Below are 54,717 nucleotides of genomic sequence, written 5' to 3'. Positions count from 1 at the left end.
TTCCTTTTGCGTATGCTTTTAAAAATTATAATAAGAAAAACCAAATTTAATAATATTAAATAAAATATAAACTAAACTAAATATATAAGAGAACAAAATTTATGATAAACATGGTCAAACGTTTTATACTTTGTATTTTGAAATTAAAAAACATGTTACACATGAAAGAAGAAGGTACATTTGCAAAATTTAAAATGTGACAATTTTAATGATTAAACAATAAAGTGCATTAACAACTTTTATATTTGCTTTATTAGAGTTTGGATAAAAATATTAAAATAATATATCAACACTAGTAATTGTTTTGATTATAAAAACCATAATATTTAAGCTAAAGTATAAAATTTCGGGTTTTCGGACCGGCCTTAGCCCAAACAAACTTAGACCCATAATACCCAAAGCTCAAATGGGATAAGCCCGAAATCCCCTAGTTGACATATCTAATTGTATCTTCCATTATGGTTCCTTTATTATGAATATTTTTAAGAAAACTGACATAAGATAACACAAACAATTTTTATCATAAAATAACATGCAAAAAAAAAAATTAAAATACTATTGATTTAATAGTATAAAGACACATTGTTAAATTAGTAAGAATAAGAGTTTGATTTTTGAGATGGGGTTTAGGGTCTAGAATTTATAGCTTAAGATATAAAATAAAAATAAATAATATTTTAAAATAAATATTTTAAATAAAAATTTGCATATAAAAAATTATTCATGAAGCGTGTCTTGTCAATTTTGTTTTTAATGAATGTTATTTGGTTATTTTATATTTTATGTGCTAATTTGTGATAAACTATTTTATTGTTTTTAGGCTAATTGCATTAGAGACAAAATAATTTTATTTATAAATTCCAATTCTGTTTTGTTTTGATAATTTTGGTATTGGGGTAGTTCCAATAGAAACACAAAAACCGGTTAGTATTAAAATATATCGTGTATGTAATCAATTATATGTTTTTAGATAGTTTTGGATGAAAATATCAAGTTAAAAATAACTTAGATAAAAAACAAAATATGAGGTCATTCAGACATTTCAAGTAGTTTTGAATAATTTAGATAAAATAACCAATAAATTTTAAATAATGTCATAACTTGGTTTGAATATTTTTCAATTAAAATAACTGAGATATTTGATAAATTCTAATCTAAATATAACTTTTGAATAAGAACTATATATTCAATACCCCCCCCCCTCCCAAGACACATTCAAAGACAGGTGCGACCGCTCCGGATCCAAACATGTGTCTTCCTGATATTAATAGTTAAGGGATCTAATTTTTTGATAAATATATTTTTATATAAAACAAATTATAAATACAATAAATAAAATTGAAAAGGGCCTAAAATTATTTGATATGTATGTATATAGTTTTATTTTTATCACAAAATATACAAATATTACTGATTAAACTTTAAAAATATTTTTGATATTATCTTAATAGAAATTTTAGAGGGTAAAATTTTTTTTTGCCCGAGAACCTATAACACTGTTAAGTCGGCCCTGAACCCATTAGATTCTTTATTCGATTACAGTTATGTTAGGTACCCAAAAACTTTTCAAATATTTATTAATTATTTATAGTTCGACTCAGTATCAGTTGATCTTGTTTTGGTTTAGTTTTTTGGGTTTCGGGTGATTTTTTAAGCCTAGGGTTTTGCTAGTTACAGAGCATAAAGACGAGAGCATGGATGAAGCAATTAGAATCTGTTTTCTGAGACGACTGAAATATAAGTCGTCTGCTTTTGTTTGGTTACAAAAAAATCTCCAAAGAATCTAGACTACTTACATGTAAGTCGTCATAGGTTAGTTTTGCATTTGATTGGATTATTTTCACAAGTTTGACATTCCTGGACGACTTACATTTCAGTCGCCTGGTGGAAAATTGAAATATCAATATTTTATTAAAACCCGACGACTTACATGTAAGTCGTCGTAGGTTAGTTTTGCCATTGAAAAAAAAACTTCATTATTTAATTATACTCAGACAACTTACAATTTAGTCGTCCGCCCGACGACTTACATGTAAGTCGTCCAGGATTTTATTCCGAGATTCGGGTCAAACCTTGTAAATCCTGGACGACTTACATGTAAGTCGTCGGGCGGACGACAGAATTTAAGTTGTTTATATATAATTAAATATTGAAGTATTATTTCTCAATTACAAAACTAACCTATGACGACTAAATTGTAAGTCGTCGAGTTTTAATAAATTATTGATATTTCAATTTTTCACCAGACGACTGAAATGTAAGTCGTCCAGAAAAGTCAAACTTGTGAAATAATCCAGTCAAATGCAAACTAACCTATGATGACTGAAATGTAAGTCGTCTAGCTTTTTTGGAGTTTTTGTTTAACCAAACAAAAGTAGATAACTTATTTTCTAATCGTCTCAGATAACAGATTTCAAAGTCTGCGTTGACCAGACGACTTATATTTTAGTCGTCTGGAAGACTTAGATTGAAGTCGTCCGCGTCGACCTAAATGGACGACTTCTCTGGAAGTCTACTAGACGACCTTCGTGGATGACGTCTGCATTAATGTTTAATAAACTTGCATTTTCTCTAAAACTATAAATACTTTTAAACATTTTCTTGTTAATTCATGTTTATTAATGAATATGTGGGCTACTGAATGAAACTTATAACTTAATTGGTGATATTTATGAGGTTACCAACATTCATGTTAATTAAAGTTTCTAACTGATCCGAGAAGACTTCCACGGTGTTGAACTGAAGAGGAGATAGAGCTTGTACATTAATAGGGCAAGCTCTAGAAGATGTCCAGAAGAGTTCAATCAAGCTTCAGAAGTGTTCTGAAGAATCTATCTTGTGAAGTCAAGTCTAGGAGAGACTTAGACTGATCATGTGAAGTGTTTGGAGGAGTTAGAGAGAAGATGGCCTCAGGTGCAAAGATAGGGCGAATCAAGAAGATGAATGGATCAACCAAAGAGGAAGGATAAGTGTTGTGCATAGTTAGGGCGAGTGCCGTACATCGACCGTACAACACCCGAGCATCATCCATTCATCTGGTTAGCCAAAAGAAGAAGAATGCAACATGTGGGCACGGCATGATTCAAATCATGTGACCGTTGGAGTGAGATGGAAGCAAAGGAATATACCTTAAGGAGAAGAGTGGTCCAAGGGACAGGCTGGAAAGGGAAAGGTGCTTTACCTTTACAGCCTTATCTTCACAAAGACCCATCCTGGCTGTTTAAATTCAAACTGAGCCAATCTCCACCTTCCAATCAGTCCACGCACGCCAGCTTGCACCATAACATCAAAGACCAGCCTTCTCTGATCCTAGCCATCCAATCTATCTTGCATTTATGTCCATAGGATTTAGGTTTATTCTTTGATACATGTAAAGGCATATATAAGCCTTAGATAGCGTTTTGTATCTTCTAAGGGAGTAAGGGGGATTTCCCCTCTCCACTTCATGAATGATAAACTTGTTCTTGAATCTAAATCCCTAATCTCTAATCTCTTATTCTTCTAATCTCTCATTCTCTTAATCTCTGTTCCTAAGTCTCTTATTCTCTCATAAACACTCTCATCAATCTCTCTTTCTAAATCACCTAGAGCAAGCTCTCATCTTTCTCCATTGGAACCAGAGAAGAGAACTCTACAAATCTCATACACGAAAGTCTTCTACGCTAGTTTTTAAGTCTTTTACACTAGTTTTTGAATAACTTGTATTTTTAAGAGTGATAAGTAACTTCAAGATATGTAAAACTCATATTTTCAAAATATGTTTTCTCCCTTAGTTTTACTAAATTTGACTAAGTTTTTCAACACAAACTTATAAAAAATATGATATGCTTTGACTAGTTACTATTGTTTGTTTTCATCTCTTAAGTATTATTGTTATAGACACTAATGATGATTGTTGTTATGAGTTCGAAGAAGTGTTAAAATTCTTTTTAAAATGTTATATCAATATGAAGGGGAAAAGGGCGTTTTTAGACCTCAACAATTCGCGTCGTGTCTTTTTAGACCCAAACAAATCATGAGTGCGAAATCATACCTGAATTGATATTTCGTTTAAATAATCAACCCAAACTTCACTCCGTTATATAAATTCCTGCCTTGACTAACTTGTCGTCAGTCCACCGTTAAACCATGCCTAATCCGTTAACAGTTTAATCAGAAACAAGGAGAAAACGACGTCGTTTGATTCATTAATCAAAACGACGCCGTTTTGAATTGGGGGAAAATCAAAATCAAAAACCCTAGCCCTTTTGTTCTTCTTCCCCGACACTCTCACGGCTCTCTCTGCAAAATTGCTCCTCATGATCACGGCTGATGATGTCTAGTGCCTTTCGCTTGGCCTTTTTACACTTGTCAATCGTGGTTATCAAGTTGAACCTTTGCTCAATCTGCTCTTGCATATACTTAGGTTTCAAATCAACATCATTCCTAATCTCGTCCATGAAGAGCTTCAAAATCACACCCGATTTCAGTAGCTTACTATACCCATCTTTTTGGCATTTGTGCCCATCTTCATATGTTTTCACCATCCACTTCCCATATCTCTCTTCATAAGAGCAATAGATTCTCCATGGGCACTTGTCTTTAGACCCACAAACAGCCCCACATTTAATTTTTCCCCATTTATTCCGCTTGATGTTCCACCCTCCCTTCAAAGCATACTCAACTAATGCATCTTTGAAATCTTCAATTGTATCAAAGACTTGCCTTAGCTCTAGGTGACCACTCCCTGGTTTGAACCTCAGCATATCCTCCTCTTCCTCACCATCAGAATTGGGAGGTGTGTTATGATAATCGAAATCTTCATCTTCATCCACAAAGCCAGCAACATTTCTTTCTACTCGGATCTCTTCTTCGCAAGGTTCCTGAATCTGCTCTTCCTCAGGATGATCGACTGTGCTCACTAGGAACAAATTAAGAACTCCTTTCCACTGACCCGCTTCACACATCTCTTTAAAACTAGCATCTCTAACATGGCTCAGTTTCTTTCTATCCTTGTGATCCTCAAAAGGAAGCGTGTACCACAACCTATGCATATACAATCCCTCTCCAAACTCATCTAATAAAAATGTGAACAACTCTTCCGGTTTGCATTCGATGGTTTTCACATCCCCACCAATATACCCAACATCACCGGTTCTTTTCTTCACCCAATATCCACCGAAACTAGCATTAAACGTGACAATCTCGAACATACTGTAAAAAACAAGAGGAAATTTCAACATTAAAACAAAATTAAACATTAACGCATTATTTCGTGAGGAATAAATTACCTCATTTCCAGTCGCTAACACCCTTTACATTCACTAGCGTTTTCGACGAAGAAAGTCTTCTTCAATGCTGATAGTCGTCTGTGATTTTCGAGTTGCAGAGAGAACCGTGAGAGTGTCGGGGAAGAAGAACAAAAGGGCTAGGGTTTTCGATTTTGATTTTCCCCCAATTCAAAACGGCGTCGTTTTGATTAATGAATCAAACGACGTCGTTTTCTTCTTGTTTCTGATTAAACCGTTAACGGATTAGGCATAGTTTAACGGTGCACTGACGACAAGTTAGTCAAGGCAGGAATTTATATAACGGAGTGAAGTTTGGGTTGATTATTTAAACGAAATATAAATTCAGGTATGATTTCGCACTCATGATTTGTTTGGGTCTAAAAAGGCACGACGCGAATTGTTGAGGTCTAAAAACGCCCTTTCCAATATGAAGCTACCAACATTCTTGTTTATTAAGATGAGAAAAAGGCCATTGGAGTTTATTATTGCATATGAGAGATCCAAAGATAAGAAAAAGGCAATTGAAGTCTATTATTTCATTGATTTGTAAATGTGTGTAAACACATTGTTAGCACATGTATTACATCTTGGGAAACATTATTACTGATTTTACAAAAAATTCACAACTAAAAGAGTACACATGCAAATCACAAAACAGACCACGAACAAAACTATTATAAATCATTCCTCGACAAAGACAAGCTTAGACTCTACTTGATATGGAAGAAGACTTCGTCAGAAGACTTTCAGGAAGTCCAGACGACTTCCAGGAAGTCCAGACGACTTCCAGGAAGTCCAGACGACTGAAATGGAAGTCGTCGGGACTGGAAGTCGTCTAGTGCATAATATTTTAGACGACTAACAAGTAAGTCGTCCCAGAAGTCTTCCAGATCTGAAAAACCTACATATCAAATTCAGATCTGAAAACCTGCATATCCAAAAACGTTCAAATGGTTTAAAAACAGAAAAAATGAGTGGAAGATTAGATAAATCTACCTTTATAGAACACACAAAAATAAAAATCTAAAATTAATAGATCTACCTTTAAATGAGTGGAAGATGAGTACCATCTGATTAAAAACCTGCAAAAAAGATAGATTAGTAAGAAAGACATAAGACAAAACTGAAAAATTCATATGAAATTTGGTGTTTTCAAGTTAAAGAGATTATAGTGGGTTTGGAGAGTTTCGTTCGGGAAAAAAGTATGAACTTTATACAACAAGAAGTTACCAAATGAAGAAATATCAGACATAAAAACTTACCAAAATGCTCAGATCTATTATGAAAGGGAGACTTCGTCAGACGACTTCCATACGACTTCCAGGAAGTCCAGTCGTCTGGACTTCCTGGAAGTCGTCTAGTGCATTATATTTTAGACGACTAACAGGTAAGTCGTCCCAGAAGTCTTCCAGATCTGAAAAATCTGCATATCAAATCAAGATCTAAAAAACCTGCAAATCCAAAAACGTTCAAATGACTTAAAAACAGAGAAAATGAGTGGAAGATAAGATAAATCTACTTTTATAGAACACACAAAAATATATATCTAAAATTAATAGATCTACCTTTAAATGAGTGGAAGGTGAGTACCATCTGATTAAAAACCTGCAAAAAAAGATAGATTAGTAAGAAAGACATGAGACAAAACTGAAAAATTCATATAAAGTTTGGTGTTTTCAAGTCAAGGAGATTAGAGAGAGGTTGAAGAGTTTTAGAATGATGAACATTACATTTTTGTTGCAGCAATTTGAGAGGAGGATAGAGAATGTGTAAATTTTTCATTATATAGGGAGACAAAAAATCCAATTAGGTTAAATATTTTTGATTCAGACGACTTCCTAGACGACTTCCTAGAATGTGTAAGTCGTCCAGAAGACTTTAATATTTTTAGCGGGAAATTAAAATATTTTTAGCTGGAAACTAAAATAGAAGACTTATAAGTCGTCTGGTTTAAATTATTTAAGCGGGAAAATAAATTTTAAAAAACAATTAGGCGGAAATATTTGGACGACTTACATGTAAGTCGTCTGTTTTAATTTCTTCACCAGACGACTGAAATGTAAGTCGTCTAGACCCTAAACATAACCCCTAAACTTAATTAACTAACTAAACACTTCATAAAATCAAATTAAACTTCAAAAGTGTTTATTATACATAAAAATAAACACGTATAGGTAAAAATTTAATTTTTCAAAAAGAACATTCAAGCTTTCCAAAAACTAACCCTAAGAATACATACAATACTACAACATATGTTGCTAAACCCTAGACCAAAGAATACCATGATCCACTACCTACACTCATCTATGTTGAAAACAATTCAATTTTGTTATATTTTAATTTATATCATTTAGAACTGTTTATAATTACATGATTTTAATTTTTCGCTTATCAAAATATTTGTTTAAAAATTTAAAAATTATTTTTAAGATCAGTTACACCAGAAGACTTACTTTGAAGTCGTCTAGGCGATTTCCAACATCTCAGACGACTCAGACGACTTATTGGAGCTATATTCGTAAAAAAGACTTCTGTTATTGTGTTTGGTCACAAGGGGTTTGGCTGTAATTTCACAAGGCATTTAGGTTAGTTTTGCATTTGATTCAAGTTTGGGTATAGGTTTGGGGTTAAAATTAAGTTGTGTGTTAGTTTTGGCAAATTTTCCTATAATAAATTATTATTTAAATAAATAAATAAAATAAATAATTCTTTTTATGTTTTCAAATTATACTTTTTCAAATTTGAACTTTTTTCTAAATTTTCTTTTTTTAATTTTTTTTTAATTTTTTTTTTCAAATTTTCTTTTTGAAAATTATGTTTAAAACTATTTTTTAAAACTTTTTATATATTTCTTAAATATTTATTTATATATTTATTAGAATCCTAAATTTCATATTCCAAAAACCCTACTCCACCCACCCCTTAATTCTAAACCCTGAGTTTAGATTAGTTAACATAAGTGTCTTCTACTTTTCATTAAAAGTGAGGATAAAAGTGATTAGTGTAAACATGAAAAGTAGTACTATAAATGTGGTATTTGTAACAATTTTTTTTTTTGGGTTAAATTGTTAAAGATATTATAACCGATTTTCAAATTTTACAGAGTTGTGGTGATCCCACTTATTACAAGAAAGAAAACATTAGACAGGAGAGAGTGAGAAAGAGAAGAAGAGCTGCATCAGGGAAGGGGCTGGCGGAGGTCGAGGTCGCGGTGGAATGGAGAGCAGGCGGTCGCGAATTATCCTGTCTATGCGGGAGATGGAGGCTTGCTGAGTTGAAGTCCCTGAAGATTCTGAAGTTCCTTTCTCTCCAAAGAACATACGTGATCACCTGAGAGAGAAGCTTCAAAATTGTTGAGAGACCTGGGGAAGATAGCATCGGTGCCTGGTTCAGCAAGGCAGAGCACACGAGTAGTGATGACGGGGGGCGATAGATACGAAGCACTGAAGTGAGACCATATCTCCACTGCGTACGGGCATTGAGAGAATAAGTGCTCATGAGACTCAACTCCAGCTGAGCAAAGCACACAATTTCGGTACAGACAAACTCCAAGAGGAGAGTCTGTCCCTTGTAGGAAGACGACCAAGGATCGCCAGCCAGGCAATGAAGGAGCACCTTGGAATTTCCTCCTTAAACCAGATAAGCTTGTGCCAAGAGACAGTGGGAGCTTCAACTCGAATTCTGTTCCATGTAGCTTTGCTTTAGAACTTTGGAACATAGTGATCTGCATCATTCCTCCAAAAAAACTTATCAGGCCCTCGTTGTGGCAAGGGAGGGGCCATCGTGGAGAGTACAGTTTGCAGAGTTTCTGCTTCCTCTGACCTTGCTGCTGGGAGGGACCAATCACCTTTCTGCTTCCTTTTTCTTATGTTGTTGATAAAAGCTAAACTAAAGAGCATGTTCAAATTATTAGCGCTCTAATTTCACTGATAGAGCGAGCTTCTCAGTCTTGGGTATAGTGCAATAGTTCTCAGTATAAGAGATGAATTGTTGCAAGAGCTCAGTATGAGAAGTATCAAATTGGTTTAAAATAAATGTGAACTCAGCTCTACGACTGCTGTGAAAACAAATTTATTCTATGAAAGTCATTGGTTACTGAGATAATTGAAGCTGCTCGTACTCACATGGAGCATTGAAGAAAATAACTGTGTGACAATGTGATGTGTCATGTTTTTGACATAATCTAACAGTGTTTTTAGTGTTTTCGAGTTGTGATCGAGTTTTGGGTTCTTCTTAAGTCGTTTCAAACCTAAAGAACATTTTTGATGGAGATTGGATCGCTAGGAGCAAAACTGATCAGAAGAAAATGAGAATTTCACCTTCAGATCAGTTGCTCTCTAAAGGTTAAATCTATCAACCAAAAATGTTTTAGATTTGCTAGAAAGGACATAGATGGACAGATTTTCCTTAATTCAACAGCATGCTAAGGGGAGCCGTGAACTTATTGAAATGGCTAATGCTTGTCTTCCATCCCTGGTTCAAACGACAGTAAAATATATTATGGTTACTTAAATGGATCGGTACAACGATAGTTGGTCGATCTTGATATTTCTTTACATTTAATTATTTTCAGAAGGATAACTCCATAAAAATTCATGTTATTTCAGAATTACTTAATCTAAATAGGTTCCTTTCAAAATAGCAAACCCCAAAACCACAACAGGGGAAAGAACCCAAACCATAACAAACAAACAAAAAAGCATTAACACGAAATCAAGAGATCACACCATGAAACTAAACAACATTTCTCCAAATTATCCTTGGACAGAAAATTACCACAAAATCCTTGGTAACTAGGTCATGTTAATTTCAGAATTGCTTTCTTAAGCAAATTAGGATTTTTTGGATTGATCTCACAACCAAAATAAACCAAACCAAACCCAAGCTCAAGTTCCCTATGCCGGGTGATCACCCGGATTATGTTAACTGCTGAAAAGTTGCAGTATGATTAAAATACTTCAATCAGTTTTAGAAAACTAAGCTATTTTAATAGGCTAATAAACAGAAACAACTCAGGCAAAGAGGTCACTGGCCATTCAAGAGAAATGGATCAGTGTGGTTATCTAAAATCTGGTCATCTATGATTGCACCGTGTTTCCCAACCGCCGGGATACTAAGTGAACGTTTCCTCATCTTAGCTTTATCCGAAGCTGCTATAAGCATTCTGTTCCTGTACTCAGACGTAAGCTCGAGAGATTCAGTTAATGGTTGGTTCACTGTCCTGAGGAAAAGGTCGAGGTTTTGGATGTATTTCTCATCATCTTTCTTGGGTTTAGTTGTTGCCTCCTTATGGTTGTTTTCAGACGCCATGGAGATTGTGTCTCGAGTCTCTTCTTCTTCGTTGTCTGTCCAGTAACTCTTGTCTTCCATTGCCAGATCATCGTACTCTTCATCTGACTTTGTCGATTCCTCATCCACCGATCCAACCTGGTTAAGATTTACATGTGCGAGTCTTAAACTAACGGGCAGAAAAAAAGGTATTACCACCCCCACCCCCAAAAAAAAAGGAATTAAGATTTGTCAGTTCGCTACCTCTTCACGGTTGCGTTCATCATTGTTATCGCTGTTATCTTCATCAGAATCTGGCTCAGGGAACTCATCATCGATTTCTTCATCTTCATCACTCCCATTCACAGACTGCTCCTCCTTAAGCTACACACAAGATACGGAAATGATTAAACAACCTTTACAAAAGAAACTATGTGTATATACTCTACTCTTTTACCTCTTTTGAAGGCCCATCAGATATCCGAGGTGAACTGCAGCAAGAAGAGTAATGTCTGCTTCCGGTTTCAGTAAAATCTGCTCTCGACTCGTCTACACTCCCAGCGTGACTGGTTGCGCCATCACTAGGCCAAGCGCTGATCCCAAAGAGACCGAACTGAAGATTCACTGCTTCACCTTTCTCTAGGTATCCGTTAACAGGATGCTCTGTTCCATCATTCATCTCAGTACGAATGACGGGCTTCCTAATCTCATCAACGGTACCCACAGGCCAAGTTTTTGCTACGGTGCCGTCAGTGTTCAGAAGAGCCATCACACGCCTGGAGGAGCCTGTTCTCTGCAGCTGAAACATTCCCTTGGACCTTAATGAATTGGCTGCACATTGGTTCCTGTGCTCTTCATCGATAACAGCAACTGTGTTTGTGCCTACGTCATAGAGCTTCTCTCCTGCTTCGCGTCTACGCAGACAACTGAAGACTGTAGCGTGAATTGTAGCCACGCTCTTGTCGACATTTGTGTTGTTTATCTTAGGAACGAGATGTTTGTCGGCTCGTTTACATAGATAATCCTGTATTGTTCTGATGTTACGTATATATTTTACATACTTATTCTTCGCCGGATCCAACGTCATGTACTTTGCTCGGACTGCAAATCGTTCCAAGTGTTTCTCCTCATTCGAGATGTATACCATAAAGGGAACAATCGAAGGGTGCTTTTTCATCAGTCCCATCTGCAGAAAAGAAAAAAAAGTTAAAAGTCTGAAAATATCTTTGCAACCTCAAATCCAAATGTGTAATGAGACTTACGACAAAGTTAAGGCTTAAGTGGACCCCCTCAACGACTACAGACTCTCTCCTTTTTTCCCATGTCGTAATGAGCCTATCGAGACTGTCAATCACCATCTCGCTTTGTGCCTTATACCCTTCTATAGCCATCTGCTTATCACTTAACAGCTCAGTAGTGCTTGAGTTTGATCCAGCATCCATCTTTTGGGTGTTGGAGTTTACACCTCGAGAGCCTTTCAACTTTTTCGCTTTTCTTTTGGCCTTTGACTCAGCAACTGCCACAGGATCAAGGTACTCTCCAGCATGGTACGTCGAAGCCCATAGCAAAGGATTCTGCTTCTCATCAGCGAAGCTCCTCATCATGTGTCTTATAGAGTCAGTTGATACCACAGTCGTAATCCCCAGCCTGCTACCCTGTAACACAATGGTACAAATTGCATCTGATTCTCCTCATAATTTAGGATACAAAAAATAGAGTTTCTTATTGCCACTCTAAAGCATATAGACGGAGGAAATGAACATTTACCAGCAATGCAGACAATGTAGATTTACCACAGCCACTGGTACCACAGAGCAGAACAGTTACAGATTCTTTCCTTTCGCGGATTCTGTGAGTGATAATGTTAACACGAGTTGTAGACAATGTGTGAAATAAAATTAGAAAAACTACAGTTTAATGACAAGATATGTACTATGAGTGGAAAATAGCAAATCCGAGCATAGATAACAAATACAAGTACACCGGTCCATGGCATTACCAACGTAATAGGATCACTTCGGGGATTAATGCACTAAAACTATGAAGCTAAACACGAGCATAGCATCTAACACACATCCGGAAAAACATACAATTAAATATTTGAAAGTCTATAGTGGGAAGCTAAAAGCGAGAAGAATAGTTGACATGTAGGAACAGTGAGATGAGCTGTGATCTTAAACATTAAGAAAGATATATGCGCATGATCATATCTCTTTATTGGCCATTCATTCTGACTACTAATTCTGTCAAATATATACGCTAGAGAGCCATATAAATGCTAAAGAATATCTTTGAAAGGCATATTAATATATTTAAAACGAACCGAATAAGAGATAACCAGCAGACAAATGCAAAATTCATATGCCATGGCTTTATTGACAAAACATATCAAAATATATTCTAAAAGTTACCTGCATGCGAGAATCAAATCTGCTCTCTGGTCACGGCCAACGTACTTATATTCAGCGAGGGCATCACACACAACATCTAAGAATATCTGCCGTGTTACAAAAACAGTTGTCCGTCTTTTATACATCTCAAAAGGTTTACTTTTATCCTTGTCAACATCATCAGCAACCAAACAGTAAGTTGAACCACCAGCCTTTTTTGAAAACTCAGGCTCCTTCCCATGCTCTGGTGAGGAATTGCAAGATCCCTCACTTCTTATTAACTCAAAAACCCTGCGGCTTATCTGCCAAAAATAGGGGGAAAAACAATTCTATCAGCAACGAAGAACTCCTTGTCGCTTTGAATATAGTTTACATACAACATATGTTATTTCACAAATATAACGATGAGTTTAATGAAAGATTATAACTCTGAGATGATATATCCCAAAGCAAACAGAAGGAAAAAAAAAAAAGCTCAAAGAAGAGTAGATCCAATCTAAGACATTTGTAAATGTTCAATACACATCATTGATCCAACAACGTCCACGCTACGTGTCAAACAAGATTATTCAACAAACAAAATCGACATTCGTAAACGCGATCACCTTGAAGGCGTGACGCGCCTTGCATCCCATAAGCTGAAGAGTACTCTGCAATACAGGACGCGTATACCTAAACAAATCCTCTCCATTACCCTCGACCACCTCTACATACAGAAGCTTCGCCGCCTCCGCCATTTCTGCAATCAAACAAACAAACAAACAAACCAGAATGATGATCAAAGGCAAAATCGGAAATGCAGAATCGTCGCTTACTTTCCTTGGAAAATTGGTTTTTGCAGATCCAAAATTAGGGTTTATAAATGCGGATCGTGGTACGAAGAAGCAAGGAAAGAGATTTTCGCCATTTTTATTGTCTCGAGAAGAGCCTTCAAGACTTTCTTTGTTTAACAAAACAATTTTTACAAAAACTTTCCTCTCGCTTTCCTTTTTTTTTTGAACTCTACCAGCTTCTTACTTTCTTGATGATGACATCCCTAGCTTTTGTTTCTACATCAATTTTCCCCCTACTGTTTCGTTTTTAACTTTGACTCATGTATTATCGAATCCTAAATAAAGCATGTGAATGCCAGAGAATAAGGGGCGACTCGTTTTCCCGCTACCATCCGCAAAAGCAGCTTCTGCGGTTGGTAGCGGTTGTCGGCGGTTTGCAACAATCACTTAAATCGCTCTAAACCGCTTCAAACCGCTCCGAACCTCATAAATTCAAAAGCTGGCTCCAGCTAGCGTTTGCGGTTGCGGGCGGTTACGGGAGGGTAAAATTTTTTTCTTTTTTTTTAAACAATATATACAAAAGTAAAAATATTTAATAAAAATTTTAAATTTGAAATTATGAAAATATTAAAATATATCTATTATATTTTAATTAATATTACAAAATTTAATAATAAAAAAAATTTCAATAAATTTTCAAAAATTAAAATTATAACTTTCTAAATATAAATTTTATATTTATTAAAATTTTATGATTTTTGATATTTTTATAATTATATTAAATATAAATATTGTTAATTTAGTATTTGACTTTTACCACATTTGGTAGTTAACCAGTCATAAGTCACCCGCAAACGCACCAACTTTTAACCGCAGTACCAGTCGTACAAATCTCTTAAAATCGCTAGAAACCACAACTGCCCGCATCCACAAACTCCCGCAACCGCAACCGCTGCGTTTGAACCAGTCAGGCCCTAAAGAGGTACGAACGAAGCGTTTTGAAAGTTAAAAGTAGAAGTAATTTTATATATTTTGATCAATAAAAGAAGTAATATTAAGGGGGTGACTGGTTTTCCCGCTACCACCCGCAAACGCAGCTTTTGCGGTTGGTAGCGGTTGTCGGCGGTTTGCAACAATCACTCAAATCGCTCTAAACCGCTTCAAACCGTTCTGAATCTCATAAATTCAAAAGCTGGCTCCTGCTAGCGTTTGCGGTTGCGGACGGTTGCGGGAGGGTAAAATTTTTTTCTTTTTTTTTTAAACAATATATATACAAAAGTAAAAATATTTAATAAAAATTTTAAAATTCAAAATTATGAAAATATTAAAATATATCTATTATATTTTAATTAATATTATAAAATTTTATAATAAAAACAATTTCAATAAATTTTCAAAAATTAAACTATAACTTTTTAAATATAAATTTTATATTTATTATAATTTTATGATTTTTGATATTTTTATAATTATATTAAAGAGAAAAAGACCAAAATAGCACTAAATCAAATTTTTATTCTCAAACTAGCACTCAAGACCAAAAGTCACAAAAATAGCACTCAAGGGATGGGGTTTAGGGTTTAGAATTTAGGGTTAAGGGTTTAGAGTTTAGGTTTTAGGGTTTAGAGTTGAGAAGTGAGGTTTTGGGGATAAGATTTTAAATTTTGAAAAATAAAAAAATTTAAATTTTTCAAAAGATAAAATGCTATTTTGGTCATTTTAGTTTTTGAGTGCTATTTTTGTAATATAAACTTTGAAATGTGCTATTTTGGAGATTTGCCCTATATTAAATGTAAATATTTTTAATTTATTATTTGATTGTTACCGCATTTGGTAGTTAACCAGTCACAAGTTACCCGCAAACGCACCAATTTTTAACCGCAGTACCAGTCGTACAAATCTCTTAAAACCGCTAGAAACCGCAACCGTCCGCATCCACAAACTCCTGCAACCGCAACCGCTGCTAGTTAGGCACATATTCTGGTTAAAAATTAAAAATCTTAGTTGATGTTCCAAAATTTTCAAATTTTTTTACATAAGCCTTTCTTTTCCATCGTCACCCAATTCTTCTTTTAATGACAACTAATAGAAATGTTGTTGATAATTAAGTCTGGAAAACCCCACAGTAAATAAGCAAAAATAATTACAAAATAAACATTGTCAAATTAAATATGACATGTTAGTCCAGCGGCAAATTTAGTAAATACTCTAGTATGAAAGGGTAAAGATCAAAAGAGGTTGAGAAAAACTCTCATTATGATACACGTATGCAAAATGATGTACTTGTAAATAATTTACCTTTGTAAGGTTATTCTTTATTTTTACGTCTCTTTCAGTAATAAAGGGATTGGGGTGAATATGATAAGGTTGTTAACTTTTGATAGGCTCCTCATGGGTCAAAAATATCAACTACAAGGTTTGAAAACGTTGATACCAAAAAAAGGGTTAAAAAACGTCGCCCAACCCATCGTACAGATTAGCAAAAAATGTATGTTTTATGGAGAAATATATTAGATTTCTAAACTACGATAGTAGATCAACAATCTGAATGCATACTATAGGTTTGACCCACGCACCGGTATTGATTATTTCATTTTTAGTTAAGATAAAAATAGTAAAATAGGTTAAATCGAACTTTTAACCATATGCAAAATCTTATTATTTTACATTTCGATTTTATAAATTGTACAAAGTTAATGTTGATTAACTAATAAATAAAAATCTACAGTATTATTATTATGGTAATATAATTAATGACGTGATGTATTTGTTAAAGTAATATAATCAATAAGTAGCTAAGATGAATGAAAATAAGGAAATAAAATATATAATAAATCTGTTGAGAATAATGTTAATTCTATAAGTGAAACTAATAAAATGACAATATACCTTTTTATACTACTATCTATGTTTCTAAACAACATTATATTTCTTTTTATATTGTTATCCTTGTTTTCAAACAATTCTCAAATGTACTTCAATTTTAATAATATAGATAGATAAAAATTTATAAAATGACACTATACCTCTTTTTTATACTGCTATTCATCTTTCCAAACAACAGTATACTTCTTTTTTATATTTTTTATCTTTGTTTCCAAACAATTCACAAATGTACTTAAGTTTTAATAATATATAGTAGAACTTCTATAAATTAATAATATTGGGACTTTGAAATTTTATTAATTTATAAAGATATTAATTTACAAAAGTTTCCTTATTTATATTTCTTATTTTAAGATCTATTTATTCTATGATAAGAAAAATATTTAATTTTAGTGTATAGACAATAATTGCTATATTTAAAATTTTGATATTTATATTAATTTTATTATATTATTTAGTGTATATTATATATATTGCATAGAACTAAAATTTGTTTTTAGATATAATATTACTAAATCTCATCAAAATCTATATTAAATATTAAGAAAATACAAAGATAGTTTCTTTGTGAATATAAAACAAACAATATAATGATAGGTTCTTGCTTATATGAAGTATGCATACATATAAATTATTAATTTATAATTTTAATGGGACCATAAAATTTTCTAAAAATTATTATCTTATTATTTTATCGATTTGTGCCAAATTTTAAATCGGCCCAAGTTGGGACCGGTGAAATTTATTAATTTATAAAAAATATTAATTTATAGAGTACTAATTTATAAAGGTTCTAATGTAGATATATTTGTTTCTTAAAATAAATTGTAAAACTTTTTTCTTGCTATTAATATGTTTTTATATATATATAACCGCTTCTAGTTACGGATTTAAACATCAAAAAGAAAATAGTGATAGTAGTAAATAGTTTTTTCATGTATATATGTATTTATAAAAAAGTTATGCATCATCATGAATATATGCATATACTTTACCAGTTAAGATTGTAAGATATTAAAAAAATAAAATTAATTATATGGTCTAGAAAAACCCTTCATGAAACTTGCCTCCAACAAGTCTATCAATGTGCAGATACATGTGATTTTAGTTTGTGTTGGATCTTTCTTGTGATGACAAAAGTCATATTTATAGAGGTTTTGCAGACATTTATAGAGTTTCATGATTCAAAAAGAACTTTATTATTGCATTGATTGAATTAAATATCCAATTAAGTTGCAGGTTTCTACGTAAGCTATTCAAAATTATATATATATATATATATATATATATATATATTTAAAAATATATATAATTTCCTCTTAAAACATAATCCCAAACAACACAATAGATATTTTTACATAGTTTTTCAAAATTGAATTTTAGTTTTACATTTTCTTCTGTTAAATTGGTTTCCAAATAGAATATATAAAAAGGAAATGTTCATAAAAAATAAAACGTGATATTATATATATATATATATATATATATATATATTGCATTTCTTAAAGGAAAATTCACAAAAACATAATTTCTTTTGAAAAATATTTTTTTCCTTTGAAACATAATCATCTCAAAGAACATAATAGATAATTAGATTTTGGGGCGTGGGTGTATTATAAAAAAATATGATGCTATTTGTTTTTATGTCACCTATTTAGGGTTTGGCAAAAAATTCGAATTCGAAGAACCGAACCGATCTCAATCCGAATAAATAGTACTAAATCCGACCGAAATTGATTAAATATCTGAATTATTCAAAGTTTTGTTATTTGAAGAACGGAAACCTAATATGATCCGAACCAAAGTATTTTGCGTATCCAAAATAGATTTATATACTTATATATATATATATATATATTAATTAATTTTAGATTTAATATATATAAAAACATCCAAAATATATATGATACTTTTTTGGTTCATTTAAATACTTGAAAATATATACAAATAATCAACCGTAAATATCTAAAGTAGTTAAAATACTCAAAACTCCAAAAATACTTAAATAATTATTAATTTTTTATCCAAATATTTAAACCAAACCAATTTATATGTTAACTTAGGTACTCTGACATATGTTATTCAAATTTATATGTAATATATTATATTGTTCATAAATTTTTAAAAAATTAAAGCATATATATAATAAATTTTAAATTTTTTTATAATAATTTAAATTGGTTATCCAAATCCGAACCGAATACTCAAAGATCTAAACCGAACACGAAATCCCAAACAGAGCTGAAAATAAACCCAAACGCCCACCCCTAATCACTATTATATATCCTATATGTGTCATCATAGGTTAGAAAAATATATGTTATCATATAATTAATCTTATTTTATATGTACCATCAAATAAAGAATCTTATAATTAATAGTATTTTATACATACAATCATATAAATAATCACATATATTATATTCTTGAATTTCAATGTGAAATATAAAAACCATAATTTAAGTTGGTGTTTGAAATTGAACTTTGTATTGTATTTTTCTTATATATATTGAAAACATTTTTATAATGGTTATTGGAAAATATGTTAGTAAAAATCAATTTTTGAATATATGTATATTTTTGAATGAATGTTTGATGTAAATTAATTTTAAATTATTATTTTGATTTGAATATGTATATCAGGTCACATAAGCCCACTACTTGTTAATACTCCATGTAATGGACTTCCAATTTTTTTAATAGCATAACTCATTAATTTTTTTTCTAATTAACCGCTATCCATGTTTCCATACAACATTATATTTATTTCTTTTACTACTATCCATGTTTACAAATAAATACTAAAGGTACTTCTACTTTAATAAAATATATTTTTAAAAATAATTTAAATTGGTTATCCAAATCTGAACCGAACACAAAATCCCAAACAAACCCGAAAATGAACCCGAACGCTCACCCATATTCACTATTATATATCCTATATGTGTCATCATAGGTTACAAAAATATGTGATATCATATAATTAATTGTATTTTATATGTACCATCAAATAAGTAATCTTATAATTAATAATATTTTTTACATACAATCATATAAATAATGACATATATTATATTTTTAAATTTCAATGTGAAATATAAAAGCTATAATTTAAGTTGATGTTTGAAATTGGACTTTGTATTGTATTTTTCTTATATATATTAGAAAATATGTTAGTAAAAACCAATTTTTGAATATATGTATTTTTGAATGAATTTTTTTGATATAAATTAATTTTAAATTATTATTTTGAATATTTATATCACGTAACATAATCCTATTACTTTTTAATACTCCATGTAATGAACTTCCAATTTTTTTAATAGCATAAACCCATTACTTTTTTTTTCTTAACTTACTGTTATCCATGTTTCAAAACAGCATTATATTTATTTTGTTACTACTATCCATGTTTCCAAACAAATACTAAAGGTACTTCTACTTTAATAAGATATATATAGTTAGAATTTAATTTATGCTTTCTATCAACCAATGTTTTAAATAAACAAAAGAAAATATTCTTTTAACTAACATAATTAATAGCTTTAATGAACTAAAATAGTGTACAAAGTTACATACCTAAGATGGTTGATATATTTTAATAAATAAAAATACAATACTATATTATTATTAAAAGTGATATTTTCTAACTATTTTTAATTTTATTTTAAAATTATTCTTTTTTTAAATTGAATAGATAAATAAAAAAGTGTTTACATAATATAATAGATTGTATGTTTGGTTTGGTTATACAACTCCAAACCTATCAATTCTTCATGTTCTTTTTGTTTTTATTTTTTTTCAAGATAAATATTAATCTTAGTACATATAGATTTCAACCAATTTTAATTTAAGAAATTTCAAAAATATATTAGTCTTAGTATAATAATTAACAACACTTTAGTATAATAACTAACAACATTAATCTTAGTATATTTAAAAACATAATTGGTTTTAATACAAAAACATTCTTGCAATCTAATGTACATATAATAAAAATAACCAAATCAATCATGTATCATAACCGAACCGACTAAATATTATATAGAATCACAAGTCTAACTAAACATAAAATAATATTATTTAAATGATACTTTATGCATTTACAGTATAAAATAATTTAAATGTAGTTCATATATTAATTAGTTATAATAATTTATTTGACTTTGTAAATATTTATATCCGTACATGTGTACGGAAAAAACACTAGTCTCTTTTATATAAAGATAATAATCGCAAATTAAGCTTCGCTGAAAATAAAACTAGGGTCTAACTAGTAACCATTACAGAAACATTGGGAACAGATAGGAAAAGAACAGAAAAAAAATAATATTATAGGAATGATGAAGAATAATGATTCCTTATCATATTTAGTGAGGAACAAATTTATTCAATATTTCTCTGCAATAAAAATAATAAAAAGGAATGAAGAGAAAAAAATATTCTTTATAAATAGTAAAATTTCTTAGGAATGTTGAGGAATTCATTTTCATTCTTTAGTCACCATTCATACCCTAAAACAATTAATTTAAAAGCTTATCCCCTATATATTAATTTTGGAGCATTACAACATATTTTCGTAGCCACGTGTCATCACGAGAATGCTTTTTAGAATTGTTAGAAATATAAGTTGGTGCATATAAGCATATACTATATTTTTTATTAAATTAACTATCAAATTATTTAGTAGTGTACAAAAGAATATTTTTTCTTTCCTTAAATAAAAACTACGGAATTACCTAATATGGTTAATGTATATATGACAATTAATGATTATGAATAATACATATTTGATAACAATTTTTCTAACCTCTCTCTTTTTTGTTTAATTTTATACTATTAAAGAAATTAAACAATCACATTAAGCATTAATAAAAAAAATTAGATTTTTTCTTACATGTTATCAAAAACGACTATAAATTATTAAAAATTGTAAAAGTCCCACATTAAAATTTTGTGATCAATGATTTAACTTCTTTTTTTGTTCAAGCAAGATACAAATGATGATCATATATCGTAAGGGTGGCGTTCAGATACACGTTCGGGTTCGTATCGGGTATTTCTGTATAAACGTATAAAACCCGTTTAGATATTTCTACACTTCGAGTCGGGTTCGGATATTATATGTTCGGGTTCACATATTTTGGGCCGGGTTCAGATATTTAAATTTTGAAGAAAAAAAATAAATAAATGATTCATTGTTTAAGTTTTTTATATTTAAAATATATTTTAACTTATTTGGTTTCCTAATTTTTATAAAATTAAACTATTAATAGGTTTGGAGATAACACTTTAAAAATAGAAAGACACTAAGTTAGTTGTTGCTTTTACGTTTTAGATGCAACTTTTGTTAATGCAAGAAACAAGAGCTTGATATATATTTTAAGTGAGTAGCAAATAAATTTATCCATAACTATATACATATTATCTAATTTTGAGCAATAAGCATAATATAAATATTTTGAATAAAATAAAAGAAGTAAATTAGAAATATAGGGTTAAGTATACTTATGTTTGGTTATCTTCGGATATCCATTCGGGTTTGGATATTACTCGTTTGGATTTAAATATTACCCGAACTGGTGAAATAAGTAATTCCATATATATTAATCCTAGAGCATTACAACATGTTTTTGTAGCCACGTGTCATCACGAGGATGATTCTTAGAATACTTAGAAAAATAAGTTGGTCCATGTAAACATATAGTATGATTTTTTTAACTAACTATCAAATTAAATATTAGTCTACAAAAAAATATTGTTATTTCCTTAAATAAAAGCTACGGAATTACCTAATATAATTAACATATCCCTTATATATTATTTGAGAAGCATTGCAACATTTTTTTGTAGCCACGTATCATCACTAGAATAATTCTTAGAATCTTTAGAGAAATAGGTTGGTCCATCTAAATATATAATAAACTTTTTATTAAACCATAATAAATACATTATTAATGTGCTTCATTATTTCCTTAAATAAGATTACGGAATTGCCTAATGTGGCTAAAGTATATATGACAATTAATGATTTTGAATAATAAAGATTTGATAAGAATAAGTGTGTATTATAATTATATTTGTTTAATTTTAAGCTATCAAAATAAATTAAACAATCATAGTAACCATATAATAAAAATTAAAAATATAATTTATATATTATATTTTAAAATTTTAAAAACGAGTATAAATTACTAAAACTGTTAAAACTTTCACATTCAAATTTTGTGATCTATGATTTAAAATTTTTTGTTATGACATGATACAAATAATTAAAAAATAATATAAGTTGAAAGTCTCATTTAATAAGTATCAAAAATAAAAGATATATAAATATATATATCATTTTAAATTAAACTATATGCTATAAAAATACATAAATATTTTAATTTTGAAATTTACTTTGAACATTCTTTTGATAAAAAATTTGAAAAAATATTGACAACTTAATTTTTTAAATATTAAAAATTACTTAAACCATTAATCCCACAGTGAAAATTTTGTTATCACTAATTTAGACTTTTTGCTATAACAGATACAAATGATAAAAAAATATGAGCAAAAAGCATAATTTAATAAATATTAATATTAAAATATATCATATATATGTTACTATCATTTAAATTTAATTATATATCATATCAAATAGAAAAATATTTTTTCGATTTATAAAATTTATTTATATGTTCGCACCAATTTAATTATATAAGTAGTAGATAATGACTTTTTAATTATTCAATATATATTTATTATTTCATAATATGTTATAAACATATAATATATAAAATAATTTATATATATAATGTTCATCCCGTGCAAGGCGCGGGTCTTTACCTAGTATATGGGTATATGACAATTAATGGTTATGAGTAATACATATTTGATAACAAATTTTGTGTCCTCTTTTTTTTTAATTTTATATTATTAAAATAAATTAAACAATTACATTAAACATATAATAAAAAAAATAGATTTTTTCTTATATGTTATATTTTGAATTTAAAAAAAAACGACTATATATTACTAAAAATGGTAAAAATCCTAAATTGAAAATTTTGTGATCAATGGTTTAACTTTTTTTTGTTCAAACAAGATACAAATGATCATATATCGTAGTGGTGGGCGTTCGTGTATCTGTCCTGGTTCGTATTAGGTATTTTGAATTTTTGAGTATTTCAGTATAAAGGTATAGAAACCGTTCGGGTATTTCTACACTTCGTGTCGGGTTTGGGTATTTTATGTTTGGATTCAGATATTTTGGGTCAGATTAAATTTGAAGAAAAAATAAATAATTTATTTATTGTTTAAGTTTTTTTTTGTATTTGAAATATACTATTAATAGGTTTGGAGATAAAAATTTAAAAAATAGAAACACACTAATTTAGTTGTTTTTTAAAAATTTTAGATGCAACTTTTGTTAATGCAAGAAACAAGAGTTTGATGTGTATTTTAAGTGAGTAGCAAAGGATTTTGTCCATAGTTATATGTATATTATCTAGTTTTGAACAATGTGCATCATTAATATATATATTTTGAATAAAATAAGAGAAGTAAACTAGAAATATAAAATTAAGTATACTTATGTTTGGTTATCTTCGAATATCAATTCGAGTTCGGATATTACCCGTTTGGATTCGGATATTACCTGTTTGGGTTTGGATATCCAATTTTTCCGAATTCAATAACCGTTCGGGTATTTTGCTACTTCGGTTTGGATTTTCGGATCGGATTGAGATACGGATTTGAGTATCGGATAAAATGCTCAGCCCTAATAAGTCGTATGAATATGAAATCTCATTAATAGATATTCATATTATATATTAATATATATATTATATATTAATATATATATATTAATATATATGCAGATAAATTGGTGACAGCTTGTCCTGTGGGAATGCTGTTAAAGGGTGAGGACATGGGTTCGAGTCTCACCAACAACCTAATTATGAAGTCAGAGAGGACTCATAATGGAGGGGTTGGGGTCGGTGCGCTGCAGCGCTGTGAGCCTGGGGCCATGGGGCAGGTAGTTCCCACGGGGCGGGTTGTCACAAAAAAGTCGACTTTTTTGTGACAACCTGCCCCGTGGGAACTACCCGCCCTTTGGGCCCCAGGCTCACAGCGCTGCAGCGCGCCGACCCCAACCCCTCTATTATGAGTTCTCACTAACTCCATAATTAGGTTGTTGGTGAGCCTCGAACCCAGGACATCACCCTTTAACAGCATTCCCACAGGACAAGCTTAATTATATACCATATAAAAATATGTTAATTTCAAAATTTGCAGTGAAAATTTTTTGAGATCTTAATATTTAAATTTTTAAATTTCTGTTGAAAAAATTCATATTAAAAGTTTTGTGATTAACGGTTCATATTTTGGTTATAGCAAATATACAAATGTTAAAAAATCATATGAGTAGGAAGTGTCAGTAAATAATATTTGTATTAGATTTGAACACTAACCTGTTAATAGAGTTTGCCGGTGATTTTTTTCAAAATTTTGATTCTTAGATATGTATTTGGAGTAGAACTAATTTTTACAGATGTCTATCTTTTTAAATTGACACTTATGTAATTCACCGAATTCACAGAAAAAGTTAAAAAATAAACTAAATTCATATCAAAGAATCAGAGACGAGAACGGAACCACAATTTTTTAGAGGTAGAAAATGAAATCATTTATGGAGAGTCAATAGTAAACAAATCGAGAACATAAAACCTAATCCTCTTTCGTAATTATACAATCGATATTGCTTATTTGGTTTTGGTGTTTTGTGTCAGCCGTAAAACTTAATTTTTTTGTGCGTATGAAGTCTTAAAAATAATTAAAATGAGTTGTAATACATTAATTTTTTAACAACGATGATATATTTAAGAGACCAATATTGTATTCGTCATTTTACAATCGATAAAGATTGCAATTTTGCAAAATGTTAAAACCATTTAATGAAATTATTATAAAAACTCACTACGTGCATGCGCGCGGATTAGCATCTAATACTTTGTTAAGGGAAGAGACCAAAGAAAGAACTATGTTCATAAGATTCGATTCACCGTGTGAGCCCAAGCAGAAATAAATGTGTAAATTTGGTATGGGAAACAAGGGTAATAAGGTCAAACTTTTTCTTCTGCGAATAATTTGTACCTTGTCGGGTTGGAATTAAAAAGGACAAGGGAAGTGGGTTCCATCGTTAGTGTTACATAGGTCAATTCAAACTTTACATCCATGAAGTTTCAGCCATTCATTGAATTGGTAAATTTTTCATATTAATTTTCTTTTTGTTACAGTTATTAAATTTCCTATTGAATTAAGGGTTAATTTGCGAACTAACCAATTTGGGAACAATATTAAGAATATAACATTATTTTGACATTATTTAATGGATAACATTAATGTTTTTTTTCTTTCCCGTTCTAACCATGTGCGTAGAAAATAAACGGTAAAAGCAAATATATTTGACAACGAATATAACATATGTGGTTAGCAAAAAGCTTGATTGTATTATACTAAAACTTCCTTTTGTACTATACTAAAACTTTTTTTTGCTGAATATTGTATAGTTAGGAAGTCAAATAGTTAAACACCACTGCTTACTATTATATCATGTAATGTCGTTGAATAGGCCTCCAACCATATTCACAATCTGAAATACTAAATTATACTCCAATCCCAATCCCAACTTTTAAATAACCCTAAATTCTAATCTAACCATAAACCCAAATATAATCTGTAACCCTATTTTAAATCAAATCAAAATTTGAAAATATACAGTATTGTAGTATTTTTTTTTTGTACAAGAAATAGTATACACTTCTATAAATGGTATATAATGATCGAATGAAAAGAAGACAATTGGACCTTATGATAAAAGATCGTATTGATCTTTGTAACAATTGTCCAACATCCACATAAAATGAATTTTATATTATAAACAATCACAAAAATAACAAAATAGAAGTATCAAATCTGAAAATATAAGAAATTGTTCTATTCCAAAGAAATAATATAGTCCGCGAGTTTATTTTTTTCTTTGTTTTCTAAACTTATCGACGCTTTTCTGAGAACAAAACAGAGTATGGAGACAACCACTGAATCTGATTGGTAACGACGGTGATAGTCTAACAAAAAAAATCATAGGTGATATAAGAAAAAGTACATTCGCTGATAGAGACTAAAAAAAGTTATGTTACACTTTCTTATTGATTCAATTTAAGTGCAGAGAAATATGTCAACATAATTATAGATCAAAGAATTTTGAGACTCAAACAATAAACTGAGAAAATAAGTTGAAGAGGTTGAACCGGTAGATATAAATGGTGTTTGGTATACAAGATACAAAATACGTTGAATATCACAATTAAAAAAAAATTTAACTGTGAAGTGAATTATTAATTGGAGAACGTTACACAATACAATTTCCCTTGAATTAAACGAAAAAACATTAGAATCATCACCAATCTGACCATTATTTAGACACTATTATAAAATACTAGAGATTTTGCCCGGGCTACGCCCGGGTTTATGCAAATATCATTATATTTAATACATATATATTACACATATATATAAATGAGAATATTAATATTAGTTTGTTTTAAATATGAGTGAAGCATATTTTTTTTTACTATCTGAATATGTATGGGATGGTGAAAAAAAGTAAAATTAATAAATAATTTGATAAAACTTATTTTAAATCACTAAACTTGCATTTTTTACTTAACTCCTATATTTTTTAAATATTTCAATTTGTTTTGTGTGGAAAGATTTTTTATTAAAAAAATTGTTTAAAATGTCAGTATTAAAACTAAATTGTAAAGAATTTATATTTAACTAAGTATATAATCTAAATTAATAACTATTTTAAAGAATATTCTAATTTTTATTATGCTGGTACGTAGCAAGGAATAATATAAATATTAAACCAAAATGCATGACTCTTATTTAGTTCTTAACAGTAACATCTACAAATGATAAGAGTAAAATATAAATAGTTATAAATTTAAATTATACATGAATAAATGTATTATGTTCTTTCTGTTTGTATTTCTTGATGTTTTGTATTTATGCACATAAATTAAAAAACATTTAGTTTGTTTCTCTATATATTTTATAATATTAGAAAATATGAAAAACCATCATAAAATAATAAATTTCATATTAAAAATTAAAAACGGTATATAGTTTGGAAAAAAAATCTCTAAAACCTCATCTATTAGAAAACGGAGAAAGTAATTTTTATTGTATATATGAATAATTTCAGTTTAAATATTATATGAGGGCTCAAGAAAATACATACACTTAATCCTTAAAAATTGGTTATGAATATGTATATTTTTTAAGTGGCTTTATGAATTTTTTTAACATTGAACTTAGTGAATATAATCAACACTTGGAATTATATTCAGTCGTATATGTAATGTAAATCGTATTGTATACAACTATCTTTTAAGAACCCATTAGAAATTTATTTTTTATATACATAACAACTGCTACTTCAGCTAAGCTTTGAATAACTAATTTTAATTTGAAATTATCGTTCCATCTCTATATTTGCATTTTACTAAGCGCACCATTTTCGCAATGAAAACAAAACACACCAAACCGAATCCTCAGGAACACACAAACCGTAGAAACTTTTTTAATCTTTCCATTACAAATATTCTTTTAATTTTTTTTCTTACATTGTCGTCACCACTTCCAACTCTTGTGTCTTACTTCTTCTGTGGTGTATGAATCTTGTGACTTACTTCTTTTCAGGTGTTTAAGACATTCCGTTCATGTTCAACGGTTGGAGTCAAACATACAAATATTAGTATACAGTTGAACAACCATTTCCGCTTACCCAAAACTAATTCAATACCTTATCTACCCAACACCGATTTGTCTCCAGAGCCGCATTACAACTTCTACTCCACAGCTTGGACCTTGAATCAGGCAAATAATGATAATCGAATTTGACATCAAGTTCTGGTGACATTATCCCCTCCAAATTTATTCAATACTCAATAATGTGTACATTCAGAAAAGATTAATAATAAATTACCAGGTTTGTCTTCCTACTCTGCTGCTCGAGCTATTACAGCCACCTCCTGTCATAAACCCATTTTCAGCAGACTTATTTGAACCACCTTCAGAGACACATTGACCATTGAGATGAATCAAAATTGAGTACATTACTCTAGTTTGCAGGAAAAGCTTTTTGTAACCATGTATATTTAGTAGTAGTGGAGAAGCAATATAATCTCCAAATGGTGCAGAAGTGTATGAAACTACACGTTCACATAACAATAGAATCAGTCGGTGGCAAGCAAATAAATAAGTGGGAGGTAAAAGTTATTCATGAAGGATAAATCTTGTTCAAGATCTCAAATGCTCAAACACCCTTGACAAATCAAACAATTGCGTCAAAAAGAGAAGAATTGTGTATCAGTACATTTCGTTCCTCTATCAAAGCTCAGTCTTAGGCTCAAGCTGGCTATGTTCCATTGACCAGTTCATCTGTCCCTAAAAAATTAATTATCACAAAGTAAGCCAGTTTACACATTTTGTTAGTAAGTTAAAACACATTCAAGATATTGAGCACAAATATATGCTTGACAGAGATTTGGAGATTATTAAACATACATTAACGTGGGAATCAGGAGACTATAGTTTTTTTCTCGGCTTAAGAGGTACCCTCTTCAGCATTGTAGAAACATGGTGAATAGTCTTTTTCAAGAGATAAGAATACATAAACTCGTGTAGCTGTCGTACCAATTTCTCGTGTTGGTGCGAAGAACATCTGTATAAGAAATGGTTTTCAATAGAATCAGAGTAAGAAGATTACAACAATGCCAGATTCACTGCTCAATTAAAAAAGATGAGAGCTTTGCAAAACTTATCTAAATCTCTTTTATGGACCACACCTTTAGGTTCGAACACGTGTAGGCGACACTTTTGCAGATTTCTGTAAAAATGGAATCTTGAACCAGTTAAGACGGTTGACATAAGAGAAATCAATTTACCATCAGGATCAAAAATTCTGGAAAAGAATTAAAGCTTTAACCTTTAGGAGTGGTTGATAACTCTCGCCGGAGACTGAGCTCTAGGAGACGCCGCTCTTGCAGGCGACTGAGACCTTGGAGACGCCATGTTTCTCTTGACAGCAACCCTTTTAATAGACGCATCTGTGTTGTTGTTGATGCTTCTCTTCTCTTTATCCGTTGCAGGAACCGAAACGAACTTGGCAGGTATATTGTTGTTGTTACTCGAATTTACAGAACTGCCAATGCCGTTATTAGGGTTCGTCGTCTCCGATCTTCTCTCCGGAGATCTGCTTACTCGTCTGCTACCGCTTCCTCTCTCCCTACTCCCCGATCGGTAACTCTTCGAGTCCTCCCTCTCCCTGCTAGGAGTCCGTCTCTTCCGCTCCCGATGCTGCTCAGAGTCCGTCTCTTCCGCTCCCGACGCGACTCTCCGCTGCAACTCGGCTTCTTCTTCCTCTCCTCCGTCTTCCGCATCGGCTTTGTCTGCGTCGCCATTCTTGTCGAAGTCGAAGCTCCTCTTGGATACAGAATACCTCTTGGTTTTTGCCGCCGCGGCGGAGTTGCTCTGGCTTAGTCTTCCGCTCTAGATCAGTATCGCGTCGACATCGGCTGGAATCTGGTTTGTAGTAGTACCGGTTCATTTCTCCTTGGAAGCTGTTGAGTCCTTCGGACCTGTCTTCGTCGTCTTGGATCGCTCGTGGCTCCTCTGGTGTTTGATCACGAACACTTCTTTCCTCGGGTTGTTATTCTCTTGTATGGTCTCTGCTTCGTTCTTGGGTTTTGATTCTTCTGCTTCGAGTTTCTTCGCATGTGATAAAATATTTAACATCATTATTTATTGAGAAAAAAAACATAATTTGGAGAAGATGAAGTGCAAGCGTCTGGAAAGAGTCGCGGAAAAGGGAAGTCGCGAAGATCGAAGGCGTGGGTTCTGATGGGCCAAAAGATAATTTTAAAAGAGCTTATATGAATTTTAAAAGAACCTATAGAAAAGTCCACTTTGTTTCATTAATGGTGACATGTCAAAATAAAATATTTTGATTGGCCTGAATTTCCCATCCTAGGTGGACAGTCTTAGAGCTCTAGAATAAGAGCTTTTAGTATAGTATAGATATAAACAAATTTTAAGATAGAATATTACAAACATATATCCTATTCATGTTTCCAAAAATATTTTTAATCCATTGCTTTAAAAACTAAATCAGTTTTAGTTACATATTTCAAAGATTTCAAAAACAAAAGGTAAATCCATATTTGTTTGCTAATTTCAACCTCAAAAGTCACACACATATATATATGCATGTAAAATAATTATTCAAACCGGATACAAGGACATATCCTTCAGAACTGATCCCCATTTAGACGTCACTCATTCCCGCCACTGCTTCACGGGCTCGATCAATAACAACGTTCACCTGTCCAGCTGCAGCTTTTGAGACGGGTCATAGAATGAGCATAAGTTGTTCCCTTCATAGTAGCTCTTTTAACACTCATATATTGTGTTTGTTGTTATTCCGTTTTATCTCAGATTAATTTTTAGACATTGCTGTTTCCCTATTTAGTTGCACGAATCGGCCACCATTGTTGTCAAAACCATATCCAGACAAGATTTTCAGTTTTTATTACCCAAGAAAGTGCAACCCAACCCTCACGAAAGTCTTTATAACAAGAGTCCCAGATTTAATATTTCAAACGTAATAAAAGACACAAGAAGGTATATAGCAAAAGCATCCAAATTTGTAAAATAATCCTTGACAGGGATATAGCAAAAGCATTCAAATTTGTAAGAACCTAAACGAGCAAATCAGTCACTTGGAGAAAATATTCCCAAAAATAAAATAAAAGATGACTTAGTAGTACTGTACATTCACACGTACCTTCCCTTTCTGCTAGGTAGTCCTGCAGACAACGATATGCCCACATCATCATTCAACCACGGCCACCTCCTGATCGATCTTCCAGTAGTTAGTGTCGTTGTACTCCTGCTGCATATTCTCATCAGAGCTCTCCTTTCCCGGAGAAGCTGTGGTGCTGCTCCTCTTCATTGGCCCTGCTTCTCCCACTATCCCTTCCTTGAGAGCTTGATCCATTGCCCTCTCGGTTCCTTCTGGCTCCACGCCCACAAACTCAACGTCTTTTTCAAACAATGAAGGCACAGGCGGTGATCTCGGGCTAATCTCACCTTCTGAGGATGAAGAACCGTTTGGGACTCTCACATCAGGCATCTTGACGTCAACTTCAGGAAACGGATCTTTGACCTGTGCAGTGGGAGAAGAAGCATCTCCACGTTCAACCCTTTCGGGTGACGATTCATCCGAAACCACATCTTCATCGATCTCGATACCTCCAGGTATGCTGTCTACAGAGACTGCTTCTGAGGTTGAAGCTGTGGCCACAAAAGGGTTCTTGCTTTCCGTAATCAAACAGTCTTCTTCATCTCCATTACCGGAAGTTTCATCCAAGCTTACATCTTCCATTGCTTCCTCCGAGGGAATCCCCCCTGCTCCTGTGTTCTCACCCAACTCATCTCCTTGGAAAGTGAACCAGTTCGAGTTTGCGAATAAATTGCTGCACCAAGAACAAATAATCATTCCATTGGTTTTAGAAGCAACAAAACCATTCAATGTTGGTTTGAATAAATCAGATGTGGAAGCTTACTTGGCCTGTTCATCACCAAGCCTTAGAGATGATACAACAACTTCAGCAGACTCGTCATCAAAGTAGACATCCTACAAAATATGTCACAGTCAGGACTATACTATGTCATGAGACACCAAATATATTTACAACGAGTACCTCTTCGTCTCTGTCATTGGAACCATGCTCCTGAAACCAGAAAGGTGGGATTTAGATCCAGCCAAAATGTTTTTAAGAAATACTAATCAAAGATATTAACAATTACCTCCTCAGCACCATTATTCTCTTGCATGTTGTATCTAAACTGGTTCAAGTTATTAGCCAAACCAGCAAGGTCATAATCCCTGTCGTGAACTTCGTCATCGTCACTGTCCCTAGTCCTATCATGTAATGCAGTTGGGCGTCTGCGTGCAGAAGTAGTAAAACGATCGTTATCAAGAGACAAAATCAGAACTAGCACGAGTATATCGTTACTTTTAAACCCAAAGGTGTTCAGACCAAGTTTCCAATGATATCTCAAAACGCTGTGACAGCAAAAGGTTTGAGAAGAGACATACCCACAAACCCAGCGATAAACATTCTCAACCGTGTTTCGGTCATGCAATGTATTAGCTTCCCACTCGCCCCATTCGTTATGTTCCTAGAAAAGGAAAAATGTACGAGTTAGAAGGTTGCATCTACCAACAGGATGCAAATATTTGTACACAAAATTTCAGGTGAGACAATGCCTAAATATTACAAGGAAAAACATATAGTTATACATGGATTACTTTATTATGGGACACATTTTGATGGGTTTCTCAGAAAGAATCCAAGTAATTTTCAAACAGAGTGGTCGAATAAATGCAAGCAAATATATGTATTCAGAGAACATATTAGCAAAGATTATTTAACTACACAAATCATTATGTGTAAGATATAAGTATATATACATATATTCACAAAGACCAATTAGCCCAGTTGTCTAACATTGTTGTTGAAAAGCGAACCTCAAGTAAAGTCTTTATCGGGTTACTGTTAGTTGACAGCTGAACAAGCTTGTTTGAAATTCTTGAGATATGACCGATATTTCCTACCCGTGGAGCCTGCTTTCCAGCAGCAGGTATCGTTGGCTGCATGAAAGCAAAACTGATTAAACCTGTAACTGAGGATACTGTCAGAAAAGTGGATATAGCTGCCGGCCATTTCGGTATCTGATAGAGTAACAATAAAGAACACCAAGACAGAATTTGTTCAACGTCTTGTCATACGGAACTAGGAAAATATTATTTATATACTCTCCCACCATATTTTCTGACTAGATATCAGAGAGCATGCACATCAATAAGCAGGAGTCAGAGTTTCGTACCTGGTTATCGCCAGAAAGGATTGGCTGTTTCTCTATTTTAAGAATTTTTCCAATCAAGTCACACTCACGGAGAAGATGGTCAATCATCTCCTCGTATTTGCTCTCCAAACACGATACTATTATACTCTCTACCTGATGGTGCAGTGCATTATTATATGGGTACCTGCATAGGTAAAAAGAATCATTAAAAGTAGGATTTAGCCAAGCGAAGTTAAGACATGTCAAGTACCAAACAAAGCAAGAGTTTTTTCTTAATCCAGGAAGAAGTCTTTACTCGAAGAACAAATCAAGGACTCGTCTAACAGCTCCTGAGGTAGCTAGTACTTTTCCTGTAGCTTCACTTCGGGTTTTCAGTAAGACAGCAATGAACTCCACAATCTAAGAAAAGCCATCAGCAAAACCAAGGAAATCAATAAATTAATAATAGATCAGAGAACATACAGAATAACATGTGTAATTTCCAGGACCTGATCCCGTGTCTATCTTACAATCAGATCGTTTATTTGACAATAAAAAATATTTATGAATGAAACCTAACCTTCAAACGCTGACTGCCAAGGGGAGGCCTCAACTGCCCATAGCTTGTAGGTAACACCTTTTCATCAGATGTCACGTTCAAAAGTGCGACAAAGTCACCTACACCCGAGACAAAAACGCTTAAAGGAATCTTCATGTAAGGGGTTCACATAAGAAGTTCTAGCATATAAAAAGTCTAGGATTCAAATTCTATCATATATGTTCAACACGAATCAGAGCTTCAATCTATCAGGGTAGAAAGAACAAAGCATATACCCAGACACTACTAATACGAAGGTGGAATGGCATCAAACGAACAACCAAATAATAAAACTAGAAGATTTTCATTGTCTTGCAAACACGTACTGTCACGTCGAACAGCATAAGAAGTTACCAGATGTTAAGATGAACCAAGAAGATAGAATTGGATTCTAGCAATCACTAAAAAGTTATGATGAGAAAACAAACTAGCAGGAAAAACAAGAATAGAGCCCAATGAATCATCTGTGTGACACTAACCAAGTCTAGGCAGCATGGTGGCAATCGTCTCCGGATTCACAGAAATTGGAGACTCAAAGATTTGTTGGCCCCTGAATGAATACATAAAGGGAGAAGAAACCAAAGATCTTCTTGGGCTTAACAGCGAAATGCACACAGAGAGTGTGTGGACAAGGCTAGATTTGGACTGAGGATCTCCAAAAGCATGACCAAATATCCTTGCAACAAAACTGCAGACAAAACGATCACTGGATTATCTTGAATACTAAATATTTTCTGCATATTTAAGAGGATAAAACATCTTGCAAACCTTGAGCTAGAGAGTTTCGTAGCCAAAGGTGATGGTGCATTTTGAGCAATAGTGCAGAGTGTCTCAGCAGCATTTCCATGAACTTCGAGAGAATTCTGATGAAAACAGAAAAACAAAGATATAGCATGTCCGAAACTTCACATCAGCACAGGAGAATCTCTCCATGTATCTATCTTATAAAGCTAAAAAGGTGATTTTCTAGTAGCTCCAAACAAGCAGCCTATCCATATAGAGAACCAACAGATCTTACGATTTATTATAATATTAAAGAGAAGCAAGCAAGCCGAAGTAGCTTATAGTGCCCATGCTTCCTTTATTCTAATCGTTTGCAGCAAAACGAAGGGGATAGAGGTAATTATTAAAAATTAAACTTACTGATGGGCTAAGCTTATCAACGATCATTTCAAGCAGATTGCTGTCAGCTAACCATTGCATCACATCCCCGTGGTTGGGATACACATGATCATCCGCACCAACCAACCGAACTAGAACCTAGAGAATTCACATGAACTAATTAACTTAAGATTGAGAATGATTACCCCATCAAATATAAGGATAAGAGGAGAGGGGAGGGTTACCTCCATAATGGACGTAATCCCGATCAAATCAACAAGTTGCTGGAAAACATTCTGATGGGCCTGTAGATGGTACTATAAAACATTAGCTACTAGTTTTATATGGACAGTAAATCAGATAATTCACATTTCACAAAGTAACAAGTTCCAAAGAAAAGGTGCGTCTCAATCATATATTGAGCTATTTAAGGATTGTTTAGATCAGAAAAATAAATAAAGAAGAACAGAAAATTACAAGGGAATATCCTGCTTCATATGCATTCTACCAGTGTCTTATTTTCAACCAGAAATTAGCATGCTTTCGGTGTTACTCGAAAGAATTTCATAAAACATCCAAATAAAACTCACTTTTACATAATTCATCAGTGGGACAGTCTTCCTCAACATGAGGCATATGACAACCTACACCCAAAAGAGATAATACGCACAGTTCGTAAGTGTGGATGCATATAATAGAAACTAATAAGAATTGAAATTCTCAAAATAACTACTGAAGAAAGTGTGCATCGAAAACCTTACCTTGCTGAAATACCCAGCTAGCATTACGCTGTGGGAACGGTTTGGTTCCAAAAAAGAGAAGAGAAGGTCCATTAGCTGCATCAGTGAAGTGAAACAATTAAATGGGACCAGAGAAAAAGGAACACCAAACTCAAATTTAAAAGAGAAAACAACAAGTTTTTGCATCCATCATAACAAAGAAAGAAGAAAAGTAGTAGAATACCTCCTCCTCCTCGACTAAAGTCTTCAGAATTACATCAATCTCGCAAGTCAAGACTTCAGAGGAAATGAAAGGAAACCTAATAGAGATACATGGTTCAAAATAGTTGAGAGAAATACTCTAAAATGACGTCAACAGAAAAATAAAGGGAAGAAATATCTGAGAGAAACAAAAACAAAAAAAAAATGCACATACTTGAAAGCACGCTTGCTATCAGCATCCTCTGGAGATTCTTCAACAATAAAACGTAATAACTGTTCCACTTGAGCTCTTTCTCTCAAACTGCAAAAGAGCAAATAAAAAAAAAATAAAAAAAAAAGGACAACACTTGCTTGCTACTGCAATTAGAAACTAAAACTTGCATTGAAGTGCTGCTGAAGTGATTGTATCAAAGTGAGAAAGGAAGGAAGAAATTACAAATTAATGAGACGGCTGTTCAAAGCTCTGCATTCTTGGATAATGTCTTCCTCATCCAGGAGTTCTTCGAGAGTGAAGTCTTCTTTGTCTAATATGGACTCGACCTGTTTTGTTAATCCCAAAGCAAAAAAGATGGATAAGAAGAGTGTGTCTTGCCTCTCCTCTTAGCAAGAGATTCAAAACATGAGGAGATCTATCTATCATTTACAAGCACGAACCCCCACAAAGAAGAACCGCGAATTAAAAGCTAAAGGATATCAAATTCAAGAGAAATCTCAAACATTTGAACCAAGAAAAAAAAAGTTGTACTAACCGGGGACGCAGCAGAGAGAGCAGTCAACTTCCAGAACATGGTGGCTGATTGATGACGAAGACGACGAGCTAATCGGATCTCTCTACTCAGACCCAAACTCAAATCACTAAATCGCCACAAGAAGGAGAAAAAACCCTAATTTCCAAGGAGAGGCACAAATCAACTTTAGAAAGGATCCAAAATAAAAACTAATCTCGGGAGATGGACATTTTTTTATTTATTTATTTATTATAAAATATATATATATATATATATATATTACTTATGCTACTTGTTTGTGACTAGTTTGCACGCTCCTTTCCTTCTTCTGTCTCGGAGAGTTTCGGAACTTGATTATATTTCGGCTTTGAAGGCTACTGATGAATAATAATCCAATATCACAACATCTAGCTGTCCACAAGACTCGTCCAACATGTGGCAAAGAAACCACACCCATAAAACGTGTTGGACGATTTCACCTATATCATTTAAATGGTTACATCACCTGTATATATCTTTTTTTTTATAGTTCATCTAGGTGATATCTAATTTATCAAATGTAGATTTTTTATGAAAATTATATTTTAAAGATCTTCGAACAAGGCTCGATTTGACAATCCAAGCCCAGTATATATGATATATCTACTATGGGGCATTCCTTCTACAACTCTATCTTTCTTCCTTCCAGTCCAGGTTCGGTTCTATGGGTGTGCCCAAGGTGCATTTGTACTGGCTCCAAAAGTTTTACCTAATTTTAGTTATAATTTAGGATCCTTTTTTTAAATGTAGGGCTCTTTTTAAAATTATTTTACATTATTTATGCATTGGGTCTTCTTAACCATTGAGACGGACCTATTCGGGTCAAGTATTTTTTCTCACACGATTTGAAGACAAACTTTCTCTTATAAATCTGACAGATCTACGTGATCATCAACAACCAGATTAAATCTATCTACTGTAGCACTCTACGAGTTATCTACTTACTCATGCCACAACATCCTACTCATGGGCAGGAAGACATCATGCTCATGAAAGCATGTCGACAAATCTATAATATGATCTGGCTACGCGTCTTCTAGATCAGATAATTCTACGGATATGCGTCCATAAGGCCATGTGCTACTAAGGCCCTAAGCCATAAGATGGATCTCGTAGATCATTTTAATGCGAATTTGGAATCACAAATCAAACAAGATCGCACAAGCATACTCGGCTACGTGACAAAACAACTTGAGAGTTTATAGCCTTTCATATGCCTAGAAAAGGGGTATCTCCTACCATGTTTTCTTAAGGTAATCCGGGAAACCTCTAAGAAGCAACGTCTTGCTCACACCATCCATCAACCAGCTGCTATGGTATTATTTCAATAGATCGTAGCATACATGTTATCTCCCGACTTTACTGATGAAAACAAAAGATAGGGAATAAATTTTTGGGGATAATTAATCCATGAAGTCATTTCTCCTGCTTATAGCAGGGCACCACTGTTCTTCTCTTGCTTAAACGACTTCTAACCTTCGGATCGCGTTTTCCTCCTGGCTCCGAGTAAAATGGAACTTATATTAAAGAGAGATATTTCCATACTTTAAGATATAGAAAAATTCAACCTAGATTTTGACTACAATGACCTATAAAAGGGACTCCTAAACCTTAGAAGATATGGATCAAGTATTGTACACATCGACAATAGAAGCAGACAACTAAAACTAGGGTTTTCAGACCAATATGTTATATTTATCTTCTATTGATCAATTTTTTTTGTCACCAATGCTCTATTGATCAATAAAACATTAATTTTAATCTATTTTCCTTCTTTTACTGACAACTTTCTATTTCCTAGTATCAGGAAGAGCTACGCTATATTTTTTATTCTAGCATTACGAGAAGAAATGTGGTTTCTAGATAAAATTGATTTGTTTACACTTTACATGGTTGTAAATCATTTTATATCCCTTCAAAGGATTCCCTTGGAACTTAATCTTCAATGACTATTGTTGATACAAAAGTATACAAATATTTAATTGGTAAGATGAGATAGTTTACCAACATGACAAAAAATTTGTTATCAAATTAACCGAGGGATACACTAAGCCGGCAAAAGTACAATGCCTTTCGAGAACCAAACAACCGACAAGTAACATACTACCTCTAGAGCCAAAGATGGAAACTAAATAACAAATGCCTTACCATGAGACAATGATGAAAGAAAGTTATTAAGAGTTCTTAGGCTACATAAACTACCATGAAAGATGCAAAGCAAACCGATAGAGGAGACCGAAAGAAGCGAGAAAGCATTGAAGGTCAAAATTATTAGGGCTGAGAGAAGATCTTCAAAGATAAATTCCAACAAGGACCACAAGCATCCGTCACTCAAGAACAAGCTTCAACTAACTGAACCCACAAGAACATGAATCTCCACCAGAGAAGCATACGTGTACTGTTCACTTCCCCGCCATTCTTGTAACTGTCACCTGTAATCCGCGCAGGTGTGTCCTGTTGTAGGCACAGGAGGGGGGGGGGGGGGTAACCCAAGAATTGGTTGAATGGTGGAACCAAACTTAAATCGGATTGACCAAAGATGTGGCCGATTGGTCGATATGGCCGGATTATGATTTGATAACCTGAAACAAAGGGAATTAAATGATATGAGGTTTATGACATGAATAAAACAAGAACAATAAACAAAGAGAAGGGATAGATATGGCGGAATCAGGCTGCTGGATGTGTATCACTCTCAGCTTGATTAGAAGATGAACTGAAGTGGATTTGCGGAGGAAGGTTTGATTGAATCTCTCAATTTGATGGAATGATGGATCGAAGTGATTGACTCTCTCAATCTGTGTACTGAGCTTGTTTGATTTGCACAAACAAACTAGACTCACGAAATCAATAAGACAATAAAGAATCTCTCTTTGAATCTTAAAGACCGATATTTTATACAAAGAACAACTTTGATAAAAATGAATAAACTTTCTATTAACTTGATGATTAAGGGTGCTCTTTACAATGGACGTCTAGGAGCTTATATAAGGCTCAGAGACAAAGGTCCTAACGTTCTAAAACAAATAGAAAAGGAAACAAATCAAGCAAAGTAACAAAATCGGAAACTAGCCGTTGGAGCCTTTTATGGGATTTTGGCTCCAAGTGAGAAACTTGATTTTTCTTGAACCTGGACGGTTTTAATGGATAAGATAGCTTCCTTGGGACCTTCCTGGGTGCTTTATAGGTTCTGATCTCGTGCCTGGTCTGAAGAGAAAAGAGCTGTTGGACATTAATTTCGGTTTACTCCAAATAAGGCAGGTTTGAGTAAATGAGGATCCTCCTGATCCAATGGTTGCTGGTGCATGGTATGAACTTGCAGAACTCCTCCTAGACTCCTAGAATATCTCCTGATTGGTTGAAATGATCTCCTGGTCGCCAATATCTGGTTTGAAGCTGATTGAACCGGTTAGCTTCCAATTGAGGCAAGTCTAGAACTGGTTTGACCGGTTTTGGAGATTGGATCATAACTTCATAATTCCGTGGCCATTTCTCCTGATCTTGGGCTTTATGGAAAGCTGATAAACTCCTCTTTACTTCTATGATGGGCTTTGCTTCAGGCCGCTCCTTACTTGAGCTTAAATCTCCTTCTAAAGTCGGATACTCGCAGATGGACGGGCTGAGAAACTTTCGAGTCGTAAAATTCATAACTTCTTTCTCCGTGAATATTTTGGCCCAATTACAATTGGTCTGGACTCCTTTTTGAGTGTAAAATCCATAAAAATTAGCCTCGTGATTTAAACCCTCCTGGTTTGTAAGATATGGCATTTGTAGTGCATGTATGTCCTTGTTTGCGCCTTGGCTGGTTGAGTATGGCTTTGGATTGACCTCCGGTTCAGTTGCTGATCTGATGACCACATCATACCAAAAATGTTGTAGGCACAGGGGGGGTAACCCAAGAATTGGTTGAATGGTGGAACCAAACTTAAATCGGATTGACCAAAGATGTGGCCGATTGGTCGATATGGCCGAATTATGATTTGATAACCTGAAACAAAAGGGAATTAAATTATATGAGGTTTATGATATGAATAAAACAAGAACAATAAACAAAGAGAAGGGATAGATATGGCGGAATCAGGCTGCTGGATGTGTATCACTTTCAGCTTGATTAGAAGATGAACTGAAGTGGATTTGCGGAGGAAGGTTTGATTGAATCTCTCAATATGATGGAATGATGGATCAAAGTGATTGACTCTCTCAATCTGTTTACTGAGCTTGTTTGATTTGCACAAACAAACTAGACTCATGAAATCAATAAAACAACAAAGAATCTCTCTTTGAATCCTAAAGACCGATATTTTATACAAAGAACAACTTTGATAAAAATGAATAAACTTTCTATTAACTTGATGATTAATGGTGCTCTTTACAATGGATGTCTAGGAGCTTATATAAGGCTCAGAGATAAAGGTCCTAACGTTCTAAAATAAATAGAAAAGGAAACAAATCAAGTAAAGTAACAAAATCGGAAACTAGTCATTGGAGCCTTTTATGGGATTTTGGCTCCAAGTGAGAAACTTGATTTTTCTTGAACCTGGACGGTTTTAATGGATAAGATAGCTTCCTTGGGACCTTCCTGGGTGCTTTATAGGTTCTGATCTCGTGCCTGATCTGAAGAGAAAAGAGCTGTTGGACATTAATGTCGGTTTGCTCCAAATAAGGCAAGTTTGAGTAAATGAGGATCCTCCTGATCCAATGGTTGCTGGTGCATGGTATGAACTTGCAGAACTCCTCCTGGACTCCTAGAATATCTCCTGATTGGTTGAAATGATCTCCTGGTCGCCAATGTCTGGTTTGAAGCTGATTGAACCGGTTAGCTTCCAATTGAGGCAAGTCTAGAACTGGTTTGACCGGTTTTGGAGATTGGATCATAACTTCATAATTCCGTGGCCATTTCTCCTGATCTTGGGCTTTATGGAAAGCTGATAAACTCCTATTTACTTCTATGATGGGCTTTGCTTCAGGCCGCTCCTTACTTGAGCTTAAATCTCCTTCTAAAGTCGGATACTCGCAGATGGACGGGCTGAGAAACTTCCGAGTCGTAAAATTCATAACTTCTTTCTCCGTGAATATTTTGGCCCAATTACAATTGGTCTGGACTCCTTCTTGAGTGTAAAATCCATAAAAATTAGCCTCGTGATTTAAACCCTCCTGGTTTGTAAGATATGGCATTTGTAGTGCATGTATGTCCTTGTTTGCGCCTTGGCTGGTTGAGTATGGCTTTGGGTTGACCTCCGGTTCAGTTGCTGATCTGATGACCACATCATGTCCGCACCCCCCTGAGTGGACGAGAAAGAAAGGATTTCTCGGAGCAACCCCTTAGGTTCGAGACCAACGAGTCAACTTTCCTGTATGAGCATTCGGTACATGTATCAGTCCATGGGAAGAGTGAAAGGATCACCACTACTGAGGATCTCCCCCCCTAATCTTAGATAGGTCGCCTGAGGGTTCGCTTCAGTTCATTGCTGTGCTTACACACAAGGCTACCCTTCTCCGAAAGCTATGCGGGACCACCTACCACTAGTCTTATTGCACAAAAACGCCGGGAGGCAGGCGCTTTCCGAAGAGGGAAGCCCAACGAATGTCAGATGCAAAGTTCCACACCTCATTAAGATCATGTTGGCATACTCTCCCAAAAAAAAAAGACCCCATTGAAGACGAGAGTAAGGGGTTCCTCCAAGACCATTTCTGTCCACCGCCCTTCTCACGGAATCGTACGTGGACGTTACCGCTCATACATCTCCCATCCAGCAAGCAGTTAGCCTTCCTCTACAAGAAATGGAAATGTGGATGAATCGAATGAAATTGAGGAATTCGGTTTTTCTTTTCAGACATGATAATTAAGAGCATCCCTTTCACAAAAACCTATGGATCCCCCGAGGAACGCCTGCCACTTCAGCACCTTGTGATCTTTGAGAAGATCATTACGAGCCCTTTCCTAGAATGTTTTTGCAGATTCCAAAAATTCCAGAGTGGATCAGGACGAGAATAATCTGGGAATACAGGGCATACTCATCCCGGAGCTTCCGCTCTTCTCTGGGAAGGGCTTTTTAATGGATAGGGAGATGAGGGGAGGTATTTCTTACTCGACTAAAAGGAGAGGGTAGCCTCCCGTAAAATAAGAAAGTATGAAAAACTGAATTAAGAGACGAAAATTCTTCAAAGAAAGCCATATAAGTTGTATCATCTATTATATTCCAGCCTGACTGCTCACGTCGGGATAATCTTGACTTTAGAATACCTTTAATATACTTTGAAATATAAGCTCCACCCCTTCTTCACTGTGTATGCTCTCTTCTCTCACTGCGAATGATGCCAAAAAGAGTTCAGCTCGCAAGCGGAGTCTCATTGGCCGTGAATCAGAAGCTACCATGTTCTAACTTGCACAATTGGGGGGAAGATGTAAACATCAGATCGGACCTTTAATAACAAGAATTTGATTAGCGTTCTTTCTTTTTAGTTTGAACAACAAAGTCCGGGCCAAAAATATCCCAAGTTAATATGTAAAAGTCTGCTGGAAAACCATCAGAGCCACAGGGATTTGTCGAGCGGAAAGACAATTGACAATCAAAATACTCAAAAATCAAACATAATTGAGCTAAAGCTCCAGTTCCTTACAACTAAATCCATAAAATCTGTTGGTTAAAGACCAAGGAATGTCACAACTTTTCTATATCGAAGCTTCACACATGACAATCGACATGAAACCCAAAGATCGAGCAACAAGACTTACCGAAGATAATTCCGCTAAATGAGGAGATGCCACATAAGCTAAGATAGACAAAAGACTCATTGAATTCACCGAACATCACAGCCTCAAGACCAACCAAATCCAGAGAGTCAAAGAACTCTAATTCACAATCCAAGGCTAAAGCCCAGAAACCTCGAGAAGAACGACCACAAGACAAGGAGAATAGATCCGAGAATGCACAACCACCAAAGACTCAACTGGAAAAAAGCTTCACCAAAACTGATGGAAGAAGTAGAAACCCACATCAAAACATGTTTAGTCCTGCACCGCGCACCAGAAAACAGTTTGAAGCGGGAGAGACATCCCAAATCAGGCAAGCAAGTGATAAGAAAAAAGACAATTTCTCTAAGAAATCCCAAGCCATCAATACCTCAGAATCAAAAAACAGACTCAAGACTACATGCTAGCACAAGAACACAAACTTGGCAACCTAGGATCAGCCATAAACAGGAGGTACACGAGATTGAGCATGTACATCAAAGTTTTCTTGTAGAGTCTGATAAGAGAAACTCAGAAACACAACACCAAAGCCGAAGTGCCATTCCCCCATCTAATCTCCATCCGAGCTCAGGTATATGAGATCCGACCATATAACCTGTCTGAACCTCACCATAAACTCATATCTGAAGCCACAACTAACGAGTATGCCTAAAAGCTGAGAAGGAGCCTACAAATACTTAAATAGAAATGAAGTGGGACAGCTCCCGGAATTTGTTCCCTAGGATTTTTTCTTAGGGTTCTTCCGTTCGTCGTGAGAGAATGGCGAAATAAATTTTGTAAATAAAAAAATGGTACAATATAAATTTTCTGTCTTGTAAGTCTGTAAATGAAAAATGTTGCTCAATGTAAATTTTCACCTTGAATACCTTGACACCATTGTTCTATTATGCAACTACACACATTGAAAATAACTGCATGCTTCATGAAAGACAAACATATCGAAAAATGCATTAAAAAAAAATATCAGAACCGACTCTGGATAGAGAGAGATATACAAGCATAAAGCTTTCCACCTTCAAACTTCTTACAAGATAGACCACCTTTTTAGTTAATTGTTTATTAGGTAGGTCTAGTGGCAAGAGGCTTACCAAAACTTATATCCAGAACAATTCCGAACTCTTATGGACAAAATTGGATTGTTAAACTCAGGGCCGTCTCAGACTCTACCAAGACCCTGTTCAAAAGAAAAAAAAGCCCTTTATAATAATCCAAAATTATTTCTGTTTTCTGACAAAATATTGTTATAATATATAATAAATACACCAATCTAATTTGAGTAAAAAAAACATTTTTTGGTTTTATAATTAAAATTTTATAAAAACACATTTTCGGGACTATGAATTTTTCAGTTTTTTTTTTTTTATATCCACAATCATGAGTTATAATCAATAAAAAAAAACTAATTGAACAATATAACTTGGATAGTGGTTAGAGAAATGGACTCTTGATTTGATTAAACAAGAAGTTGGAGACTCTTCATTTTTCTTCTCGGTAGAAGTTTGGACTAGTGTTTCTTCTTTGTGTTTGTTATTTTTTGTAAAATTTGTTGAAAATTATATATTTCTCTCTTTATTTATAATCACTAATTAATAATAGTTTCCTAAATATAATCACATTAGAATATTAACTTTCTAAATTTACATTGAATATTAAATCAAACACCAACATCTATTTTTACTTTCCAAAATATATAATTGATATAAATGTTAATATCTTTCTGACTTATTGCATTTTTGTTGGCTATGTAAACAAAATCAAATTTGTAATCTATATTTATTGGTTGATAAATACGAAAAATTAAATTAAATATAGTTTTGTAAAAAATATATGATTTTAAATTTATAACTATTACTAAAATAAAATAAAATTATGGACCCTCTAAAATTTTGGATCCTGTTCGACCCATCGATTTGCACGTGCTAAAAGACTGCCCTAGTTAAACTTGAGCACCGTGTCATGTATATAGAGAATAGCATATTAGTAATTACATGCTCATAATACATACGCGTATATAAGCTAGAGAATTGTATACTTCTAAATTATAAGCTACTCTGTTTCAGTTAGAGGAATAACATGATGTTTAATTACTATGTACTCTCTAATAGATGTGAGAAGTGTAAATAAGGATAAATAAATTACAAAATAAAGCACCTAAATCAATCAAAAATGAGTAAAGGATACCCCCTTAAAGACAACAAGAGGATCAGAGATCAGAGAAACGACCAGTTCGCAAACAAGAAAGCAAGACAATGAATTCTATTGTTGTTATTGTCTTAACAGTCAGAGAACACTTTCCATGAAACAGCTTGCTCGTACGAAACATGTCTCCCCATTGTCGACACGCACATTCCAGATGGTAAGCAAGCAAATCCCTGCAACAGTGATAATAAACCCACACACAGACATGTTTTTATATCAGGTCAATAACAAACAAACAAACAAACAGCTAAGTGACATATTTTTTTTTTACCTGCTGCATTAGCTTGGCAAAATCTGGGCAGAGGGCTTTACGACCTGACTCGTCAAAGATCTTCTCCAATGCGATGTCTTGTAACGCAACGAGCGTTGTCTCTAACATGTCTAGACCTGCCTGGTTCGCAAACATGAACACTGGCTGTGGCTGCAATGCCATTAAACCCAGAGGTTAGACGATTTTAAACCAAACTGAATTCTGGCCAAAATGTCTAAACCAATGCCTGTCCTTAGTGAAAGTTTTAATAAAATTAAAATTTTACAAAATTGGGGGTTTATTTCTATGTAATTTTCTTCTAAAATTTTGGGACTATAGGCCAATGTTTCACATGGCTTTGCTCAGGACCGGCCCTAGGCCTTTAAGCCGATACTCTACAGAAAAAATGGTTTGACCATTAAATTACCTTCAAAGAGCAACACAATATAGCATCTTGGTGATCCCATAGTTGTCTTAATAACGCATCACCTCCAAGTGAGTCTGTCCTCAGCAAATCAGAGCCAAAGTGTTGTCTGTGTTTGGCGTGAACAAGCCCCAAGTAAGACGAAAGGAACATAACAATCTTTTAAAGTCACTAAAGCCCATATAAGATGAGAGCGCTATTAAACAAAAGAGGAAACTCACTTGTAACTTTGGCAGATCCATATTGCAAGAGAAACAGCTTCAGGGAACCCCGGAGACAACTTGGAACCAGGAATCGGGATTAACCCAGACGGTGAGAGCGCCACTGCAACCCGTTGAACCGAGGAAATCACGCTCCGCACATACTGACAAGCCATGTTGGCAACATTCTCTTGCAAGTTATTCTCAAAGGGGAACTGAAAAGCAATCGTGAGTATGCACCGACTAGAACCCGTCTCTGGTGTAGAACCCACATCTTGGCTTGAAGTTAAGTCTAATGTCCGGTGGTTAGCAGTAAGCAAGTCCTGAGAATCTCCCTGTACATCAAGGCAGAAAATGTCTCTGAGAGAAAATAAACCATTATGAACATCAACAAACCAGTGATAGAAAAGTAAGCAGTAATATACCGTTTTAGAATCAACAGGTATGACTCGGAAACCAGAAGGAACAAGGGGAGCATCATCAGGAAACATCTCATTGACTGGAGCAAATACAAGCTCTGAACAAGCTCCAACAGCATCCTTATCAACCCCAGTACAAATCTGCCAGTGCACCATTAAATCATTTAGTTACTAATGAGTGAAGAGGCAATTGTGTGTTTGCTAAAACTCAAAAACATATGGTTTTAGGAAGAATACCTGTAGAAGATGTACATCCCTAGACAAAAATGAGTCTTCTGGGACTAGAGAATGCCCTTCTAATCTAACAACTTCTAGCATCTGAAGCATTAAAACAAAAATAAGATTAAGGATGATACTGATATAGATATCATCATCTCAAAGCAAATGAGAGAGCCCACCTCTTCCTTTTCAATTGTATTCCCTAATGGCATTATGATTTGGCTACCGGTGAACGTTGTAGGCCTCATTCCGGAATAAGCAAAGGCACCAGCTTTCAGCGTGGCAGCAGAATATGCATCAACATTGAAATCAGCCCACTCAGACCGATGCTCCCTTAGAAATCGAACGAGAACCGCAGGACAAACATTCTATGTAATGTACACCAAAAGAGACAGAGAACAAAGTAAAAGTATTCAGAAAAAAAAATTCCCAAAGCTGCAACAGAGATGTTTAAGAAGAAAAAAAAAACAGTATAAGAACTTACTTGAAGAAGCATTGAAGCCTTGGCGCAGAGCACACCTCCTAGAAAAGAGAGTGGATCAGAAAAACTATTCAAGTGCTTCGTAGAGTTAACAGCAACAGTTATGTCTTCTGCGCCATTACAATGCATTATGGACCACCCATCGTCATTAAACCCATTAACCGCATCATTGAAACCTCTGTAAGTGAAAACATAAAAACAATTCAAATCAAAAGAGCTAAAAAAAAAGATCATTTGCACAAAATGGTAAGTGCTTGTAAAATCCAAAACCTGCTTAGTCTTTGGCTAAAAGTTCTCAAAACCGCAGGCTGTCTACCTAATCCGTATACCACTTCTCCATTTGTCTCATGCGCTACTTGCCTCACATATCTCAACGCCTAAAACACGAAATAAAAACAAATAGTTATTTTGACAGAACAAGGACACTCTTCTTAAGGGAGATTGAGTCATATCTACACTTACAGCAATTGTCATTCTCTGTGCAACTACTTTGGAAGATTCATAAAGGGGCCGCAGCACGTCTGGTACACTCCAACCCTGCAAGAACCAATGAATTAGAATCAATCCTTTTAATTGGATGTTGAGGAATGTGTACAAAGGGATAATGATTTAGCTATTATCTTCCGTACCTCAAAATTAATGTGATCGACGATGTGAATTATGGAACCACCACCATCACAAGGCCTTATTAAATAGCCACTAGGAAGCATCTCTGCCCTCACAAACTGAGCAGCGGAAGTAGCATTAGGACCAGCTCCTGAACCAGAGAGAGACCTCTCACAAACCTTATTAAAAAAGCACACACAGAGAATATCATTTCACTATCATCAAACATTCAGATAGATATGGAGCATACCACAAAACTGCCCTTCTCAAGGCTTGTAGTGTATCTCAGGGTCCAGAAGTCACGGGCAGGAGCCAGAGTCGTCGGTGCATATGTCTGATAAAATTTGTAATTTGTTAAAAAAAGAAAAAGAAAAAGAAAAAACTAAATGAAAAGAGAGAGACGCAGAAACAAGGTTTCACCTGCATATATATGAGTTCAATCGTTCCACCATTACCAGCAGGGAACATTGTGAAAACTTCAATGCTCCGGCAGTCGCGGAACCAAGATTGTCGATCTTTGAGTATCTCAACAATCTGCAATTAAATTTGGAAGTTGGAACAAAAAAAAAAAAAGAAAAAAAGATTGGAACATAGAGCAACTCCTTAACCTTCATAGGTTCTAAACTGACAAGACCACAGGCTCGAGCTGCCACGCCATAGCATTTTTGTGAAATGGCAAAAATGCCAACCGAATCCGGACCAGGCTGAAGACACACAAAAAAAAAATGATTCAGTCAACCTCTCCTCTCCAGTACACACATTATCACAACATAAAGTAACAACGAAAACGTATTTTACCTTCATACCAGGCATCTGGACCCAATCAACAGCAGTTCCTGTAGCCTTTGAAAGGAACTCTGCCAAGGTCTCCTCTGCAATCGCCATCAATCTGCCAAAATAAGCAATATAAGTTGGTTGGTTGGTTGGTTGGTTACATCCCACACACATAAAAAAAAAAAAAAAACAAGATGAGAGCGAAGCTAGTTAATCAGCTCATCTTTTAATTACCCTGCAGGACTATTTGCATCTCTAAGGGGATGCTGAGGAGGAGTTGGATCCACGGAGTCGCAGCTAGCATCAGTCCCCTGAAAATCCACAAACACCGGAATTAACATCACAACTTTGTAAATACCAAACGAATCATACATATATTTGTGGGGATGCATTACGAGTGTGGTCAAGGTGAGCTGCTGCTTCATGTATCCGTTTTCACTGACAAGATGAGAAACCTGTTTTTGAAGCCTATCATTCTCCTCCATCAGCAGCTTATTCATAGCTGAAAGCTTCTGGTTTACGCTCTGCAGCCTCGACGCCTCTTTCCTCTGTTTATCTCGACACCTGAAACGTACAAATAAAAACAATCACTACACCTTTAAGGGAGAATGCTAGAAACCACATGCCAATCGAAATCCACCCAAACTTACAAATCTTTTGTTACCTTCGGTTTTGAAACCAGACTTTGATCTGCTTGGGTTCAATATTGGCCAAAAAGGGGCATTCTCTGATCAGCTGTTGACGGCGGAGAGACGTGGGTTTAGGACATTCTGAGTAAACGCGCTCCAGTGCCTCCACTTGCTCCCCCGTGTACCTTACATACTTCCCGCTGCTATCCAAATGCCGATTTATATTCTCACCACTCTCATGGCGATTCCCCACCGCCACAGCCATCGCCATTTTTAAAAAATAATAATCTTCGAATTCCCGACGGATTTTGTACTTTCACACTGGGATGCGAGCTTCTCTCTCTCAGTCTCAGTTTCCTTTTGGTTTCTTCTTTTCTTTTATCTTTAACTTCTTCGGAAAATCTGTGGTTTATTAAGCCTAACGTAAGTGAAAGTGCTTGTCTCTTTTGTTTTCTCAGACAAAGAAGATTCTAAGGTCGTGTCTTCTAGTGAAAGTCCACAGACAAGTGGAACACAAAGTTTGAACAAGAAGCAGAGACAAAAGCAAAAAAAAAGGTGTTTTCAGACAAGTAAAAAAAAAAGCTTAACCGAAGATTTTAGGAAAATTACAGCTTCTTTCAAGAAAATAACACAATCACACAAACAACACTTTCTCAGTAGAAGAAGAAACCCAAGCTGAATCATTGTGAGTAGTTACACAGTAAGAGAGACCAAAACCTAAAGAAAGAAACAAAGGATGAAGAGCAAAGTAGACTCAAAAAATGTATCAGTGAAAGCAAGAGCGAAAGCAAGTGTTCACTTGAGAAATTATATAGAGAGAGAGATAGTGGCTGGTCTGAACATCGAACAGTAAGAGACAGTGAAAGGAGTTTGCACGCATACCGACAAGCTATAAGCGAAAAAGAAAAATGTTTTTAGATTATATGATTTGTTTATATTTAAATTTTAATTATACGGCGGGCATTTACGAAGTTGTCCCGACCTTTTTGGTAGAGATGACAACGTAGGGATCCACCTACTGGCCCCACTTTTCCCTCTCTATGTCATTTATTTGTGTCAACTGATTTGACCTAACAACTCTTTATTCAACTTTTCGTACCACTGTCGTTTTCCAACCTTGTTTTCTATTTGTTAATTACAAACATATTTCCATTTAATATAAAGAACTAGATCATAATATGTAGCGCATATTTTATTTTAAATTAATTATACAAATTTATACATTAATTAAATATTTAGCATTAAAATATTTTAGTTATCTAATATTTATTTTATGTGATTTAAATTAATATCATTACAATTATTTTGTGTAATTTATTTTGCCAATAATTTGGTTTATCTTATAATTGGTTTAAAAATTTGTTGTTTATTATTACTGTTAATCATTGGAATAATTTGAAAATTACCCTATTTATTATTTAAAATTTTAAAATTACACCTATATTTTTTATTTTTGAAAAACTACACTTTCTAATATATATTTTGCTTCTGATTAAACAATTAAATTCCAAATAGAGAAAATCGCAAATATATAAGACTTATCTATATCTTTTAATTTTACGAATTTTATTTGAAGAAAAAAATTATACAACAGTGTTGCAAACAAATTTCTATTCTCGTAATACGATCTTGTGAGCTTATTTATTAGTTCAATATTTCATAATTTAGTTTTGTATAACAATCTATCAGTTTGAAACTCTTTGTTATTACGGATGATCCAGATTTTGATTTTTAAGAACTTTTTCCCAGTTATTTTTCTATCTTTATTTGTTATTTTTTAGATAAAAACAATTGGAACGAAGATAAGTGATATAGCTAGATTTAGATTTTTAAGGACCTTGTAATTTAGAAAAATTCACAAAGATTAATACTTTTTCTATTTTTTCTTTGTTATTATTTCCTTCTCTATAGTAAGTTTTGTTATTTGGTTGGTTTAAAATTTAGGACTACATGAAATTTGAAGCAAATATTTGATTTTTTTTGTTTACTAAGAAAAAGAGAGAAATATACCATGGCAAATACATGGGAAAGGAAAGAAAGAGACTATAGAAACTAAAATCATAAGAGAATGAACTGAAAAAAATTAAAATGTGAGAATCCTAGAAGCTAAAGGGAGACAATATCGACAAGATTAAAATCAAGAATTCACAAAATTATTACGCTAAGATATACATCGGTGAAGAAATAATACCAGAATTGTAAGAATAAAGAACAGAAATAATACCATAAATAAATCACGAATTCACAAAATTAATATCAACATATATGCTCTGTGAATTGAAAAATAAAAATAAAGAACAGAAAAACGAGGGGTGATGCCGTTTTTTTCCGGTAGAGATATTATAGTATTATTTTTAAAAAGTGTAGTGAAAATTTTATTGTTGTTGACTTGTTTCTAGAACAATTTTTCAAGGAATATTTCAAATTTATTTCTGTTTATAGAAAAATATTAATTTAGATATTTAAATTAGATAGTATTGTCATTTTACTTATAGATAAGTGTACTTTTACAAAAAAATAAAAGATGGAGTAGTTTTCAAAATATAATCTTAATGAATGTTATTTTTTCCAAATTTTACCTTAATCATTTATCTTTAGATAATATATATTTTAAACATTTTCATAATTATTTTTGTTATTATACTATTATACAATGTATAATGTGTATATATCTGTTTATATACTCTTTTTATTTTTATTTAATGGCTATTATTGAATTATTATATTACTTAAATAAAATATATAATGTTTATTAGATTGTATATTATTACATACAAAATAACCAATGTTGCTAATATAGAAATATGAATACATTTTTGTGTTCATGTATATTCTCTTTTTGTCATCTACGTTCATATATATTATATTAACTACACTTGATATAAATACTCTTATTCTCTATATATTTCAATTATAACATAAAATTAGGATTTTTAATTGATTAAAATGTATGTAACTTTTATTCACATTTCTTATGAAATCATTTTGACTTATTCGAAAAGAAGACATGGATATAAGTAGAGATTTGGCCCAACGGATTTTTTTAATTATTCATTTTTAAATTGAAGCGTAGCAACTAACAACTAACTTACCAGAAACAATAAATAAACATTCGTATAATCATTTGTTCTTCCAAACATATAAACTGTTTAATGGACTTTTAAAGCCCCAGATTAACAAAATATAATTTACGAAATCAAAATATTTTAACATTTCTATTTTAGTGTATTTTAATATTATATATATATATAATTATATTATTTTGTATTTATTAAATATAAATTATATAAGATATTATTTAGTTTAATTTTTAGTTGTTTCAAATCTTTTTATGATTTTTTAATAAAATCTATGTAATTTATTAGATTAATTGTATAATATATTGTGATAAAACAAAAATTTTAAATTTATTTAAGTTATGTATTTATAATATTTATTTTTACTTTGAGTAGTTTAGAAGTGAATCAGTTGGTTGTGAAGTATATGAGAGGAAAGCTTAACTTAGGGTTTCATGCAATCATAATTATCAGTTATAGATGCTAAGGGTGTGTGATGAGCTGTCTTAGAACTCGAATGCAATAATAAGATATCCAGCTTTCGCTGCGAGTCTAATCAGATGACTAAGTCCTATGTTCCAGCTCTCGCATGAAAACAAGCAATGAGTGTCGACTGATACTATTGAGTGTTGATCGACACTTCCTTAGACAAGCGTAAACGTCCTAACTGATATGTTCACTAGATGATCAGACCTGCTCTCGCATGCCCAAAGCCAAGAGCAAGCATGAATTGTCATACTTTCGTACTTGTCTATAATCTTAAGTTCATGGTTCTAGTTAGAGCATCATTATGGGAGGGACTTGATTAAGGGCCCTTAACATTTTTTATTATTATTTTTGTGTTAAGGAACTAAGCTAAGGGCTTTTGTATAAGTAGTTGATTATTGGTGGGACTTAACTTGTCCCTTACTTAGTTAAATTGATTATTTTCATTAATAAGTAATAACATATATAAAAGCATAGTATTTAAAAAAACATATAAAGGAAAAGTCTAACATTAAAATTGAAAACATGAGGAAATTAAAAAAAAAAAAATTACAAACATCTTAATATATAAAAGCAAACAAACATTTTATTCGAGTAATAAAAACTTATAAATCAGAAGTTATTTGGAAGATGTCCAAATTTAGCCCATATATTATCGATCAAATCATTTTTTAATTGGTGATGGGCTTGTGTATTCCGAACGCTCGTTCGACGATCAATTATATTACCGAGATTTGAAGGCATATTGACGGAAAATGTATCCACCTCTTCCCTTTCTTGAAATTCTTCAAGGTCATACTGAGTGGATGCTGATCGTTCATCTTCGACAATCATATTATGGAGAATGATACATGCTCTCATAATAGTTGCAATCTTCTCTTTATCCCATAAATGAGATGGGTTTCGGACTACGGCAAATCTAGCTTGCAGGACTCCAAAGGCACGCTCGACATCTTTTCTCACAGCTTCTTGGGTTTGAGCGAATAATGAATTCTTCTGACCTTGTGGTAGTCGGATAGATTGAATAAAAGTCGCCCATTTCGGATAAATACCGTCCGTGAGATAATATGCCAAATGATACTGATTCCCATTCACATTGAAATTTACTTCTGGGGCTATTCCGTTAATAATGTCGTCAAAAACGGGTGATCGATCAAGAATATTAAGGTCGTTCATAGTACCTGGAGCTCCAAAAAACGCGTGCCATATCCAGAGGTCATATGAAGCTACGGCCTCCAATACAATAGTTGGTTTATTG

At 33.4% G+C, this 54,717-nt stretch overlaps 4 protein-coding genes across 9 annotated transcripts; all 4 read right to left on the bottom strand.

The window, feature by feature from the left end:
- Positions 1-10,073: 10,073 nt before the first annotated feature.
- On the bottom strand, positions 10,074-13,966 carry LOC106347494 (P-loop NTPase domain-containing protein LPA1 homolog 2). Of its 3 annotated transcripts, none has more exons than XM_013787036.3 (8): positions 13,744-13,966; positions 13,534-13,667; positions 12,950-13,230; positions 12,306-12,387; positions 11,801-12,193; positions 10,996-11,724; positions 10,803-10,922; positions 10,074-10,697 (listed from the first exon to the last, which is right to left on the bottom strand). In XM_013787036.3, the coding sequence occupies exons 2-8, from the start codon at positions 13,663-13,665 to the stop codon at positions 10,296-10,298; spliced, it is 2,139 nt and encodes a 712-aa protein (XP_013642490.2). In that variant the 5' UTR covers positions 13,666-13,667; positions 13,744-13,966; the 3' UTR covers positions 10,074-10,295. The 3 variants fall into 3 exon arrangements, with proteins under 3 accessions (XP_013642490.2, XP_022543192.2, XP_048590752.1); XM_022687471.2 differs by having other exon boundaries at positions 13,748-13,925; XM_048734795.1 differs by having other exon boundaries at positions 13,534-13,670; positions 13,751-13,925.
- A 15,668-nt stretch (positions 13,967-29,634) lies between these two features.
- LOC125609941 (uncharacterized protein At1g65710-like) lies at positions 29,635-30,444 on the bottom strand. Its single transcript, XM_048781567.1, has 2 exons — positions 30,334-30,444; positions 29,635-30,195 (listed from the first exon to the last, which is right to left on the bottom strand). The coding sequence occupies exons 1-2, from the start codon at positions 30,442-30,444 to the stop codon at positions 29,635-29,637; spliced, it is 672 nt and encodes a 223-aa protein (XP_048637524.1).
- Positions 30,445-30,773: 329 nt separating this feature from the next.
- Positions 30,774-37,096, bottom strand: LOC106347495 (serine/threonine-protein phosphatase 6 regulatory subunit 3). Of its 3 annotated transcripts, XM_022687467.2 has the most exons (20): positions 36,945-37,096; positions 36,632-36,735; positions 36,410-36,496; positions 36,218-36,293; positions 36,016-36,090; positions 35,845-35,898; positions 35,500-35,571; positions 35,297-35,413; positions 34,922-35,016; positions 34,633-34,841; positions 34,136-34,233; positions 33,872-33,975; positions 33,598-33,760; positions 33,239-33,361; positions 32,807-32,889; positions 32,515-32,653; positions 32,409-32,438; positions 32,271-32,341; positions 31,490-32,180; positions 30,774-31,035 (listed from the first exon to the last, which is right to left on the bottom strand). In XM_022687467.2, the coding sequence occupies exons 1-19, from the start codon at positions 36,981-36,983 to the stop codon at positions 31,538-31,540; spliced, it is 2,382 nt and encodes a 793-aa protein (XP_022543188.2). In that variant the 5' UTR covers positions 36,984-37,096; the 3' UTR covers positions 30,774-31,035; positions 31,490-31,537. The 3 variants fall into 3 exon arrangements, with proteins under 3 accessions (XP_022543188.2, XP_022543185.2, XP_013642491.2); XM_022687464.2 differs by lacking the exon at positions 30,774-31,035 and having other exon boundaries at positions 31,272-32,180; XM_013787037.3 differs by lacking the exon at positions 30,774-31,035 and having other exon boundaries at positions 31,272-32,180; positions 35,500-35,559; positions 36,945-37,095.
- Positions 37,097-45,851: 8,755 nt separating this feature from the next.
- On the bottom strand, positions 45,852-50,756 carry LOC106347496 (homeobox-leucine zipper protein REVOLUTA). 2 transcript variants are annotated; one of them, XM_013787041.3, is made up of 18 exons: positions 49,953-50,755; positions 49,684-49,852; positions 49,523-49,599; positions 49,313-49,403; positions 49,123-49,218; positions 48,935-49,048; positions 48,765-48,848; positions 48,538-48,693; positions 48,371-48,445; positions 48,179-48,285; positions 47,912-48,086; positions 47,607-47,795; positions 47,446-47,526; positions 47,215-47,349; positions 46,811-47,124; positions 46,593-46,698; positions 46,187-46,336; positions 45,852-46,088 (listed from the first exon to the last, which is right to left on the bottom strand). In XM_013787041.3, exons 1-18 carry the CDS (start codon positions 50,186-50,188, stop codon positions 45,990-45,992), a joined length of 2,454 nt encoding a protein of 817 aa, XP_013642495.2. In that variant the 5' UTR covers positions 50,189-50,755; the 3' UTR covers positions 45,852-45,989. The 2 variants fall into 2 exon arrangements, with proteins under 2 accessions (XP_013642495.2, XP_048590751.1); XM_048734794.1 differs by having other exon boundaries at positions 49,523-49,852; positions 49,953-50,756.
- Between the last annotated feature and the right edge of the window lie 3,961 nt (positions 50,757-54,717).

The sequence above is a fragment of the Brassica napus genome, chromosome A6 (assembly GCF_020379485.1).
Source record: "Brassica napus cultivar Da-Ae chromosome A6, Da-Ae, whole genome shotgun sequence".
Taxonomy (NCBI): domain Eukaryota; kingdom Viridiplantae; phylum Streptophyta; class Magnoliopsida; order Brassicales; family Brassicaceae; genus Brassica; species Brassica napus.
Note: the sequence above shows the minus strand (reverse complement) of the source record. Positions and strands in the feature narration are given on the sequence as shown.

Bases quoted from the DNA above. Each gene is read 5' to 3' on its own strand.
- LOC106347494 (XM_013787036.3), bottom strand. From the start codon at position 13,665: ATGGCGGAGGCGGCGAAGCTTCTGTATGTAGAGGTGGTCGAGGGTAAT. The intron at 13,231-13,533 runs GTGATCGCGTTT...TATTTTTGGCAG, and splicing joins AGGCGCGTCACGCCTTCAAG to ATAAGCCGCAGGGTTTTTGA. The intron at 12,388-12,949 runs GTAACTTTTAGA...TATCACTCACAG, and splicing joins GATTTGATTCTCGCATGCAG to AATCCGCGAAAGGAAAGAAT.
- LOC125609941 (XM_048781567.1), bottom strand. From the start codon at position 30,444: ATGATGTTAAATATTTTATCACATGCGAAGAAACTCGAAGCAGAAGAA. The intron at 30,196-30,333 runs GTGATCAAACAC...ATACTGATCTAG, and splicing joins ACCCGAGGAAAGAAGTGTTC to AGCGGAAGACTAAGCCAGAG.
- LOC106347495 (XM_022687467.2), bottom strand. From the start codon at position 36,983: ATGTTCTGGAAGTTGACTGCTCTCTCTGCTGCGTCCCCG. The intron at 36,294-36,409 runs GTATGTGCATTT...TATCTCTATTAG, and splicing joins GATAGCAAGCGTGCTTTCAA to GTTTCCTTTCATTTCCTCTG. The intron at 33,761-33,871 runs GTAAAGACTTCT...TTACCTATGCAG, and splicing joins GTCCTTGATTTGTTCTTCGA to GTACCCATATAATAATGCAC.
- LOC106347496 (XM_048734794.1), bottom strand. From the start codon at position 50,188: ATGGCGATGGCTGTGGCGGTGGGGAATCGCCATGAGAGTGGTGAGAAT. The intron at 47,125-47,214 runs GTATATTACTGC...CTTGATGTACAG, and splicing joins TACCTGTTGATTCTAAAACG to GGAGATTCTCAGGACTTGCT. The intron at 46,089-46,186 runs GTAAAAAAAAAA...TCACTGTTGCAG, and splicing joins TTGCCAAGCTAATGCAGCAG to GGATTTGCTTGCTTACCATC.